At 34.2% G+C, this 72,089-nt stretch overlaps 5 protein-coding genes across 5 annotated transcripts; 4 read left to right on the top strand and 1 right to left on the bottom strand.

The window, feature by feature from the left end:
* The first annotated feature begins 321 nt into the window (after positions 1-321).
* Positions 322-5,403, top strand: DAL1 (E3 Ubiquitin ligase family protein). The gene is made up of 11 exons (XM_028082238.2): positions 322-638; positions 733-785; positions 1,817-1,935; positions 2,042-2,137; positions 2,393-2,530; positions 2,647-2,712; positions 3,177-3,289; positions 3,368-3,478; positions 3,667-3,713; positions 3,792-3,894; positions 4,835-5,403. Exons 1-11 carry the CDS (start codon positions 565-567, stop codon positions 4,935-4,937), a joined length of 1,023 nt encoding a protein of 340 aa, XP_027938039.1. The 5' UTR covers positions 322-564; the 3' UTR covers positions 4,938-5,403.
* A 1,829-nt stretch (positions 5,404-7,232) lies between these two features.
* Positions 7,233-8,191, top strand: LOC114189829 (uncharacterized). Its single transcript, XM_028078529.2, has one exon. The coding sequence runs from the start codon at positions 7,361-7,363 to the stop codon at positions 7,988-7,990; it is 630 nt and encodes a 209-aa protein (XP_027934330.1). The 5' UTR covers positions 7,233-7,360; the 3' UTR covers positions 7,991-8,191.
* Positions 8,192-28,970: 20,779 nt separating this feature from the next.
* On the top strand, positions 28,971-32,064 carry LOC146884747 (uncharacterized). Its single transcript, XM_085676012.1, has 8 exons — positions 28,971-29,374; positions 29,432-29,925; positions 30,073-30,667; positions 30,812-30,914; positions 31,052-31,273; positions 31,367-31,554; positions 31,692-31,735; positions 31,904-32,064. Exons 1-8 carry the CDS (start codon positions 28,971-28,973, stop codon positions 32,062-32,064), a joined length of 2,211 nt encoding a protein of 736 aa, XP_085532138.1.
* Positions 32,065-59,869: 27,805 nt separating this feature from the next.
* LOC114191696 (RNA demethylase ALKBH10B-like) lies at positions 59,870-65,216 on the top strand. Its single transcript, XM_028081043.2, has 7 exons — positions 59,870-60,442; positions 62,121-62,251; positions 62,333-62,450; positions 62,759-62,860; positions 63,004-63,119; positions 63,253-63,407; positions 64,371-65,216. Exons 1-7 carry the CDS (start codon positions 60,022-60,024, stop codon positions 64,852-64,854), a joined length of 1,527 nt encoding a protein of 508 aa, XP_027936844.2. The 5' UTR covers positions 59,870-60,021; the 3' UTR covers positions 64,855-65,216.
* Positions 65,217-65,944: 728 nt separating this feature from the next.
* On the bottom strand, positions 65,945-67,655 carry LOC114192005 (uncharacterized). The gene has a single exon (XM_028081509.2). It carries the CDS (start codon positions 67,513-67,515, stop codon positions 66,166-66,168), a length of 1,350 nt encoding a protein of 449 aa, XP_027937310.2. The 5' UTR covers positions 67,516-67,655; the 3' UTR covers positions 65,945-66,165.
* Positions 67,656-72,089: the final 4,434 nt, after the last annotated feature.

Consider the following 72,089-nt stretch of genomic DNA (forward strand, 5'->3'; position numbering starts at 1 on the left):
GAATAATAAAAACAACAAACAATGTCACAAGTTTAAATTATGTTTCAAAAATACTTAAAACTAAATTGTCTGAATAATTTTCTCACTAATAAATGTCAAAAGCTAATAATTTTATAAATTTATTCACTTATACAAAAAAGGAAATAGACAATATTTTACTAACTCTATTTAAAAAGAAAACTAATACTCATTAACTCTACAATTTTATTAATACAGAAATAATTATCAATTTTATTAATAATTAGCTTTGTACGAGAATAATTGATTAAATTTAATAGTTTTTGTATAATAATTTGACGCAAGGAATTTGTGAGATAGGAAAGGAAGGAGCCCATACCACGCAGGAACAACACTGTCGTCTTTCTTTTGCCCTGTCCTTCACTTTACTCCTTGCATCCAATTCCAATTCTCTAACTTTTCTCCAATTTCATTTTTCTTACGACAAATCAAAAAGAAAGCAACTTTCGCAAACCAACACAATCAAATCACAAATTCATTTCCCAACCCCAATTCCCTTTTCAATTGAAGCAATGGGTTTGGACGCTTAGTGTTGGAAGGACGAAAATGATTCCTTGGGGTGGCCTTAGTTGCTGTTTGAGTGCTGCTGCTCTTTATCTTCTCGGCAGAAGCAGTGGCAGGTATACATCTATTGCTGCCTCTTTAAATTGAATCACGTTTTTCGTTCTGCCGTTCTGGAACAACATACGTAAAAACTCCTTTTTTATGTGACAGGGATGCGGAAATTCTTAAATCGGTTACGAGGGTCAATCAGTTGAAGGAACTGGGTTTGTTTCTTTTTCGCGAACTGAATCCTCAATTGCTCGAACATTTGGTTTATTCTATACTCGTGCAAGTTTAAATTGTGTTGTTGTCGCTTTGAATAACATGATCTGAGTCACTGATCGTTAAGTTCATGCTACTTGTGGTTTCGTAAAAAACTGGTGAAACAGTATTTAGTTGTAATGTTTTTCTTTGCCAATGACCGTTGGGATTTGTTGGATATCCCACTTTTACCTGTGGCATGACCAAACCAGTGTATACAAGTGTCGGATAACCCTCATTCCATGAATTAGGTTTCGGGGTTGAGTTTGATTTAAACTCAAATTTTGAGATGATTTCAAAGCCGATCTTAGTGTTTGTTATTAGGCCTATCTTAGTGTTTATTGTTAGGTTTATCGGGATATCCATTATGGGGTTGTTATTGAATCATACCCAGATGTCCAGATTTGCAAACTTTTGCTATATTAATTAGTAATGTGGCCAAAATATCGTAAGTGGGAGACAACTTTCTCATGAGTTAGCTTTAGAAGTTCAGTTAGGACAAAACCTAAATTAAGAGGTTGTTTCAAATGTCTTGTGGTGCTATTTGTAAATTGATAGTTAAACTGGTTGAAGAAAGCTATAGATCACACTCTGTACAAGTGTTAGCTGAATTTCATGCAAGTTGAAGGTATGTAGCATAGGACAGTATTATTTGCTTTAGATTGGCCTTATTTGGCTAGCTGATAATCATTTGTCATGATATATATTCATCCTTCTTGCTATGATGTTTGTTGTGAGATACTTTTTAATTATCATTTTGGAAACAATGACTTCCTCATTTTGCATTCATTTTATGCTTGAGACACAATCCATATGATCCTGGCCTCCTTGATATGTATTCCAATTAGTACTTGGTATTAAAAGAAAAAATGTTTTACATTTCTATGGTGCTTAATCAACAAGGTTAGATGTTCTTTCATTGCATTAGTGTTTACTACTTGATAATGTGTGATGTTATGGTTTCTGATCATGCCTGGGTCTCCTCACTTTTCAGCTCAACTGTTAGATGCTGAAATATTACCCTTGATTGTTACAATTTCTGGAAGAGTTGCCTCTGAAACCCCAATTAACTGTGAGTTCAGTGGTTTAAGAGGCGTAATAGTTGAAGAAACAGTACGTATACGTAAACCATGAATATCTCCATTTCATGAGGGCATTGCTTATGTCATCTTACTCCTCTGTATTTAATATTGGAAATGTTTTGCAATTTTTCTTTTAGGCAGAGCAGCATTTTCTCAAGCACAATGATGCTGGTTCCTGGATACAGGATTCTGCTTTGATGCTATCAATGAGTAAAGAGGTTCCTTGGTATCTGGTGAGCATTTTGCCTCTGTTGAGTCTGTTCCTGTAATAAAGTTTTTTTTTAACATTTAATTATTGTTATTATTTCTTATCAGACGGATGGGATATTTGTTTGTTAGAATACTCTTTAAATCTATTAAGTGAACATTCCTCTCCTCCTGCCAATTATTAGAATTGATATATATATATATATATAATATCTGAATGAAAACCAAATGCACTTAAAGTAAACATTTAGGATTACAGTGCCTCTGTCATTGTATATTAGGATGATGGGAGTGATCGTGTGCATGTGGTTGGAGCTCGGGGTGCCACTGGTTTTGCATTACCTGTTGGAAGTGAGGCATTTGAAGAGTCAGGTCGGTCACTTGTACGTGGAACATTGGATTATCTCCAAGGTCTCAAGGTGGGAGTCTTTTCATCCATCCAATCCTTTCCGCTGGTCCCTCCAAAAATAAAAGATAAATTGAAGAATTGAGTTGCTTATTTTGTAAACTGACAAAATTGACATCGTGCTTTTAGATGCTTGGAGTCAAGAGAATTGAAAGGGTACTTCCTATTGGAACTTCCTTGACTGTTGTTGGTGAGGTAATATAATTAATTTCAAGAACATAGCTACTTAATTTCTCAAGAGTCAAGAGTGGCATTTCATTATAATCGGTATTAGCAGTGCAGATTATATGTGTAATGGTAAAAGATATAGCAGGAGTAATACTTGCCCTGCTACTTGCTGAAACAATCATTTCACTAAACACGTGTTTCAGTGATTCCTGAATCCTAGTGACTTGAATGCACAAATTTTAGATTGGAAAAACTTCTAGTTGATTATGTGATACATTTGAAGTCCAATGAACTCTACTTTAAAATTTTTCTAATTCAGATCACAGGCATTGTTGTTTCTCATCAAATCAAACACATTACAGTATATATGAGAGAAAGAAAACCCCTTTCTATTTTCAATGTATCAAGTCTAGTTCATTTTTGTGCCTATCAGATACTAATCCTTTACTGTTTTTTATTTCTTTTAATTTAATTTTTAACTTTATCATCAGGCTGCTAAAGATGATGTTGGGTCCATTCGAATTCAGCGACCTCACAAAGGACCATTTTATGTCTCTCCCAAAACAATTGATCAACTAATTGCAAATCTGGGAAAATGGGCAAGGTTACTTCACAAATGTCTGGATGCCTATTGAGAGTTTTGGTGTACCAGATTTTTTTATTGACTAAATTTTCTTATTAGGTGGTATAAGTATGCCTCTATGGGCTTGACAGTGTTTGGTGCTTATCTGATAGCTAAGCATGCTATTGGGTACATATTGGAAAGACGGCGCCGCAGCGAACTACAAAGAAGGTACACATCACTAGTGATTCTTCTCATTAGTTTTATAAACCAAATGCCATTGAAAGCGTTTAATTAGGAAAAGAGTTATACAACGTTGTTTTAATTATTAAGAGTTCACCTCTCAGCTTTAATGGGAAGTATTGCCACTGTTCAATGCACATGTCTTATTTTCAATTGGCCTTGACAATTTTAACCAGGGTTCTTGCTGCCGCTGCTGCGAAGAAGTCAGGATCAAATAATGATGGTAAATTTTAAGGCTCAATTATACTCTGTTTGCATCGCCTATTTCAGTATTTACCATAACTTTTTGGTTTTTTCTCAGTTGAAAAAGCGGACAGCTTATCAGATGTTGCTAAAAGGGATCGCTTAATGCCGGATTTGTGTGTAATATGCCTTGAACAGGAATACAATGCTGTTTTTGTTCCGTAAGCTATCAATCTCATCCTCTTTCCTGGTTGACATAAAATATTCTGCAGTCAATTTTAGACGGTTATGTGTTTTTCTTCACATGAAAACTGGCTATTATAAAAGCAGTACCACTGAGAATTACAAGCAAACTTCCAGAGTTTCATTTTTTTTTCAATCAATATAAATGATCAAGCCATTTCTTACTTATCTTTATTAAATATGGTAAATATGAAGAAAAAAATCTTATTCATCCTAAATGATTCAAAACAATGTTTGGTGGCCAAAAATATTATTGTTAACTATGTTTGAGTATTAAATTTAGTCCAGTTTTTACTGGCAAAATAAAAAATGTAACATTGCAGAAAACGTTTCCCTTGAGTTAACCTCTTCTCAGTCACTACTAAAAAAACTCATATTTCCTGTCAATTTTGTTTAAATTTTTTTTTTTGTAGGAAATACTTACAAATTTTGTTGTGAAAAAAAATTTGCAAAAAATTGCTACAAATTTTTTTGCAAAATTTTTTGTATAAAACACTTTTCGCAACAAATTTTATAGGAAATACTTGCAAATTTTATAATTTTGTAGGAAATAGTTATCCACAAAGAAATTACCTGTGAATTAAAATTCTTAGACAAAATGGTAGAAAAAAGTCTTTTCTTGCAAATTTTTTTAACAAATTTGCAAGAGAAATCCCATGTAATATGAGAATATGAGAATATGAGAATTTTTAGTAGTGAGTGTTCTGTGTGGAAGTTTTGATATTATTTGTATTATATTAACCCACCTCAATCCCAAACTATCCTCTTCTATGCTCAGGTGACTTGATTTTATACACTGTATACACACCATATGTATATGCCTGCTACAATCATTCAAACTGAGATGTTCAAAAGCAGAGTTATTTATTTAATTCCACACACTATTGAAAAGCCCCTAAGTTATATGTATGTTATCAGGTGTGGCCATATGTGTTGCTGTACAGCTTGTTCATCACACTTAACCAATTGTCCTCTTTGCCGGCGCCAGATAGAGAAGGTTGTCAAGACTTTCCGTCATTGATTATCACTATACATGGAAACCCAACTGAAAAAGTTCACATGGATGATGAGGAATTGTGCCTTAAGAATCCAAGGGCAACAAATTTGGTCACCGTTGATTATAAGTTTTAGCACCATTTCATCGTCTATATTTTTTACAGACTTTTGTCTGTGAGCAATTATGAAACCAACGGCCTTTACGGAAATATCTACATGGATTTAGCATCAAAAACTTGTAAATAGTTATCTGAACAAGTTATGTTACTTCAGTCTGTTGTAGAACTTTATTTTCTCATAGGATGTATTCTAACTTTTGCTGAATGTTTCTCTTCAGAAGTAGAGTGTGAAAACAATTTGTTAATCATACCAGGGGCTCATTGTATACTCGAGTTCTTAACTTGCGTATGAAGTTGGTACTGGATAGTTGTCTTTGTAATCACTATTTCATCATTGGCAATGACATGCATTCTCATCCATTTTTTAATAAATTCTATTACTAGTTGAAATTAGTTGGAAATTACTAATTTTGGTGAGACTAATGAACATCATTTAAGTTTTTTGTAATTTTAAACAAATTTTAATCAATAAACAATGAATGTTAGAGTGTTCCAGAACGGAAACTAATTTTAGTTTCTACATATTTTTCATAACCATTGTTTAACGTAATATGACGTACCTTGATCACTACGTCACTTTAGTGTCGGAATAAAAAAGAGAAAAAAAGGGTTCTTTTGCGTGTTTATTTGAACTAAATTTATCGCAATACTGTGAACAGGGGTCGGAAATTTGGAATATATCCTCAATCTTCGTTCATCAGTGATGAAAAGAAAGAACGGTAAAAAGGGGAATCATTTTTTTGTGAGTGGAGAACTAGAAAGTTTTTTGCGTTGAGAATAAAGGAGTAAAACTATATTTTAGGTCAATAATTTTTGGTTCTTTGCTTCAGAAACTCTAATAATGAGTGGCTTTCTTTATTTCTTGAATGGCTTGACAAGAAATTCCTTTCCAAACCGTGGGATTGTTATCAGAGCTACCAGGTACATGTTACAGAATCTGTCTAGAGGCCACAAATCGTGTAAAATTAAAAAAGCAAAATCGGAATCACTTTATTTATTTTTTTCTACAATCATGACAACAAAATTTTAACCTAAAATGTTCTTCTACCCAAACTCTTTATCACAAGTTTTACTATAGCGAGTTTATACAATTCACTGTTTGATTTTGTTTATTTATCCATCTTATATATAAAATTGGAAACAATTTATTGTTTTCATATCCTGATATATTGATATATTAACATATTTCTCTGATGAGATTGCACTGCTGGAAATGTGATAGTCATCACTGACGACATGACTAAAAAAATGGCTTTTAGTAAATTTTGATCCAAACATGAACTAACTTTAAATGTTGAGTCTGTAAACAAATTTAGCAAACATTAAACAACATAAAAAAAAAAAGCTGTTGAAGTTATTTGATTGCCATGTTAAATTTCAATTTTATTAGTTGGTTTGGATGGACATGGACTAGTGTTCATGCAAAGAATTGATCCATTACAGTATGCATGTAAAGTTTGTAGGCGCAGCCTAATCTTTTTAAGCACTATATTCAGAAAACTTAAAATGATGAACAAGCACCTGAGAGACAAACTATTAAAGAATTTCCACGTGATTTCTTCAGATTCCTTTTATAAATCGGAATAGGATTCTACTTGTTCAAGAAACAATAATTTATATATATTCTAATAGTACCATGTTGTAGATTTTTCTATTTCAATGTCATGCATACTTTTCCTTTCTTTTTTGGTGTTGCGTTACACAAACAAACACTGGGTTTAATCTGATGATTAGACGTCATTTTTCACCAAAAAGCCACTATTGTTAATCTTCACATATCACAGGGACCAGTAGAATCACGTTTTCTGACAAGGAAACTAACATGATTCTTTGTTGCAACTTGGTTTTGATTATTTCTCCATCTTCTACTTGGAGACAACTGAATCCTATGCTCCTTTGAAAGTCCTTATGTCAGTTATCAAATTTCAATTTTCTCCCTTCTTTTTTCCCTGTACTAAGCTGTCAAATATGCCAATAAGAACATAGCATGGTGTGTTGGTTTTACTAGTTTGTTTCAGCTCAAGGTGGATACATATATAATAAAATAATTGTTAAGGTGAGAAGAAAGTGGTGGGAATTGATCCCTGCCATGGAAACTAAGAAAAAGCAACCTCATTAGCTGTTACGAATCTTATCCTAATGGTTTCTTCAACAACAATTGGTTCTCTCAAAGGATCACATTTCAAAAGAAGATGTTTGTTTTTATTTTTCAAATATCATTGTCTTTTCATTTTTCCTTTCCACACTCAAGATAACCATTAACACAAATATATATCCTCACACAACACCCCACAATATTCTGAGCTTAACCCGATTAAGTAATCACACTATGGACAAAAACAATGGCTCAAACTCTTCTGTGTGCAACAAAATCCGTCAAGCACTTGCAAGCAACCTTGCTGTTCGAACCGTTCAACGCATCACAAGCTTCAATCAAGAACCTAAACCACTCACCAAACATCCAAAAACACCTTCTTCCATCACTAACATTCCTATCCAAAACAAACCACACTCGAATCATAAGGCTCACAGACAAGGACCAGGATCAGGATCAGGAGCAGTTCCAATAAAGCTTGATCACTCAGCAGTCTCAAGTGCAGCAAAAGGTGCAGAAAGAGCAAACAAAGTTGCTATAAAAGGTGAGCCTCATGCACAGCGTGTTCCCATGCAAGGGTATAAACAACAGGGTCATGGGGTGCTCTCAGAATCACCACATGGTAAGAAAATTGACATCAATGACCATTTCAAAGATTTCATTCAACAAACGAGGGAGAAAATGATGAGAAGCATGACGAACATTGGTTGGGGTCAGAACAACCATGCGGCTGCACCAGATCATGAGCCTCAGCATGGTAGCCACAAAAATGAAAGCCATTTTTCTGACTTTATTCAGCGCGCTAGGAAGAAGCTCAGAACTACAACTACTGTTCGAAAGAATAATTACACGAAGAAAGAGTGAGAGTCTGAATATTGAAGAAGCTTGATCAGTAAGTAGTATTGCTGGTGTGGTGTGGTGTGGTAAATTATGAGTTCAGGCCATCCCTTATCGGGATATGCATGCATGATATTTCTTTCTTATATATATGTTGAACTCTTAATACATTGATCTATATTTTGAATTCAGTTAAATATTCTCTATAAAAAGATGTTCTTGAGTGAATTTTCTTCTTCCCCAGTAAATTTAAAAAAAAAAAATTAGGAGGAATTAAAAGTGTCATATATCAGATCATATAAAATCCACAGAAGGTAATTAAGCTTGACATACTAATGCAGCCATAGTTTACATGAGACATTTCGCAAATCAGAATATATACGAAATATAGACATACCGAACAAGATTCCCATCTAGTATACGACAACAATCTTTGAGTGGTTCAATAATTTGATTAGGGAAATTAAGGATGGTCATGGGAATTTTTCAAAATTCAATCTAGATTTAGTTTAAATCCAATAAGATTTAGTATAAATCCAATAAAATAGAATGGATCTATAATTCAAATCCATTTTAATTAGATCAGAATTTGAATTTTTTTCAATTCAATTTAAATTGGATTAGTTCTAGATTGTATCTACTTTATTAATTAGATTAAATACAATAAAATCTAACTAAAATACCTGGTTATTAGATCAATCAGACATGGGTCGGGCTGACTCGGTTCGACCTAGGTCTAGGCAGACTCATGTTGATCTGGGTCTACTTCATTTTGCTTGACTTGGGTTTGATTCACTTTGCCAAATCCAAAGCTTACCTGAGTCAACCTGGATTGTTGGGCTGATGAAAACATGTCTTGAAAAGTTTCATATTGTTTAGAATAACCTAGGGGGTGGGTATTAGTGATTATATAATGGGCTTTAAGTCTATGATGTTCCTTGTCCCAAGTCAAAGACACTTTGAGCTAGTGTTTGATTTTTCTTATTCTATTGTAATAGAATGTTGTGAGGTGTAGCTAAATTCTTGTTTTGGATGGAGCGGGTGTACTTGGGGTTAAAGGGTTGAGAGTGTTGTCTGTGTGTTGTAAAAAATTGCACATAGTGATTATTCTCTGTGGTCGAGGTTTTTCTCCATATTTGGAGTTTCTAGTTATATTCTCGTGTTCTCTGTTTAATCTTATTTCTCTGTTAATAGGGTGATTCTTGGGGGAAAAAACGGTAATGTTCTTAATTGATGATTCATTTTTTTCAACAAGTGGTATAGAGCTATGGTTCGGTAGGATTTTTTCTCAGTATGCTATGTGGTTGCAGCGTAGTCTGATCTTCCACATTAGAAAAGATTAATTCCTTGTTGTTGGAGAATCATCCTTGGTTGTTGAAGTTGCAATGAGAAATTTGATGGAAGGATCATTGTCAATGTTGTGTTGACGCGGTGAATCTGTAGCTGGGTTCGTGGAGGTGCATGGGCTATGAGTCCTATTGGATCTACAACGGAGTTCGCGTATGGTGAGATGCTCCTAGATCTGCGGAGGAGGTCGCAGTTGGTGCATGCATGGCCTGGTGATTGATGTACGATGGAGATATGATTTGTGTGAGTTATAGTTTGCGACATGTGCATGAAGGAAGTACTCTGCGATTTACAGATCTGCTCGATGAGAGTCAATGGTGGTGCTATGTCAACAGGTGTTACGTCGATGGGTGTTGTGTCTCCGACAATGGAGTCAAATGGCACGATGGCTGCAAAGTGCGGATGTTCAATCTATGGCTTTGTGCAAGGTTCGGTGGTTTTGTATCATGGGTTGCAACATTGTTCTGAAAAAGGGTGTATGATGTTTATGCACGAACATTGGCTAATATTTGTGCAAGGTGTGTGGTGATTATACATGAACATTGGTTAGCATTAATGCAGGGTGCATGGAAATTCTTAGGATGACTTAATTCAAAGTGGAAATTTTGGGGATGGTTTGATTCCAAGTGGAAATTCTTGGGATTGTTTGATTCCAAGTGAAAATTATTCGGATTGTTTAAATTCAAGTGGAAATTCTCGGGACGATTTGATTCCAAGTGATACTCTTAATGGTGGAATATGATTGTTGGTATAGGCAATGAAGATGTGTTTATTTTAATCAAGGTGGAGAATGTTGGGTTGATGAAAATAACACATCTCAAAAAGTCTCACATTGTCTAGGATAACCTAGGGAGTGAGTATTGGTGACCATATAATGGGTTCTAAGTCCAAGATTTCTAATTCTTTTGTAATAGAGTGTTGTGAGGTGTAGTTAAATTCTTGCTCTGGAGGGTATGGGTGTACTTGGGGTCAAAGTTTTGAGAGTGTTTTCTATGTGTTGTACAAATTTGAACATAGTGATTGTTCTCTATGGTCGTGGTTTTTCTCCGTATTTGGAGTTTCCACGTTATATTCTTGTGTTCTTTGTGTTAATCTTATTTCTTTGTTAATATGGTGATTCTTGGGGGGTAAAGATGGTAATGTTCTTAATAGATGATGTGTTTTTCCCTACAATAATCCATTTGACTTGACCTGGGCCTAAGCCGACCGGGCTCCACTAGGGCTTGGGTTAACTTGGCTCCACATGGGTTATTGCCAACTCAACTTGACTTTAGGCTTGAGAAAACTCTGCCTAAAATCTCGACCCAGGTCCACTCGTCTCTACCTTCAACCTAGGTCAACTCAACTAGACCTTTAGCTAGGATTGACTCATCTCGAGCTTCGGTCGGGACTGACTTGCCATGACCTTGAGTTCAGACTGCCTTGTTGCGACCGACTAGGCTTAACCTTTGACTGAGGTCCATGTTAGGCTGTTGGAAAGGGTCAACTCAATTCAACATTCATAACCGGTCAACTTTACTCCACATTCTGCCCGGGTCAACTTGGTTTGGACCAACTCGACTCGACTTTGAACCTGGGCCGACTTGTTTCGATTCTTTTTCCTGAGCCAACTCACTTGACCTTTACATTGGGCTAACTCGTCTTGATTTTTTGACAGGGTTGACTCTACTCGACCTTCAACCCATAATGACTTGACCTTTGACCTAGATTTGATGGACTCAACTTGACCTTTATTTTTGGCAAACATGGCTCGATTCTTCGGCCCAAGTCGACTTTGCTCGACCTTCAACTAGGGTAACTCAGCTCAACCTTCGACTAGTGTCGATTTGCCTCGATCTTTGGTTCAGACAAACTTGCTTCGACCTTTGACCGAGGTTGACTTGACTCAACCTTCGACCAAGGCCGACTTGGCTCAAACCTCGGATAGGGCAAACTTGGTCGACTTGACTCGACTTTCGGTCGTAGCCAATTATGTTTGACCTTCAACCGAGGTTCATGCAACTAGGCCTGCGACCGAGGTCGACTCGACTTGACCTTTATACCCAGTAAACTCTACTCGACCTTCGACCTAAGTTGATTTGGTCCAGGCCGACTCAATTCCACCTTCATCTTAGGCCGACTCATCTCAATTCTTATGTGTGGGGGTAACTTATCTTAACCCTCATACTAGGATAACTCATCTCAATTCTTCAACCTGGGTTGACTTAGTGACCTTCGACCCATACTAACTCGACTTGATCTTTGACCCGTGCTGACACGATTTGGGTCATATCGGCTCAACCTTCATACCGGGAGAACTTGGCTCGACCTTTAGTCTAGGGAAACTCGACTTTATCTAGGTTGATTTGACTCTACCTTCGTCTTAGGCTGACTTTGCTCAATCTTCGTCTTAGGCTGACTTTGCTCAATCTTCGTCTTAGGCTGACTTTGCTCAATCTTCGTCTTAGGCTGACTTTGCTCAATCTTCGTCTTAGGCTGACTTGACTCAACTTTCGAATTAGGTCGATTCGAATCAATTAGGGATCACAAATAAACTCATCCGTGTAAGTATTTTCTAAACCCATCACTATTAGGACGAAAAATCTCCGCATTGACTAGGTACTATGTGAAGTTGCAACATTTGCATATTGATATTTTAAACTGTACCACAACTTACATATTGAGAATGGTCTCAAATGGAAGTATTTTAAAAGAGTGTCAGTATAGTGCTATTGATTTAATTATGCTGAAAGATAAAAAGTTTAACGAAAGTTGTTTCTACTAAGGGTCAAATTTAAAAAATATATTTAATAAGTATTTGATTTCATGTAATTCTTCTTTATTTTTGTTTTTGTAAATAATGAAATTTGTTGGATGAAGCGTTGGTTATGCTCTGAAATTAAAACAAGCGTATTAGATATTATACAAATTTAAAAGCATAATATTGAAAAGGAAAATTAAAAAATGTTATATACTATTTTCATAATTCACTCGTACCTGACAACTAACGATCCTATCAATCGCAAGAATCTTACATGTTGTAAGCTTTTTATGTATTAAAAACTTGTTAAAGTAGGTATTAATAACTTGTTTGAATTACACTACATTGTTAAGTATTGATCACATAATTTTGGATACAAATTATATATTTCTTTAGGAAAAACACTTTTCTAAAGCGAGATTAATTTTAATGTAGATTACTTAGGGAATTGTTTTGGTGAAAAGTTTTCTAGGACCTTTCATTAGATTGTTTACGTTATTTTAAAGAGAAAAACTTCTCTTATTCATAGAAATGATTCCCCCAGTATGCTTCTTAATAGAGGAATGAAAAACCAACTCCATTCTCCACTCAGAGAGGAAGAAGGAGAGAACTCGTTCCAGAAGCTATAATATACGCTCACAAAAGCTTGTCCCAATAATTCTATTATAGAAAGGTCATTCTGAAACGCCTTTCATGTGTTTTGAAAAGTTCTTTTCCGAAAGTATTACATACGTTCTGGTTCCAAAAATCTCGTTCCAGAAAATATTACACGTGTTCCAGATATCTTATTTTGGAAATCCTGTTTTGAAAATCATGTTTCAGTTGTTTTGAATGATTTCTAAAACACATTATCCGAAAATTACTTTTATGAGGGATAGAATGTTCATTCTAAAAAGTATGAGGGTGGAATTAGGAAATATGAGAGTGCAGGTAGAAAAATCCCATTTTTCTTTAATGACATGGACGACAACTTCTTGCTGCACCTCCATATATTTCAACCTGCATCTCGCTTGTGAGATGATCTATTTATCCTTATCTTCTTTATTTCATTTTCTTCTTCCTTCACAAGTCCCTCACCTCTCTCCCCAACTCCTCCTCTAGTTTTTGGTTTAGACCCACCATCGGAACACTTTTTGCCATTGTTAGGAATTACGTTAGGAACCGTTTTTCTTGTTGTACTAAAGATTGTTTTTTGTTTTCGTTCTTGCAAGTGTATATTCCGGAATATAATTGTACAATTTAAAATATATTTTTTATAATTCAAAATGTACAATCTGAAATATAAAACTTCTATTCTAAATTATACATTTTAGACATGTCCAAATGGTACATTCTGAAATTAAAAATTAAAAATTTAAACTAAAGAATAAAATTAAAATTTTAAAGTATATAGAAGTATAGGTAGGGATGACAACAATAAGATGGGATAAGTTTCATTATTCCATATCCATTTACAAAGTAAAAATTTATTCTCATTCACATACTCAATGTGTATAAAATTTTTGTTTCATTTCCATCTTTATCGGGTAACGGATATACTTTCATACCCGTATCCATACATGTTTTCTTATTGTTTCAATATCAATTAATTATTTTTTCTATACAAAAGTAAAAATCACATAAAAGAAAATATAATATTATCAAATATTCGATATAAAAAAGATATATTCTCATATCTTTAGTGTCAAATATTTTATAAAGAAATTATAATTGGTTAAATTTCAAATCAGAATAACAAATAACAATTAGATAAAGGGAAAAATCATGTAAAATATTTCACAATTAACATAAATAACATTTCACAATCAAAACATCTATAAATTTTGCAAACATTAAGGAAAACAAAAGACATCCCTTTATAGAGAACATTGTTTTAGATGTTTAAATTTGAAAGATGAAAAAAGATGTACAAGTCCTAAACAACAAAAAGCTACAAAATACATATGAAAGACCCAAACACAAAGGGTGTAACTTCAAAAAAATCATAATTAAAGTCATGGCTTCTAAACACGTCATCTTCTGTGTTGAAGTTCATGCCTTCTGTTGGATCTGTGTCGTGCTGGATGAGGAAGGGAATTTGGGTGTGTTGCCTAGGATGCTTCAGTTGCTTGAGTTGTTTGTGTTGGTGCCTCGTATGATTCTTCAAGTGGCTAACTTGTTTGTGGTGGTTGTTGGTAAAATGCTCCATGTGGGTGACTTGTTTGTGGCGTTGCTTGGTTTGTTGCTTGACCTATCTGAGGTAATTTTGTTGGTATCCCGCTTGAGCTGACTCATTTGTAGTGCTGGTTTTGATTGAGGCAGTTGGGGGCAAGTCTTTCTATTGTGCACAAGTTCTTTACATATTCCACATTTTTTTTCGTAAACCACATTTTATTAACTATTTTTCATTCTTATTCAACTCTTAAGCTTCAAGTCTTCTTTTCTTTTTTGGTTTTCTAGGTAGAAGTCTTTTAGGTAGAGGCAAAACATCAGGAAATTATATAACATCCTATAGTTGGTCACAACTGGTATGGTATATGATTGATTATTATGTCTGTTCATATGTTGAAATTTTAAACCAGTGAGGGATGAAGTCTTCTGCATTAAAATTGAGAAATTTCATTGCAACCAATGAGTGATAACAAGGGATCCTAATGATACTCAATTTCCTTCAATTGCATTCTCTGTTATCTATGTTCACAACAAAGTTCTTTCCATTGAATGTGTGCATAACCTAAAAAAATTTATTTGTTGACGACCTGCCATAATAAATAGAAAGTTGATGACAACAGAACCTTTGTAGTACACTTACAAAGAATCAGAAATGCTGATAGTGAGAATTAAACTACCTTGGTATCCAATTTTTCGTTTCTTCCGAAATCTAAGACATATTGACCCTTCTTATGAGGTCACCTTCCATCATGTAAAGTCATATTTCTTCCATCATGGTGATTATAGGCTTAGCCCTTGCACATAGGTCTCAGTGATGTTATTCACCAATTTGTTTGATATTCATATAATTTCTTCTACCATACTTGTATTATCATTTAACAATGACATATACTAGTCAAAATTAATGATAAGAAAACATAATTTTTTTGGAAACAACAAGGCTAGTAGTGACCAAGGTCTGAGTGACATGAGTTATTAACAAATTTGAAATACAATCAACTAATATTGATAGTAAAACAAACTCTCACCTTGGCAGACTCAAATTACCATGGCTAGCTTGCTTTGCTTAGCCAACCATTGATGAGGTAAATCCATATACAATTTAGTGAGCAATACAATTTAATGTAGTTATGTTAAGGGTGTTGCCATTAAATGTTTGAATGCGTCAACATTAACTTTTTTAATCATCCTCATATCTCTCTCCCATTGTTGTGGACAAGTGCTTGTAGTTGCCTTCCAAATCAAACGTTTCAAATTTTTTCTAGGGAATTTCTTCCTAAAGTTTGCATATAAGTGGCACATACAAAATCTCTGGTTAGCTTAGGCAAGAGTAATTGTATAGCATGCAACAAAGCCTATTAAAAATTAAATTATAAGTACATGTTCACTAAGGTTAAAACAAAAACATAAATTGTAATACATACATTTTGTTGGTCTAACATGAAAGTGATTGAGGACCACACATCGGGACTATGAAGATCCCCAATTAACAAGTCTAAAAATCAGGTCCATGTATCTTTATTTTCTACTTCAAAAACAACTCATGTTATTGGCAACATCTGATCATTATCATCCCTTCCAATAGTTGTCAATAGTTCACCTCCATATTTCCCTTTCAAAAGACACCCATCCAAACCAATTATAGGACAAAAAGAGATGAAACTATCTTTGCATGCTTTTAAATACATATAAAATATCAAGAAATATATTTCCCCTTCATTTGTTTCAAATTTTACATTTGTAGTAGGTCTCGAATTTGATCTAATAATCTCATGGGTGTAATCATATATTCTTTTAAATTAATCTTTTAAACAAAGCTTCAACTTGTTTAGTGGCCAATATCTTTGCTCTATACACCATTGACTTAGTGATATTATTTTGTTATGAATGTTCACTATTCTCATACTTGGATTATCTCTTATTGTGTTCTTTAATTGTCCACTTAACCACTTAGCATTTAATAAATTAACATTGAATTCTCTGGTTCATGAATGATTGTCATATATTGTCCTTAATTACCATATCTTTGTTGCATGGACATACCCACAATATGAAAACTAATTACAATTTCCTTTTGGCACAAAACATATCATTCTTTTGTAATTTTAATTTTCTTCCAGAATGCACTTCATGTGTCTTTAAGGCTTCTACAAACTTTTTCTTATATGTGAAATATGTTCCAAATTCCCACTTGTATTCAACCATGTTTTTGGGCATTGAAAATGTCATAAACCTTAGTTATTGTTGCTTTCTAAACCTTATGATTGATCATTGTCTTCACCACTGCTCAAGTGGTCACTTGTTATCAAATAATCCTATGTCATACATCTTCATGTTACCACTTTCATGACATATTAAACCTTCAACCTCATCATCCCCGCATTTCGTATTTCGACTTGTACTTCCCTCACTAAATTGAAGTTGTACTTCAACATTGCCCTCTCACAACTTATGGTTAACTATATTATCTTGATCATAATCAACATTGACATGAACTAGTTCCTCTACATCCTTAACACCTTCATGTACATTCTCAACAATGTTGCATCATCATTATCACTTAAATCATGACCTTCAGACTTAATCCAACTCTCAACCTTAACGTTATCATCTCCCTTGTCATTAGCCCCAATCTCACACTCAACCTCTATCCTAAAATCAACCTCGGTCTCAAACTCGACCTCCATCCCATCCTTATGATGATTATCAACATCATCCTTCATGTCAAAGTTAACCTTATTTTCTCCCTCCACCCCTTACTTACACTAAAGATCAACCTCCTTCTGCATGTCAGCCTCACAAGCCCTAACATCCTCATCCACAACATCAGCCTCAACATCCACGTGATCCCCATCTCCATAACCACTATGACCATCCACCTCACCCTCCACTTCAAAGTCCCACTGTGTATAGGTTCATCACCTACAGTGTAATATTCCAATAAATTATCTACTACTTCAGCTTTAAACACTATATGTACTACAAACAAGTGCACCTCACCATTTTTTCTCGCAATATTGACCATGTGCATTGCATCGTTGTCATCACACAAGAGCTACAACTTTTTCTCCAACACAGAACCAACACCAAAATTATACCATAACTCATTCACGACATTATAACCCATCTCTTTAAGTTTTCCCAATATCCCAAAATATTTGAGGGTCCTCATTACTATATTTGAGGGTCCTGTTGTCTAGAAAGTGTCCACCATGGTGGTACACAACTTCAAAAAAAATCATCAGACATCCCAACCTATATAATATAACCACTCACCCTATCAAATAGCAATGCCCACGAAAAACACATAAATTACACCACACACCCCAAAACAAGCACTACAACTTAAAACTTAGTCTCTTTTAAAGAGGACCACAACCCACCCACCACATATACAATCGACACAATACCTTTGCAGTACCGCCACAGTACAAATTCAAACTTATCCACTGACAAATGGAATAAAATACATGTCTTCTCAACAAATGCAAAAGCAATAACACCAATTTATTTTCTCACACAATTAAATAGTATTAAACACTAAAATGATACTCACAAACTCACAATTGGAAACCGACAAAGGAATTAACTGTGAAAACTCACCTTCGACGAAGAAGACTCTAAAGAATGAATGCGATAACTTCTTCTCCAACAATGAACGAAGGAATCTCCAATTGTTGCCCCAAATTTAGTTTTCGAATTTCAACCTACTCGAGCCCTTTTTATTCATTTTCAACCTAAATAAAAAAAACTGCACCAAAAATCCACATCAACAAACATATTACAAAGCCACGTTTCACACAGATGCCACCTAATCGCTCCAGCTCACCTCGCCATTAATAATTTTAACGTCCTCAGCATTGAGGACCAAATTGAACCTTTTGAAAAAATACAAGGACCAAATTGAGCAAAAAAAATAAATAAAGGGACCAAATTGAAAAAAAAAGGAGACCAAATTGAACCAACTTATTAAATTAGAGGACCAAATCAATAATCAAGCCTATTTGAAATAATAAAAATAAACAACAAATAAAAATATAAAGAGTAAGTAAAAAAAATAAACAATTTGATACACCATTGAATAAAATCGAACAAAGAAAAAAATGTATAATTAAGTGTATGATAAGATGAAAAATATCTTGAAGATCTGAGAAAGCTTTCCAAATATTATAATAGCCGAAATGTTGATAGATAATGAAAGTTGTTTTAGCAAAACAACATATTTTTAAATAAAACAAGAATTAAGGATCAAAGAGGTAAACAAAATTATATTACCTAGTAAATAAATTACTTATGCAATTGAACACTTAAAGAGTCAAAAAATTTTATTGAAAAAAATATTAAATAAAAGGTAAAGTTAATCAAATGTGAGAATTTCATAAATAATTTTATCTAATTAAGAATTTCTTAATTTTTACACTGCATTTAAAATTTATCAAACCGCATAATTGGTAATGCTTACTCGTGTTCTTTTTCTATCTGCTTTTAGATGTTAGATTTCTGTTTTATTTTTTAGGTTTAAATACTTATTTGGTCCTCATTTTTGCAGTAATTGTTGCCGACAATCCTCATTTTTTCTAAATGTTTAAAATGGTCATCATTTTTTCAATTTTTGTTTAATTTGGTCTAAAAAATGAGGATCATTTTAAACACAAATTGCAAAAATGATGACCATTTTGAACATTTGAAAAAAATGAGAACCATCAACAACAAACATTGCAAAAATAAGGACCAAATATGTATTTAAGCCTATTTTTTAATTTTTTTTTAAATTTAAAGTTAATCAACTATAAAACTAATCTTACTAATCATGAAATGACACGTGGTAGTCACTGTTAATGGTCGTTGATGATTTAAATGGTGTTAGGAAAAAATGACTCAATTAAACAAAATTGACGAAAATTAGGTCCTATTTAAACATAAAACCAAAATTAGGACTTATTTGACAAAACTTAACGAAAATTGAGACAAAAAGGTATTTTAACCTAATTTAATCAATGTTAAGACATTTTAACAACAAACCTTTTCTAAATATAATTCAATTACTCTAAAGTGTATCAGTCAAACAAGGATTCATGTAACAACAAATTTCAATCATAAAATCATCATTGTATTTCTCGCTTTAACTTAGAGTTTCATACATCATATACATTGCTCACATTTTTAACAAAATTTATTAAGTTCTTATTTTTTATTTTAGTTTATATACACAAAAGTATCTTTCATTAACCCTTACCGATTAATATCAACCCAATTAGCAAAGTCTTCTATTAATATGAAAGCAATAAAAGTTATTCTCACATCATGTCTAAAATTCAATAATATAGAATATAACAATTATAATTAAGTCAAAACCAAATTAAAATACTACATTAATTCAAACGTAAAAATAAAACCTCAATTTAAATGCATTAATTCAAACGTAAAATTAAAATCGTAATTAAAATGCTTAAAATTACATGTAGTTGTGAGCAGCGACGGTTAGGAGTGGAGTTTAAGCATGGTTCTAACATCATGTTAGAAGTGGAGTTTAAGCCTAACTCAATCTTATAAAATTGACTTTTAAGGTGAAGTTTGCACCCCATTTACTATGAAATTACCTTATCTCTAATCGATGTGAAACTTTCAATAGTGACAAATTTAAAATCTTAGGAGGATATATAAAACTAGGGGGACAGATTATTTTTTTTTCAAATATCTGGTAATAGTTTTAGGAAATTCAGGAGGTGCACTTGCACATCCTCATATACATGTATGTTCGTCGTGGTGTAGAGGATGATTTTCTTTTTGTTCAATCAGATTTAGTGGATTAATTATATGAAACAAAGACTAAACAATTATATATACTCATTTATAAATATCACCATAACAAGTGGAATCTACCAACACTTTGAAAAATTATAAAAACGGTACTTAAAGTATTATTAGTAAGTACTTTATAATAATAGTACTTAAGAGAGTTTTTTTTTTTCTTAATAATATGTGGAAGTGGACTTTTTGCAAGTTTTAGTTTTTTTTATCAGATGCTCTTCTCCAATAAACAAATCAACAAGGCCCATGACAAAATAATTTTGAAGCCGCGTTGGGTCAACTTTATAAGTTATGTTCTTTTCTTCTTATTTTTTTCATGTTTACGATGCCATAAATAATTGAAAACACATATTACGTACTAATAGTGAAAAATAGTATATATCATTGTCTAATCATAAATCGTCATTATGAAAAAAATTATAATTTTTAAGTAATTAAATTAAAAGTTATACTAACAATAATATTTAATTAGTTAATAATGTAATATATTCTATGTGATTATGGATGACCATTGATAGTAAAAATAATTAATACAAACTCACTCGACAAACCTGAGAATAGTTATTTTTAATTTGAAAAACATAAATAATACAAATGAGTAGGATATATATATATATATATATATATATATATATATATAAAGAGAGAGAAAGAGAGAGATTGATTTAGAGAACTTAATTTTTTATAATAATATTTTGGCATGCAAGTTGTTTTTACACATAAATGGAGAACAAAGTTTTTTTTTTTTTAATTGGAACAAAGTTGCTTAAGGTTATAAAAGTGCAAATATTGAATTCTATATCTTACGTAAAGTACAATTCATGAAAATGACGTTAATCTACTTTGAGGAAGAAGAAGAGAAAAAATTAAATTTACGATAAGATATTTAATGTGGTTGAAAAGGAATAGTATTATGAATATAATGTTACTAAAATAAATGATGTGAGTGCAATTTTATTTTCAAAGGTGGAAAGTGTATGCAAAATAAGCAATGTTTCACTTTTCTTTTATAATTTTTTTTATCCAAAATGTGACGTAGTACCTCATGCCTGGTGATATTTTAAAATAAGCTATAATCATTCAACTGAGAAATAATATAGTGATATGTATGGTCTAAGATACTAATAATTTTTTTTTTGCTGTATTATTTATCACAACCGTTACTTAAGTCAACGATTATAATGAAATGTTATAATTAAAATTAACTTTTAATTAATTAAATGTTATATTAAAGTTAAAGACTTTAAGTGATACTGTGATACAGTAATACCGATTAAACTGCCACATCAGAATTTGTCGTCTCATTTTTAAATCATAATTGAATTATATATTTATTTGTTGACATCTCTTGATTTTTGTAATGATAACGTAAATAATTTCAAAGTATTCAGAAGTTAAAATTAAATTCAAGAATAATCTATTTATAGACAAAACCATCATTTCAAGATGTAATGTATTATAAATTTCAACTGCATTTATATTATATATTCCTATTTGCACCTACAAATATTATAATAAAAATTAAATCTTTTCTTTTGTCCATAATATATCGTTTTTTTGATTCAATGGTATAAAAAAATTAATTGAAAATGTTTTTATAAGAAAAGAATAATACCAAACGATTATTAAAAATAAGTTTACAGACGAATATCTTTACATTGTAACTTGTCTATGGAGCGACTATTAAATTTAAATACATCTTAATAGTATTAATATCACAGATCAATTAACTATATTATTGATTTTATTTCAACATTTCGTCTTTATCAAAACTCAACATCTAATTAATTTATTAATTTATTTTAACAGCGTTGAACTTATATAACGATTCACACACATTGAATTAGATTTCAGGAGGATTTTTCTTCGTGCAATCCAAAGGTTGATAAATGAACCAATTTAACTTGTCCTGATTGTTTTTGCAGTAGTTTAGTAAATTAACATTTTTCATTCTAGATCGGAATGCTTTAGAGTTTATGAATCCACTATGAGCACGTATTTAATTAACAATTCAAAGATTAATGTTATAAATATTTTCAAATAACTAAATTCTATGTTAATATATATTTCAATCAAGAATTCGTCTATTTCTTTCTAACAATCATATTTTTTAGAATTTAAAGACGAAATGATGAGCGAAGGTTAGAAAAAGATAAAATTAAAGAAGAAAACAAATGAAGAATGTAATGGAGATGAAGCTTTCGTAAGAATATAAATTGTAGTAAAATAAATTATTAATACTAAAATAATAATTTATAGAGGAAATCAATAAAAGTAGTAACCCAAATTGCTACAATCAACACTAAATTTGTCATTTCTTCATGTTTGCGACATTCTCAAGTGGCGGAACTATTGAATGACATAGGGAAGCCATGGCTCCCTCAATTTTTTTTCCGAATTTATTATATAATATATATATATATATATATATATATATATATATATATATTAAGTTATATTTATATATTATTTATATTAAGTTTATATTATGGAAATTATAATAAAAGATAAAATAAAAAATTTAATGGAGATATTGATTTATAAAAGAGATTAGAATTTTTTTTGGCTATAGGATTTTTTCATCGTGTAAATTATCATGAAAGTGTGTGAGGAGAAATAAATACAAAGAGATAGATCGGGAAACAAAAGTTAGGAAACACATAGATTGAGATTGAAGTATACATTCTCGCATGATCTCTTAGTATCTTATTATGATCTATGTATGTTAGATTTTTAGATTTATGATTCTTTTAGTATGTTTCTTCAAATTAAGTTTATCCCAAATTAGTATAAACCTAATTATGATTTTAGGGATTCTTTTATGAAATTGGTATGAACCCTAATTATACTTTTTCCCAAATTATTATAACCCTTAATTATGAAATTTAGGGATTTTGTGTTTTCTGCTTACTATGGTAATTTTTTTTTTAAGTTTTGAATTTATACTTATTTAATTAAAGTGGTATGAGTTTTGTTACTTTTGCATTGTGGTAATTGTGATTTGTGAATATAAATTTTATCTTTTTCTAAATAGGTGATATGTGATAAATTTATATTAGAAAGATTATGATAAAGAGTAAAAAAATTGATTATTTTTTTAAAGAAGAAGGTTTGTGATAAAGATGAAAAAAATGCATATACGTTTAACTTTTCATGAGAACCAAGAATTCAACACAAAGAAAAACAAATCTCTAAAGTTCCTAGAGTTATATATAATGAATTTAAAAATTTATTAGAACGCGATCCAGGAAAAACATCGTCAAATTTGACAATACCCACTAAATTAAATTGTTGAGGTACGAAGAGCTTATCTAAAATGATATTCATGGTTTGGTATCATGATATAATAGCATGATATAATAGCGAATAATAGTCATATTTTTTTGAATTCTACTATTATGTGTGCTTTGTTTTAAGAAGAGGAAATGAAGAGAAAAAATGAAAAACTTTTTTTTCTAACTAAAAAAAATTATATATAACAAATCTAATTTGGCACCCCTAAATATTTTGTCCAAGTTTCGCCACTGGTTCTCATAATGTTTTAAATTATATCCATAATTTGTGCTACTTTTTTACATTTTAATTCTCTATCCATAATTTGTCACCACTTTTTTACATTTTAATTCTCTATTTACATTTTAATTTGTCCCTATTTTTTCTAAGAGTTACACTACAAATAAAAATTACATAAATGAAACAATTGTCTTAAAACTACTCACATTGTGCCATGTGCTCCCATTCTTTCCATGTTACTGGAGCAATTACTATGAATAACTTTTCTCTCGATTTAACTTTAGTCTTTGTCTCGATTGCACTTTTCTCAATGTTTTTTTTTGTTTCAATCCAATTTCTCTCAATCTCTTGATAGCATCTTCTTTCGATTCCCTCCTCGATCTTGCACGTTTAAATACACCTCTTTTTTTACTTCGTCATTTCACTTCTTTCAAACTCTTTGTGTCAATTCAATTTATTTTTTGATACCCTCGACACTTGACGTTTAACTTATGAATTAACCTTGTTTTAAGTTTTTTTTTTTTACATTTCATATGAACTCTCAAATAAATTTTGTATCTGCAATTACAATTACGGGCTATTTTGTTAATTAAAGTGGTATTTCCCTAGGGAGTACAATCACAATTCATTCTCACTTCTATACTCATATAGATCATAAAGCTCGCTTACTAACTTGAGTGTCGACGAGTCTTTTGCAAGTGAATCTTCCTCCTCTATACATCAACGCATTCGATTCTAGCCAGCAAGAGCATTCAAGCTACAACTTGGATCTTATCACATGTCCAAAGGCAAAGGTCCGTACTCTGAATCTTAGTAAGAACATTTGGTGTCCACCATTAGACCCAATAAAAATTTATCCTTCCTCCATAGTTTATACTATCATTACCTTGCGTAAAGATAATTCATTACTACTAACAATCATCTTACTCGTGCTACCATGAATATTTATGATCAAAATTTAGCAATGCCTTTGAGGAGTGCTATCGTGACACTCCATCTCTTTGAAAGAGATTATTTTAATAATTTTGCTTCGAATCAAAGATGTTATGTCATAACAATGTCTACTTTCTTGGAGGGGTGGCTTAAAGCTACAAGAGATTCTGAAGTGCTTTACACCAACGCCCACATGGATGCACCAAAGAAAGGAATGCCAGAATTTGAACCACATTGGATCATGCTTCCAGCCACAATATTATCCCACCAACAGTATGTGTTGCCTTACGTTCCGCAACGACAACATCAGGACATATCTAGTAGCAATAACAAAATCATTTGGATTGGTGAATATCCCAAAGCTCAAAGCTCCACCCAAATCATCCTCACCCTTCTTCACAAGAAAAGGGAGTCACCTGTTACTAGAACAACGCAAGGCAACACTTTGACGAAGAACAAAACAAGGAGGATAACTAACTTGATTTGAACTTCATACATGAAATATGTGAATAAAGTTGAATATGAGAAGAAACAAGCAAACAAGGAGTTGCACGATGGTACAATACACAAGTAAAGCACAATCATTTCAAAAAGGAGATCTCGCATGGAGTGGCTCAGGGTTCCAATACCCGAGTACAAGAGCAACTCAGCGTGACAATGCACAGTTTCTTAGAAAGAAAGTTCCAAAAGTTCAAATTCGGAGAAAGTTCGACGATGCCCGCCTAGTTAAAGCATATTACTAAGGCGGTGATACTAGTAAAATCACACACCTCTCTTTGGACTCACCTCTCTATTTTCTTCCAAAAGACAAAGCAAACACTCTAAGACGACAATACAAAGCTTGCCTAAGACGACAACACGTACAAAGTTTGCCTAAGACGATAACATATACAATGTTTGCCTAAGACGGTAGCACATACACAGTCTGCCTAACACGACAACACATGCAAAGCTTGCCTAAAACGACAACACATACAAAGACTACTTCATAGCAGCACAAAGCCTACTTAAACAACACCACAAAACCCGCCAAAGACGACAATTCAAAATGCCTAAGATGACACTTGCATCAATAAGCCAACTAAATAACGGTCAAAGACAACCACCTATAGTTGATTAAATAATATATTATTGTTATTATCGCGCTGATTTATTATAAATGTGAAAAGTTTTTATTGTCTTTTATTTTATAATAGATTTCATGGGCCTAGAATATAAATACATGTGTTATTTCTCCCAAGAGTACAATCACAATTCATATTCATTTTTCTATTCATATAGACCTTAAAGCTCTCTTATTGACTTGAGCATCACAAAGTCTTTTACAAGTGGATCTTCCCTTCCTAAACAACGAGAGATTCAATTCCAGCCATCAAAAAATCCAAGCCACCACTTGGATTTTGCCATTTTTCCAAAGGTCCACACTTCGAATCCCAATAAAAACATGTCTATAGAGAACCATTGTTAAATTATGACAACAATTACAATTAAACTATCGTTAAATTGTTTAGTTCTAACAACAACTTTTTTAATAATTAAAATATGGTTTTTTAATCTATGTTTTTTTATAAGATTAAAATTAATTAAGTATAAATATTTTACAAAATTAAGTACTGATATTTATATTAAAATTTAGTGGTAAAAATAATGATTAACAAAATATGGGTTAATAATATACAACAATGTAATATGTTAAAAAGTCAATTTTAATAAAGAACATGAGTATAACATTTATACAAATAATAAATTTGGTCTTAGAGGAGAGAGACAATATTGCTCTATTTTAAAAAAAATTATTAACAAAACATGAGTTAATAATATACACAATATAATATGTTAAAATTTATTTTTAATAAAAAATATAAGTATAATATTTATACAAATAATAAATCTGGTTTCAAATTAGAGAGAGATAATATTGCTTTATTTTGAAAAAAAAATGGAACAAAATTGAATCAAATAGACATAAATAGAGTAAATTGAATTATATATATATATATATATATATATATATATATATATATATATATATATATATATTAAATTGAAATCAAGACGCTTAACCATGACACTGGCACGTGATATTGTCCTTTCACGTGACAATGACAGAGCCACATGTCACACCACGAACTTGATACGTAACAACACAAAATTTTTGCAACAAAAAAGAATTAAAATTTAAAGAAACTACATATTGATACATGACATGCTTTTAACGTGATTATTAATTTTATAAGAGACCTGATTAAGACATTTTTTCAAAAGTTAAAATATAATTAAAACTTTAAAAAAAATGAAGACTAAGTTGACGTACTCCCACTCAAGTGGAAACAATCTGAAACGACTATTAAAAAACATTTCGAAAATCTTTAATAATAATTGTTAAAAAGGCTTATGCACAATAACGAGACGTCGTTCGATTAAAAACGTAAGAGAAATGTGTTTCTATTTCAAAACTAACTATGGTGCCAAATTCATTTAACATTACTTTTCTATTGTCATTGTAATTTTTCTCAAATTAATTATAATATTAGTTTTAGTAGTTAAACTAGATGACAGCTCTCAAATTAAGACAAATTATGAACTAATTTTTTGATAAACATTTTCTATTTCATGCTTAGAAAAATTGATCTAGAATTACTTTTATGAAGAGAAAATAATAATAATAATAATAATAATATCAAACAATAATAATAATAATAAGGTTAAATATGTTTTTGGTCCCTCAAGTTTCAGTGAATTTTGGAATTAGTCCCTCTTCGAAACTTTATACCAATTTAGTCATTCATCTTTAAAAATGTTTAGTCCTTCTTACCAATTTTTGTTAAGTATATTTGACATTTTAAACGCATTTTATGATAATATTTGAGTTATATTGAAGCGAAAAATATGTCAAATGGCCTAAAAGTAGCTAAATAATATTAACAGAGATATTTGTTGGTTCAATTATTATGTATTAGCAAAATATATGATCAAATCTCGGTAGTTTGATTAAATAATATATTATTGTTATTATCATGCTGATTTATTATAAACGTGAAAGGTTTTTATTGTCTTTCATTTTATAAAAGATTTCATGGGCCTAGAATATAAATACATGTTATTTCTTCCAAGAGTATGTAAGGCCCAGTTTTCTGCCTTAGTGTTTTAAGGGTTGTCCTTAACCTAATGGGCCTAAAGGCTGGCCCAAGCAGTGAAAACATACCCTAATCTGCCCTAACAGTCCCAGTTTTCCTTCATAAACAGTACACTTCTTGCCTCCGTGAGCAGCCTCAACGTTCTACTAGGGTTTTGCCGTCAACCCATTCCAAGCTAGTTAATCGATCTCTTCTATTCCTCTATTCCACGTAAGTACTCTTAGCTCATCTCTGCCTTTTCCAAGCTGATTTTTTTCTAAGCCAACGAAGATTCGTAGTGACAACTTTATGTTTTGTAGTTTCCCATTTTCAGCTCCTGAATCTACTCTTAGATCTGCTGTGCTCGACTGTTGAGTGTCGGAAGTCCCCTTTTTAGCTATATCTAGGTAAGGGAAGCTAGACCTTACCATATTTTCGGTAGAATCTGCTTGTTTGATGAGTATATGATGATTGAATGGCTTGTGTGTGGTCTTCTCTATTGCGATGATCATCAACCTTGTTGATGTGAGCAAATGTGAGAACCCCTGGCAATGGTAATGATGGTAGGGATGCTGCAGCTTGATGGATTTGATGGGTGTTGGGCCATTGTGGGGCCCAACAATGAAGGATTTTATTAGTCACGCTTCTCGTTTCCGAACAAGACCTAGTTTAATTACTTGTTTCTTTTAGTGTATTTCTGTTTCGGCCGTGTGGAGCCCTATCTTTGTAATCTGGGTATATCTGACGTATGGAATACTCTTATACCATAACCCCCGTACTCTCTGAATATTCATGTATGTGATGTTTTATTTAATTTAAGGTTATCCAGTTTTTGGGACATTACATTTATGGTATCAGAGCGGTCGACCCTTAGGATCTATGGTCTAGTGTGCCTGCTTAGCTATCGTTGTAACTTTTGTGTTGCTAGCTAAGCTCTCAGCTAATCAAGTCTAACTCTTGTTTTTCCTGTGTGCCAGTGACATGGCACCTCAGCGTAGGAACTCTCAACCTTCTCAGGGTGATGCACCAGACATCGCCAGGGCTATAGAGCGATGGTGAATGCTATGGCACAACAGAGTATTGCAATGATGCAACAACATGAAGCATCAATGCAGCGACAGGCAGCCTCACTTGAGCAGCAACAGCTGGTTATGCAGCAGATGGAAGCTACTAGGGTGGCTGCTAAGGACGCTCACGTCAACACATGGACGCCCTCCGTTAGTTGGAGGAAAACAGGACCACTGCCCCTGTCCATGGTCCTGAACCGAGACCTCTCCATCGGGAATGGAGTTTGGAAGACTTTCTGAAGCACCATCCGACTAAGTTTAATGGGAAGACCAGTCCAGATGTCGCAGATCAGTGGTTGAAGGACATTGAGAGGATTTTTGATGCTAAGATGTGCCCCGAGGAGAGTAGGTTGGCCTTCGTGGTATACATGCTCATAGGGGAGGCTGAGCATTGGTGGATCAGTATGAAGTCCATCATTGAAGAGAGGCAGGAACCAGTTACTTGGGAGGTCTTTAGGAGAAAGTTTCTCTCTGAGTACTTCCTCGACAGCGTCAAATATGCTAAAGAGGTAGAGTTTTTGCAGTTGACTCAAGGAAGCAAATCTGTGGCTGAGTATGTGGAAAAGTTCAAGCATCTCAGTCGTTTCTACACCATGCCACTGGATGAAGAGTGGCGATGCAAGAAATTTGAGAACGGTCTCCATGGAGATCTTCGGCTGATGGTGGCCCTACTATCCATCAAGGACTTTGCAGCCTTGGTGGAGAAGGCTAGGGTTATGGAGAAGATGAAAGTGTAAGTGGAAACTCAGCACTCACACCAGCAGAGAGTGGAAGGACCATCTGGGTCCAGGCATAGGCACGAGGAGAGGAGGAAACCCTATACTAGGCCTCATTCCCAGTCTCAGGGGTCTAGGGAATCCTCTTCTCAACAGGGTAGGATTCAGTGCTATCAGTGTGGGGGACTGCATAAGAGGAATGTTTGCCCTCAACTCGCAGGCTTCAAGAGGTGCAACAATTGTGGCAAGGAAGGTCACTTCGGCAGAGATTGCCCCACCCTCGAGAGGACAACGACGCGTACTCCAGTTCCAGCCCTAGTCCAGAATCAACAGAGGAGGGGAGGCAACTTGCCTCAAGCATCGGGCATAGTGTACGCCATGACTGGAGCGGAGGCAGCAGGCTCAAGTAACCTTGTCATGGGTAGTTGTGTGATTGCTGGTAAACCTGCATGTTTTTTGTATGACTCTAGAGCGACACACTCTTTTGTGTCTGAAACTTGTGTGCAAAGGTTGGGTCTGCCGGTTTGTGAACTGCAATGTGACCTTGTGGTATCTACTTCGGCATCGGGTTTGGTCAGGACATCGTCCTTGTGTGCTAGGTGTCCAGTGGAGGTAGAAGGACGCATGTACAAAGTGAATCTGATCTGCCTACCTCTATAGGAGTTGGAAGTGATCCTAGGAATGGATTGACTCTCTGCCAATCGTATCCTTATAGATTGCCGAGAGAAGAGTCTGTTATTTCTCAACTCAGAGGAGCCTGAGTTGTTATCATCTCACGGGGTTATGAAGGAGCTACATGGCGGTGCTAAGTGTTTTCTGATCTTTATACACCTGGAGGTGGAGGGTGAGGAGGTGAAGTCGGTTATACCGGTAGTACAAGAATTTGAAGACGTGTTCCCAGAGGAAGTACCAGGATTACCCCCTAGTAGAGAAGTGGAGTTCTCGATTGATTTGGTGCTTGGAACCGGGCCAGTGTCGATGGCTCCATATCGCATGGCTCCGGCAGAGTTGGTGGAACTCAAGAAACAGATAGAGGATTTACTAGGGAAACAGTTTATTCAACTCAGTACCTCACCTTGGGGAGCACCGGTACTGCTGGTGAAGAAGAAGGATGAAAGTTCACGGCTATGTGTAGACTACAGGCAGTTGAACAAGATGACCATCAAGAACAAGTATCCTCTCCCAAGAATAGATGACTTGATGGATCAGTTGCATGGATCCTTGGTGTTTTCAAAGATTGACATGCGGTCGGGATATCATCAGATTCTGGTGAAGGCGGATGATGTGCAGAAGACGGTCTTCAGGTCCCGGTATGGACACTACGAGTATGTGGTTATGCCTTTTGGTGTGACCAATGCTCCGGCGGTGTTCATGGACTACATGAACAGAATTTTCAGGCCATTCTTGGATAAGTTTGTCGTAGTCTTCATAGATGATATCGTTATCTATTCTAGGACTCAGGAAGAACATGCCGAGATCCTGAGGCTAGTGCTTGGTATCCTGAGGGAGAAGCGACTATATGCTAAACTGTCTAAGTGTGAATTCTGGATGGATGAGGTACAATTCTTAGGCCATGTGATATCTGCACAAGGCATTGTAGTAGACCCGGCAAAAGTCGACGCGGTGGTTAAGTGGGGAAGTCCCAAGTCAACAACTGAAATTAGGAGTTTTGTGGGTTTAGCCGGCTACTATAGGAGGTTCATAGAGGGATTCTCCAAGTGGCGCCCCTGACCCAGCTTACTCGGAAAGACCAACCCTTCACTTGGACGGATAAGTGTGAGGAAAGTTTCCAAGAGCTGAAGCAACGTTTGACGAGCGCCCCGATATTGGTTATCCCAGATGTTGGAAAACCCTTTGAAGTTTTCTGTGATGCCTCTCATCTAGGGTTGGGTTGTGTGTTGATGCAGGAGAAGAAGGTAGTGACCTACGCTTCGAGACAACTTAAGGTGCATGAGAGAAACTACCCCACTCATGACTTGGAGTTGGCGGCTATTGTGTTTGCCTTGAAGATCTGGAGGCACTACCTCTACGGTGCCCAGTTCTGTGTATTCAGTGATCACAAGAGCCTCAAGTATCTATTTGACCAGAAGGAGTTAAATATGAGGCAAAGGAGATGGATGGAATTCTTAAAGGATTATGATTTTGAACTTTTGTATCATCCGGAGAAGGCAAATGTGGTAGCAGACGCCTTGAGTAGGTAGACAGTGCACGCCACTCATCTTATGATAAAGGAGGTGGAACTACTAGAGCAGTTCAGAGATATGAAATTACATGTGGAACTGGAATCAGAGTTCATTAGATGTAGTACCTTGACTATATCTATTGACTTTCTAGATTCAGTCCGAGAGAGATAGTTGGTGGACGCCAGCCTGAACAGGGTGAGGGAACAACTTGGGTCAGATGAAGCGAAGGATTATGCTCTGGGTAGTGATGGAATACTCAGGTTCTAGGGCAGAGTGTGTATGCCTGACGATGTCGAGGTGAAAAAGGTAATCCTTGAGGAAGGACATAAGAGTCATCTTAACTTGCATCCGGGCATGACTAAGATGTATCAAGACCTCAAGGAAGCTTTTTGGTGGCAAGGGATGAAGAAGGATGTGGCAAATTTCGTGTCTGCCTGTCTGACCTGTCAAAAGGCAAAGGTGGAGCATCAGAGACCCGGTGGGATTATGCAGCCCTTGGAGATACCAGTGTGGAAATGGGATAGCATCTCGATGGATTTTGTTACCCATTTGCCACGAACTTTTAGAGGGCATGACACCATCTGGGTCATAGTGGACTGACTGACTAAGAGTGCACATTTCTTGACGATGAACTTGAGGATGTCTATAGCTAAGTTGGCTCAGTTATACATTAAGGAGATTGTGAGGTTACATGGGGTGTCTTCGAGCATTGTATCAGACAGAGATCCACGGTTCACATCACGGTTTTGGCAAACCTTACAGGGTGCTCTGGGAAGCAAGCTTACGATGAGTTCCGCCTATCATCCTCAGATAGATGGTCAGTCTAAGAGGACGATCCAATCATTGGAGGATTTACTGCAGACATGCATACTGGATCACTTGGGTGTTTGGGATGAAATGTTACCGTTGGTTGAGTTCACCTATAATAATAGTTTCCATGCAAGCATTGGGATGGCACCATATGAGGCTCTTTATGGTCGGAGGTGCAAGACTCCCTTGTGTTGGTATCAGGATGGGGAGGCAGCGTTAGTTGGGCCAGAATTGTTGGAACAGACCACCGAGAAGGTGAGGTTGGCGAGGAATAAGATGCAGGCTTCACAGAGCAGACAAAAGGCTTATACAGACCGTAGGAGGAGGCCCTTGGAATTCGAGGCTGGAGATCACGTGTTCTTGAGGGTGACCCGAACCACTGGTGTGGGAAGGGCTCTCCGTTCAAGAAAGCTTTCTCCTAAGTTCCTTGGCCCCTATCAGATATCGAGGAGGATTGGGCCGGTGGCTTATGAGATAGCCTTGCCCCCTCAGTTGGCAAATCTTCACCGGCTGTTCCACGTGTCGCAATTGAGAAAATATGTCTTTGATCCCTCTCATGTGCTAGAAGTAGAGGATGTACAGATCCGGGAGGATCTCACAGTAGAAGTACCACCAGTGGCTTTAGAGGGTAGCAAAGTTGAGGAACGCCGAGGAAAAACAGTCAGCCTGGTCAAAGTCATCTGGGATCGGAGAACAAGCGACTCGACTTGGGAGTTGGAGGAGGATATGAGAAAGTCACATCCACATCTGTTTCCCTGGTAAGTCTGTTTTTTCGAGGACGAAAATTTTTTTGTTGTTGGGGAGAATGTAAGGCCCAGTTTTCTGCCTTAGTGTTTTAAGGGTTGCCCTTAACCTAATGGGCCTAAAGGCTGGTCCAAAGAGTGAAAACATACCCTAATCTGCCCTAACAGTCCCAGTTTTCCTTCACTTTCAGAAACAGTACACTTCTTGCCTCCGTGAGCAACCTCAACGTTCTGCTAGGGTTTTGCCGTCAACCCATTCCAAGCTAGTTAATCGATCTCTTCTATTCCTCTATTCCACGTAAGTACTCTTAGCTCATCTTCGCCTTTTCCAAGCTGGTTTTTTTCTGAGCCAACGAAGATTCGTAGTGACAACTTTATGTTCTGCAGTTTCCCGTTTTCAGCTCCTGAATCTACTCTTAGTTCTGCTGTGCTCGGCTGTTGAGTGTCGGAAGTCCCCTTTTCAGCTATATCCAGGTAAGGGAAGCTAGACCTTACCATATTTTCGGTAGAATCTGCTTGTTTGATGAGTATATGATGATTGAACGGCTTGTGTGTGAATATAATCGATTGAAAATGCTCGTTGGATTGTGTGGGTGTGTGTCACTTAAAAGAATAGTGGCGGGCACTGGTTTTCTCGCCCAAGCGAGCATGCCTCATCTAGGCGAGACTGATAGAGGCTCGCCCAAGTTTCCAGCACGAACGGTCGCCCAGGCGACCTTGCTTCATTTTTGAGCGAGGTGCAATCTCGCTTAGGCAAGAAGGGGCTCGCCTGAGCGAGACCCCGCAGAGGTCACTGTTCCCTAGTCGCCCCCTCACCTAGGCGAGATGGGACTCGCCTGAGAGAGAGGATCCCACTCGACTGAGCGAGCCCTGCTTGGTTGAGAAAGGCAGCGGGTAAGTTTGGATGTTATTGTGGAGTGGCTCACTGATGTGTGACTTGTTTGTCTGACCCAAATGCTTTACTAGAAGGGGTCACGTGATGATGTCATGATTTATATAGGAGTTTGAGATGGAAATGGCATGTTATTTTGTTGGGTATGAATTGGAAAGCATGAGTTGTATGATTGGTTGTTTATGCATGATGTTAATATTTGAGAGAACTTTCTGATTGGTTGGCGAAACATGAACTAAGTGTGGTAGGGCGTAATCCCATGACTCTTGTAGTGAGAGATCTTGGTGGTGCCTCATCTGTTGGACGTAATTCCATGGACTCTCTTAATGGGAGCTCCTGGTGGTGCCTCGACAAAAGGATGTAATTCCACGGGAGGTCGTGGTGGTGCCTCAAGGCCAGGGCGTAATTCCACGAAGGCCACATGGTGGTGCCTCCTGTAAGGATATAATTCCATGATGGCCTCGCGGTGACGCCTCATTGCTAGGACATAATTCCACTGCCACGTGGTGGTGCCTCAGCCACGTATTCGGATAGTCAAGTCTTGGAGTCTCATATATTTTTGATAGCTCTGGTGTGATGCTTGTTATTTATGCTTGGCTTGAAACTATCTGTGAATTGTTATAATATGATATTCCTTTATACTAGCTTACCCTTTTACTTGCTTGTATGTGGTGTGGGGTCTTCTCTATTGCGATGATCATCAACCATGTTGATGTGAGCAGATGTGAGAACCCCTGACAGTGGTAATATGGTAGGGATGCAACAGCTTGATGGATTTGATGGGTGCTGGGCCATTGTGGGGCTCAACAATGAAGGATTTTATTAGTCATGCTTCTCGTTTCCGAACAAGACCTAGTTTAATTACTTGTTTCTTTTAGTGTATTTCTATTTGGGCTGTGTGGAGCCCTTTCTTTGTAATCTGGGTATATCCGACGTATGGAATACTCTTATACCCTAACCACGTACTCTCTGAATATTCATGTATGTGATGTTTTATTTAATTTGAGGTTATCCAGTTTTTGGGACGTTATAGAGTACAATCACAATTCATATTCATTTTTCTATTCATATAGACCTTAAAGTTCTCTTATTGACATGAGTGTAACAAAGTCTTTTGCAAGTGGATCTTCCCTTTCTAAACACCAAGAGATTCAATTCCAACCATCACAAAATTCAAGCCATCACTTGGATCTTGCCATTTGTCCAAAGGTCCACGCTTCGAATCCCACTAAAAACATGGCTATAGAGAACCATTGTTAAATTATGACAACAATTACAATTAAACTATCGTTAAATTTTTTAGTTTTAACAACAATTTTTTTAATAATTAAAATATGATTTTTTTAATCTATGTTTTTTGATAAGATTAAAACTAATTAAGTATAAATATTTTTACAAAATTAAGTACTGATATTTATATTAAAATTTAGTAGTAAAAGTAATGATTAACAAAACATGGGTTAATAATATACAACAACGTAATATGTTAAAAAGTCAATTTTAATAAAGAACATGAGTATAACATTTATACAAATAATAAATTTCGTCTCAGAGGAGATAGAAAATATTGTTTTATTTTGAAAAAAAAAATTAACAAAACATGAATTAATAATATGCAATAATATAATATGTTAAAAATTGATTTTTAATAAAAAATATCAGTATAATATTTATACAAATAATAAATCTGGTCTCAAATTGGAGAGAGATAATATTGCTTTATTTTGAAAAAAAAAGGACAAAATTGAATCAAAAAAACATAAGTAGAGAGTAAATAGAATAAAAAATACATATATAGGAATTAAATTGAAATCAAGACGCTTAATAGTGACACTAACACGTGACATTGTCGTTTCACGTGACAATGACAAAGCCATGTGTCACACCACGAACTTGATACGTAACAACACAAAATTTTTGCAACAAAAAAAAATTAAAAAAACTACATATTGACATATGACATGCTATTTATGCCGATATTAATTTTAAAAGAGATCTAATTAAGACATTTTTTCAAAAGTTAAAATTTAATTAAAACTTTAAAAAAAATGAGGACTAAGTTGACGTTTACCCACTCAAGTGGAGACCATTTGAAATGACAATTAAAAAACATTTTGAAAATCTTTAATAATAATTGTTAAAAAGGCTTATGTAGAATAACGAGACGTCGTTCTATTAAAAACTTAAGAGAAATGTGTTTCTTTTTCAAAACTGAATATGGTGCCAAATTCATTTAATATTGCTTTTCTATTGTCATTGTAATTTTTCTCAAATTAATTATAATATTGATAAATAATATTAGTTTTAGTAGTTAAAATAGATGACAGTTCTCAAAATTAAGACAAATTATGAACTAATTTTTTGATAAACATTTACTATTTCATGCTTAGAAAAAATTATCTAGAATTACTTTTATGAAGAGAAAATAATAATAATAATAATAATAATAATAATAATAATAATAAACAACAATATAATAATAATTGTTGGGTATTGGGCTCCTTTCCTATGTGGAGAAAAGGTCCAAAACTTGAGAAGCTCATGTCTCATTTAACCTAGAGAAGAGGAGGCTATAAAATAAAGAGAGAGGCAGAACAATAGAGTCAGAACACACTGAAAGCCCTAACACATAGAGGGAGAGGTAGAGGGAAAATTCTGTTCACGTTTTTCATAGAGTTGTCGCCGTAAATTCGGCACTGCGGGTTCGTTCACCGTTGGCTCGTGCTGAAATTTTTACAGCAAGTTCGGGACTCATTGCTCTTCATTATGACCGGTTGGATCGTTGATACGAGGTCTGAGTTGGGAGATATTAATTTGGCACTGCAGCAGTGATTTTTAGAGGTTTTCCTCTCTTGTTCTTCTCTATTTGAAAGCTTTGTTGCTTTGTTATTTGGTTGGGTGTTGGCACTAATATGTGCTATTGATTGAGACTCTTTTGTACTCTTGTTGATCATAGTGGAGCTATTTCTTTGGTCTGGACGACTCGTGGTTTTTACCCTTGATTTGAGGGGTTTTCCACGTTAAAAATCTTGGTGCCTTTATTTGTGCTTTTGGTGATTTATTATTGCTGCTCTTTGATTATTGCTCCTCATAGATTCTTACAAGTTAGGGGAAATTATATCCGCTGCATTCTCTGGTATATTGTTTGTGTTATTGTTTTCCCCATCAGAGTGGTATCAGAGCTCTTGGTTGGGCTATATTTACTTGCTTGAATGATGGAGGCAAATGTAAAGATGGTTGCTTTGAATGGTACAAATTATCATTTGTGGAAGGGCAAGATGAAAGATTTATTATTTGTCAAGAAATTGCATCTTTCGGTCTTTACTACACAGAAGCCAGATTCTATGTCTGAAGAAGAATGAGACTTTGAGCACCAACAGGTATGTGGTTTTATTCGGCAATATGTTGAAGATAATGTTTATAATCATATTGCTAATGAGACACATGCCAGAGCTTTGTGGGAGAAGATTGAGTCTTTGTATGCTTCTAAGTTGGGCAATAATAATGTATTTGTTAAATTGCTTGATGAATTTGAGGTACATGGAGAATTCTTCTATTTTTGATCACTTAAATGAGTTTCAAGGGCTCATAGATCAATTGTCAGGAATGGGCATAAAGTTTGATGACGAAGTTATGGGATTATGGTTGCTTAATACTCTACCAGAGTCTTGGGAGGTATTTCGGGTTTCAATTACGAACTTTGTATCGAATGGTGTTGTTTCTTTTCAGATGGCAAAAAACGGTGCTCTTAATGAAGAGATGAGAAGGAAGGTACATGGTTCTTCATCTCAGTCTGATATGCTTGTTATAAAAGCTAGGGGGAGAAGTTAGAAAAAGGAACATAAAGGTGGTAGAGAGAAGAGTAGGAGCAAGTCCTAGTCAAGATACAAGAATTTAGAGTGCCATTTTTGTCATAAAACTGGGCACATTCAGAAATACTGTTTTAAGTGGAAAACGGAGAACAAAGACAAGAAGGGCAAACAGAGAGAGAATGACCATGATGATGATGATCGTGTCACTACTGCTACAGATGGTGATCTTGTTCTTCTTCGTGACTTTGAGTTCGTTAATCTTGTATCTGATGAGAGCATGTGGATTATTGATAGTGGTGTTACACTGCATGTTACACCTAGGAAGGATTTCTTCACATCTTACACTTCTGGTGATTTTGGAGTGTTGAAGATGGGTAATGATGGTGAGTCTAAAGTGATTGGTGTTGGTGATGTTTGCCTGTAAACCAACATGGGAGTGCAGTTGTTGCTTAAAGGAGTCAAACATGCTCCGGATGTCTGTTTTAATTTAATCTCTATGCAGTTGCATGATGATTGTGGTTATGACAATCACTTTAGTTCTAGTAAATAGAAGCTCACTAAAGGTAACTTGGTTATGGCCAGAGGGGAGAAACAATTTAAATTGTACTGGACTAAAGCTTTGGTTGCTAAAGACAGTGTGAATGCTATGTATATGGAGGCATCTTTGTGGCACCGGAGGCTTGGTCATATAAGTGAGAAAGGGCTTAACTGCTTAGCTAAAAAGGATGTGCTTATGGGATTGAGAAATGCAGAATTGGAGAAATGTTTTCATTGCATGGCTGGTAAACAAACCAGAGTATCTTTTAAGAAGCATCCACCCTCAAGGAAGTCAGAATTGCTTGAATTGGTGCATTCTGATGTTTGTGGCCCATTAAAGGTAAATTCATTTAGTGGTGCACTTTACTTTGTTACTTTTATTGATGATTGTTCCAGGAAGCTATGGGTCTATGCTCTTCAGCGGAAAGATTAAGTACTTGAAAAGTTCAAGGAATTTCATGCTATGGTTGAGAGGCAATCAGGCAAGAAGCTGAAATGCATCCGTAGTGATAATGGTGGTGAGTACCGTGGACCTTTTGATGTTTATTGCAAGCAGCATGGTATTAGACACGAGAAGACTCCTCCTAAAACTCCTTAGTTGAATGGTCTAGCGGAGAGGATGAATAGGACCTTGGTTGAAAGGGTTACATGTATGCTTTCGGAAGCAAAGTTGCCTAAGCACTTTTGGGGAGAGACATTGCTTGCAGCTGTGCATGTTATTAATCTCAGTCCCGTAGTTGCTTTAAATACTGAGGTGCCAAACAAAATTTGGTTTGGTAAGAATGTTAGCTATGATCATTTGCGTGTCTTTGGTTGCAGGGCATTTGTTCATGTTCCTAAGGATGAAAGATCCAAGCTAGATAAAAAGATAAGGCAATGTATCTTTATTGGCTATGGTAAGGATGAATTTGGCTACAGGTTTTATGATCCTGTTGAGAAGAAGCTTGTTAGAAGCCGTGATGTACAATTCATGGAAGACCAGACCATTGAAGACATTGATAAGGTGGAGAAGACCACACCCGAGAAAGATAGTAATCTCACTGATGGTAATCCGATGAGGTTGCCCGCTCACAATTTGGAGAATGTTGAAATGGAAGCTCAAGACAATGAGCAACATGGTGATGTTGATGATCAACAGTTTGGAAATGGAGTAGAGGTTCCAATTGATGATGCTCTAGAGGAACATGATGATGATGATCTTGGTGATGTACCTGAATCACCTCAAGTCCAACTCAGGAGGTCTAATAGACAGAAACAACCTTCTACAAGTTATTCTTGTGATGAGTACATAACCTTGACTGACGATGGAGAACTTGAGTGTTTTGAAGAGGCAAAGTTCATTGCAAGTTAGGGGAAATTATATCCGCTGCATTCTCTGGTATATCCTGTTGAGAATTATTAGGAATCCAAGTGTGAGTCTAAGTCTCACATTGGCTAGAAATGAGAAAGTGGAGCACTATATAAGAATAAAGACCCATAAACCCATTGTCTTAAGGTTTTGGGTTGAGAGTGGTGTCAATGCCTTATATGGTTGGGCTCATGTCTCATTGGTGTGTTATATCTCCCCAGTGATACCCCCTCCTTATAAACCCTAACAAGTGGTATCAGAGCCGATGGTTAATACCATCTCAGACGAGTGCAGTACCAGTATGGTCCTAGTATCGAAAGTCTTCCTGAGAGTGTGGGTCAGGTACCCGTTAAGAAGAACGGCGGTACAAAAAAAGGGTACTCGTGGTTGGGAATGCTTCCGCTGGAGGGGGAGTGTACCAATGTAATTGAAGGGACTCATCCTTGAGGGGAGATTATTAGGAATCCAAGTGTGAGTCTAAGTTCCACATTGGCTAGGAATGAGAAAGTGGAACACTATATAAGAATAAAGACCCATAAACCCATTGCCTTAAGGTTTTGGGTTGAGAGTGGTGTCAATGTCTTATGTGGTTGGGCTCAGGTCTCATTGGTGTTGTTCTCCCCAATGATACCCCCTCTTTATAAACCTAACAATAATAATAATAATAATAATATATCCGCTTCTTCATGAACTAAACCATCGTATGCATAAGCTATATGTTTAAGTTTTCTTCGATAGTTTTTCTCCATTCTTAATCGCATAAGTTTCCTTGATAAACATGTGGGCAAATTATTTTTATTTTATAGAAAAACTCATTTTATTTATTTTTATCTCCTAAAAATATTTATGAACAATTGTCCAAACCGATTTTAAATTAAAATCCAATCGAGTTAACAATAAAGATTTTCAAGAAGTTACTTCAATAGATATTTTTTTATAATAATTCGATTGATAATGTTGTATAAATTAATCATGTAAAATAATTGTAAAAATCTCCATCTAATAACAAATTATTATATAGAATAAAAACATTAACTTGTATAACAAATACCAAAAAGAAATCGCATGGGAAGACTACATACACAAAACTAAGAATATTATTGTCCATTTGATTGTTAACCTTATACTTTACAAATAAAAATACCTGAAATGGTTAATTTTTATTTTCTATTAGTTAAAAGTGTATTTGTTGTTTGATATTAAAATGTAGCATGCAAAGAAGAAAAAATGAAAATGAGATTTCCATAGAAGATTAACAACCAAGACCGAAACTTATCCTTCACAAAAGTATTGAGTGGCTTTTATCGGTCACAGTATAGGAATGATCCTCCTCAAAATCAGTTCTTACTTTTGGTTGCACAATCTTTTTCGTTTTTGTTTCTTTCCCTCTGTTTTGTTGGCAACCATGCAGTTAAGGGAAAATTCTCTGCAAATAAGTATCTTTCCAAAGTTTCCCACTTAGTAAATGAATGGCTGTGATTAATGATTCAGTCATCTTCTATCTTTTTCTTTCATTGGGACTACAAACTATGGCTACTTATTTCATATGGTCCTTGTAGAATTTTCATCCATAACTAAGTTCCCACAAAAGTTGCCACAAGCATATTAAAAGTGCTGGCATGCGTGGATGTGAGTGATTCGTGCATGCACATTTTTTTTTATCTTATGATTTTTCTTAGTAAAGTTCCCATTGGGAATTTATACTCTGGTTGGTATTCATGAAAAAAGAGTAAAGCAAAGTTAGGATGAAAAGAGAGAGATTCTTATTAGATTAATACTAAAAAAAATTGCCTTTATTTCATTTCAAAATTATCCTTATCAAAAAAATTAAAAGTTTACTATGATGAGATTCATTATGGCATCTTCCACCACATACTTTGATTTCTACATTCAATATACATTTATTGTTTTATTTTCTCTTTTTCTATACAAATAAAAAAGTTATATTTTTAATGACCACATTACTTTTAAAAGTGAATTATGAAGTGATTAATAAAGTATTAAAATATTATTTCTCATATGGTATCATTAAATTAAGATATGAGTTTTATAAATTAAAGATAAGTTTTATCATAAAAATAGATATATTATAGGTAATTTTATCAAGAATTTTTAAATAAAACGTATATAGACAAATATAAAACAAATAAGAATTGCATATTTTCTCATTAGAAATTGGTATATAGTTCATTCTATTTTTTTTTATAAATGTAAATTCATTCACTAGTGATTTTGAACACCTGTGAATCAAAGCATATTTTCTTCTATCTAGAAGGTTGCCTATAGCTAATAATTTTAAATATTATCGTTGATTTCATGGCACTTTTGTAGAAAAGTTACACATTTTAAGTATTCATATAACTAATTTGATTTTAAACTATACTTATAATCTCCATTTCATCTTTTAAATTAAAGGTAAAAAATGTTAGTACGGGGTCAAAACTAATTATGGATAATGCTAAAAGTTAACAAAAGAGAAAAATATATCCTAATATATATATTCACACACATTATACTTTAATATAATAAATGTTTAATTTTATTTAATTTTATATTATTTGTATGGTTATTCATTAATCAACAAATATATATATATATATATATATACAAATATTTTAACATAGATATATTATTTCCTTAATCAACAAAGTTAGCCGAGACCTCCTATTAATAACATGATTAAAAAAATATTTGTATGGTTATTCATTAGAAGTTTCACATTTTATCATAAAAGAAAAATAATGTATGAGAATATATATATATATATATATATATATATATATATATATATATATATATATATATATATATATATATATATATATATAATGTTTATTTTTTAAAAAACTTACTTTAGTTCAGGAATGACAATTAGATAAATTATTTCACAAAAATTGCAATTGAATTGAAAATAATATTACTCGATTTCTCTCAAGATCTAAACAAATTTCTATTATATCATCTTTGAATAACATATCCAAAGCTTATAATTACATGATTCAAAATGTTTTTATTTAATGTGTGATCTTAATTATTTATTTAATTGTAAGCAATGCATACAAGACAAATTTTATTTGTTGTGTTGTCTCTTTTTAATTTTTATTTGGGTTTATGAGATTAAATTAATTTAATTTAGGTTAAATTATTTTTTGTCTCTATTTTCGTAGTAAAATATTGATTTGGTCCCTCTATTTTTTATCTCAATTTAGTCTCTATTTTGGAAAATTTGATACAATCAATTCTTTTTCGTTAGTGGTGTAGTAACAGTGATAAAGGATGTCACGTATTAGCTCATGAATTTTTTGAATTTTTTTAAAATTTTTTTAAAAAATTAAAAATTTATCACATGTCAAGCTGATGTCATGTCATGTGGCAGTGACAGTGTGATGTGACAGTAACAATGTCACGTGTCACTATTATGCCAGGTTTCATTTTCTCATTCTCAATCTAGTTCTTGCATTTTAATTTTTGTCTCAATTTAGTCTCAATTTTTGTAAAAATTGAGTAATTTTGTTCCTCTCCAAACTTGAAACCAAATTTAATTTCTATATAAATGTACACAAATATTTCTATCAAGATTGATATTTAAAGTAAATATTTTTAACAAGATTAATTTTATTTAAATTTATATTTTACATTGAATTTTATTTAAAATTGTTTTAAAGTTGTTAGTAGAAAATAATGCTAATAGAAAAAAAATTCAAAAATTATATTGATATTTTATTACATCATACATTAATATTGTTTTTTATTTGAATTTATATTTCAAATAATTGTATATTTTTAAAATGTGTAAAACTCAATAATTTCTATACAAATGCTTGAGTTGATGTAAAAATAACAATTATATAAATTTTAAAAATAACTTTTACTAGTTTATGTAACAATCAAAAAAAAAAATTAAATTTTGAAAACAATTTTAAGTAAAGTTGAATGTGAAACACAAATTTAAATAAACTTAGTTTTGTTAAAAATATAATAAAAATATCAAATTTAATAAAAATATTTGTATAACATTTATATAAAAATTAATTTTTATTTCAATTTGGAAATGGACGAAATTGCATAATATTTACAAACATTGGGACTAAATTGAGACAAAAATTAAAATACAGGGACCAAATTGAGAATGAGGAAATGACACCTGACATAATAGTGACACGTGACACTATCATTGCCATATCACACTGTCATTGCCAGGTGGCACAACGTTAGCTTGACGCATGGCAAATTTTTATTTTTTAAAAAAAATAAAAGAAAATAAAAGAAATCAAGAAAGGACTTGATTACCCCGAATTTTCCAACACAGGGACCAAATTGAGATAAAATAATAATAAAGAGACCAAATCGATATTTTACTATAAAAATGGAAATCAAAGACATAATTTAACCTTTAATTTATTATTCCCTTGTGGTTTATGATGAGTATTTGTATCATTTAAATTTAGTTTACAAATTGGAATACCTTGATTAGTATAATTAACTTTGTCGAGTAATTTAATTGCATAGAATATTTCAATACTTTTTGTTAAGAACTTTAAACGTTAAAAGCATGTAAGGATAAGTAATAAAGCATAAAATGTATTTAACATATTTTTAAGCCATTTGTTTTACTGAATATATATATATATATATATATATATATATATATATATATATATATATATATATATATATATATATATATATATATTTATATTTATATTTATATATTGAAAAAAAAGAAGAAAAAAAAAGCTCATAGGAATTCGTTCAATGAGTGAGTACCTCCAAAAATGATGTTGAATCTTTCTCTGATTTGTTCTTTCATTGTTCTATTGTTATACGATTACGAGAATGGTTGAAAGAAGTTTTTCAGGATTTGCAATATTCTTCTTTGGATTTGGTTGTTCAATTTATGAAGTCTCCTTGTAACCCTTCGTTTATGGTGATTAAAGTGACTCCATTGCTACAATTATTTAGATGACGTGGAGGGTGAGAAATCATAATAGATTTCAGGATCCAATTGCATTTTCTTCTACTATTTTTCAACTTAAGGAGTTAATGCATATGACTCAGAATAAATCTAAGAAGCATATGAGTAATATTATATCTCTGATTTTTTGGTACTGAAATTTTACAATATTCAAACTAGGAAATGTATGGTGACTTCATTTTTTGATGTAATATGGCAAGTTCTATCTACCAATTGACTTAAGGTGAATATTGATGGGCAGCTAGGGATTATCCTGGTTTGCCTTCATGTGCTCGTATTTTTAGAGGAAGTCAGGGTGAAATGGGTAGTTTTTTTTATTTTTTTAGGGGTACAAGATTTTATTTATGTTGAGTTTATGGGGGCATTTATGCTTTGGAGCATGCTTGAAACGAGGTCTTCTTTAGTCAGACATGGGTTTTTGGATCAATGAGTGGTTCCTTAGAGTCTTAGAGGGGGATGATATTGGTGCTTGCATTTTTGTAAGCATATGCAGTTCAAAGTTATTCATGTTTTTTAGGAAAGAAATCATTGTGTTGATAAGTTAACTAATTTAGCCTTGATTCATATAGAACAATACAAGTGGTTTAATGCTTTACCTCTATGTATTTCTTTAGATTTTTTCCATAATAGGTATAGTTTGTTTATGTTTTGTGAAGTGTAAGTTTTATCATGGGTTTGATGCGATCCCCGTGTTTTTGTATTCTTTTATTTTATTTTTTCTTTTTAATAAATTCTATGTGATGACAAATGATTAATGGATTTTAGAGTGTCAGCATAACTGAGATGTCATGGTGATGCCTAATATAACCTTATTTGAAAATCATAAAGTATAAAATATATTAAGGTTTGATTGATTGTCAAGTCATATAAAGGAGAATATTAAGGATGAGAAGCTTATGAAAATGTATATGCAATAACAATTAGTGCATACTATCATTTCACTACTAGAAAAATACAATTTAGCCACAAATATTACCCACCAAAATAATTTAGTCGCAAATTTTGATTGAAATAGCCAGCGAATAATAGTACTCGCAAATTTGCTACCAATTTAGCGACTAAATCAATGTACAATAATATTTATTGCTATAGCAACTTAAATAACATCTTAAAATTTCTAGTATCTAAATATTATGTTTTAGCCACCAATTTAGTGACCAAAATAAATTTTATTATGTAAAATATACTTAATATTGTAATTAGCCACCAAATATTTTCGGTCACTAAAATATTATTTAATATGTAATATTTTAGCCACCGATTTAATGACCAAAATAAATTTTATTTTGTAAAATATATTAAATTTGTAATTAGCCATTGAATATTTTTGATCACTAAAACGTTATTTAATATGTAATATTTTAGCCACCAATTTAGCGACCAAAATAAATGTTATTCCGTAAAATATATTTAGTATGGTAATTAGCCACCGAATATTTTCGGTCACTAAAATATTATTTAATATGTAATATTTTAGCCACTAATTTAGCAATCAAAATAAGTATTATTTTATAAAATATATTTAATATGTTAATTAATCACTACATATTTTTTTACCTAAAACATTATTTATTTAATATAAATTTTATTTAACTAAATTTTGTACTTTTGCATCTTGGGGCAATTAATTTTAGTGTTTCACAAACATAAATATTTGTCTTTCTGAAGTCACTGAGTCATATATCAATACAAGAAAATAGTGGCGAATCTTTGGCCAATATTTTGGGGTGGCAAAATTTTGGTTGAATTACTTTTTTGATCCATTTTTTCTTCCAAAAATGTCAAGTTGGTCTTGATTTTTCAAAAATTAATGCAATTTGATATTTTTTGTTAAATTTCTTGAAGCGGAGCAAGAAATTTTCATCAAAATTAACCTGAGGATTATGTCAATTGCACCAATAAAACAAACCATCCTTATTCTAAACTTCAATTTTTATGAAAAAACCTTGACTGGATTCAAGAAATTAACGAAAAAAGGACAAAAATGCATCATTTTTTAAAAAATCGAGACCAAATTGATACTAGAAAAACTGGAAGACCAACTTAATATTTTTGAACGAAAACATGAATCAAAAGAGTAATTTCAAAATCTTTATATAAACTAGTAATAACATTATATTTACTTCTTTTATAATAATAAAAAAAAATTATAATTATGTTATTATTATAATTATAAAATTAAATATAAATATTTTTTATAATTTTACTATAATTAATTTTCATTCATAATGATTAAATTTAAAACAATAATCAAATAAAAAGTAGTTAAATTAAACAAATAATCATTTAAAAGATAATATTAATAAAATAACTATTTTTATTGAAAAAATATTTAAAAGGTAAAATTAAAAAATAAATAAGTACAAAAAAGGAAATTTGTTTCCTTATATATACATAGATAGATAAAAATGTATAAAAATTAATTAAAAAAATATATTAAAAATATTAAATTTTTAAAAGATATATAAAAATTTATATATTAAATATACAAATGTAAAAAAAAAAAATAGGGGGCCATGACCCCTTAGTCTCTCTTAAGGTCTGTCAATACAAAAAAAAAATTATCTTATGAATAACAAATTTTAGTGAAAAAAGGTTATTACTATTACTACGTTTATTATAATACTTTTATAATACTTTTTGGGTCTTGCTAACCAGTGCTCTAAGGGCATTGGTTAAGGATAATTAATATACATGGGATCCTACAAAAATACATAGATAAGTATAATATTAAATAAAACCTGACCTAATAACGATTAATATAACTTTATTTTCTTTAAAAGATAAAAATGCCCATAAATATTGTACATGTATATTTAATATTTTATTTAATGTTCACAAATAAAATTTAAAAACTAATTAAATAATAAAATAACTATATTTTAATGTTGCTAAAAATTAAATATAAGAAAATTTAAATTAACAAAAAACCAACAAAAAAATAGTGTTAAACATCTAAAACTTAAAAAAAAAGTAACATAAGAAAGTATAAATTAACAGAAAAGCCAACCAAAAAAATAGTGTTAAACATCTAAAAATGTTACAAAAAAAAAGAATAATTAAAGTGTCAATTTAAGACTTAATTGATTTTTTTTTTCTTTTTAGTTGTGATCTTAAAATTTTCAAAAACTTGTTTTGTAACAGTAAGTTATTGTCTACACATTTAAAAGGGTATTTTTGTCTTTATAAAATTTATTATGTGTGTTTATACCATTTTAATTACTGTATTTAATTATTTCAGCTTTCAAGGTAAAAATGATGATATCAAAGCACATTTATTATTTCTTAACCAGTGCTTTTAGGGCACTGGTTAGCATTCTCCATACTTTTTTAAGAGGTTACACGTTCTATTAAGCGGTTAGTATGTAGGGATCAAAAGAAAGGAAGATAGCTACTCTTTTTCTTTTTTTTTTGCATTATTCAATAATTTATTTTACTATTTTATTTCAAAGTCTATTGTTAATGGAAAGTTAATACGATATACACTAATATGAATTTCTATACTAATATAACATCATTTAGTATTCAATTGATATAAAGAAATAATAGGCGTAATATGTATATTATTAAATAAGCTTAAATATATATTTGGTCTCTATTTTTGTTATTTTTATTCAATTTGGTCCTAATTTTCATTTTGTGTTTAATTAAGTTCTTATTTTTGTCAAATTTTGGTCAATTTGGTCCTTTTAACTGACGGTGGCTAAATAATTAACCGTGTTTAACCGTATATGTCACATGTCAGCTCCTATTTTTTTTATTTTTTAAAATTTTTAAAATTTTTTAAAATTTTTTAAATTTTTTTTAATTTCAAAATAATCTTCCACGTGTCAATGTTAATGTCATGTGTCAGTTTGTGATTGTGTTATTTTTTTTGTTCAATTTAGTCTCTATATTCGTTATTTTTGTTCAATTTAGTCCCAATTTTTGTTAAAATAAATTAATTTTGTCCATTTCAAATTGACACCAAATTTAATATCTTTTATACAAACTATATTAATATTTTTTCTAAAATTGACATTTTTATTAAATATTTTTTAAATTCAATTATAAATTATTAAATTTAATTATAAATTCAATAAAATTCTTATATTTAATTACTGAATAGAATATATTTATTTAAAATAATATAAGAATATAATTATTAAATGTCTTTTGTAATAGGTATAAATATATATTTGGTACCCAAACTTTTTCGGAAAGTTTAATGTGGTACCCGAACTTTAGGAATGTTCAATTTGGTACCCCAATTTTCTAAAGAGGTTCAATTTGGTCCTCTCCGTTAAGTTGGAGTTAACACCGTGACCGTACAGGACACGTGTCAAGCCATGAAATTTTTATTTTTTTTTAATTTTTTTTCAAAAAATTAATTTTTTTTCAAAAAATTAATTTTTTTTTCAAAAAGTTAATTTTTTTTTCAAAAAATTAATTTTTTTTTTCAAAAAATTTAAAAAACTGCCACGTGTCAGTTTATCATCGTGCCACGTGGCAACTTACAAGCATGACACGTGGCGGTGTAATAGTTGTTTTCAATTTAGTACCCCAATTTAAATTTTTGGTTCAATTTAGTACCCAATTTTTTAAAATCATTCAATTTCGTCATCTTCCATTTGAGACCAAATTAGTAAATAAGCTTAATTACAACCTATATATACATGTTATAATAACTTTTTATAATATATATACATCAAATCATTTCACCTAAATACTTAAATTATTTTATTTTTTTCATTTTAACCTTTGTAATTTTTTATACATGAAATTTTTTACACTTGTAAAAAATAAAATAATTTGAATATTTAGGTGTAGTGATTTGATGTATAAATTCAAAACAATTATTTTAACATGTTTATATAAATTATAATTAAGCTTATTTACTAATTTGGTCTCAAATAGGAAAGGACGAAATTGGATCATTTTAAAAAATTTGGGTACTAAATTGAACCAAAAATTTAAATTGAGGTACTAAATTGAAAACAACTATTACACTGCCACGTGTCATGCTTGTAAGCTGCCACGTGGCATGATGATAAATTGACACGTGGCAGTTTTTTAAATTTTTTGAAAAAAAAAATTAATTTTTTGAAAAAAAATAAAAAAAAAATAAAAATTTCATGGCTTGACACGTGTCCTGTACGGACACGGTGTTAACTCCAACTTAACGGAGAGGACCAAATTGAACCTCTTTAGAAAATTGGGGTACCAAATTGAACATTCCTAAAGTTCGGGTACCACATTGAACTTTCCGAAAAAGTTCGGGTACCAAATGACGTTAGGTTTGATGTCAATAAAGATGTTGTTGATGGTGTGCTTATAGACGAGGCGGAATCTAGCCCAGAAGGGGATGGGGAGAAGGAGGCGATCGACGCCGATGCTGGTGGTAACGAGGTGGTCACGGAAGAGGCCGAGCAGAAGGTGGCTTAGGATTTTTAATTTGATATTTCCAATCTAGTTTACTGATTCTAAGTCTGTAATAACTCGTACATTACTTTATTTTGATGTTTGCTATGAATGTCGGTTACTTCCGGGTTAATTGTTCGTTATATTTGTGTATGCATGGGATGTTTGTTTGCGTCCACTATTGTGTGTGAAGGGTGTTCGACCCAGGCCTCTCACTTGTGGTAAGGGTGGAGAACTTAAAACGATTAAAATCAAGTTAGGGGTGTTTGACCCAGGCCTCTTACTTGTGGTAAGGGTGGGGAACTTAAAACGATTAAAATCAAGTTAGGGGTGTTCGACCCAGGCCGCTTACTTTTGGTAAGGGTGGGGAACTTAAAACGATTAACATCAAGTTAGGGGTGTTCGACCCAGGCCGCTTACTTGTGGTAAGGGTGGGGAACTTAAAACAATTAAAATCAAGTTAAGGGTATTCGACCCAAGCCGCTTACTTGCGGTAAGGGTAGGAAACTTAAAACGATTAACATCAAGTTAAGGGTGTTCGACCCAGGCCGCTTACTTGTGGTAAGGGTGGGGAACTTAAAACGATTAAAATCAAGTTAGGGGTGTTCGACCCAAGCCGCTTACTTGTGGTAAGGGTGGGGAACTTAAAACGATTAACATCAAGTTAGAGGTGTTCGGCTCAGGCCGCTTACTTGTGGTAAGGGTGAGAAACTTAAAACGAATGTGAAAGTGAAACAGAGAAAAAATGTATAGTTGAGAACCCTTCGTTTTATTCATTGAATCTAGGGTGCCTCGTTAAAACCTCCCTGGCCAAAACCCTCCTTAGGGAAAAAAGACCAGGAGAGGAAAAAGAGTACACCCAGGGTTACAAGTATTCGGTTTAATACAGTATGCATTTAACTAAAGTAGAATTTGAGGTGGGACACATTCCAAGTATTGGGGATCTCTTCTCCAGATAAGTGTTCTAGGCGATAAGCTCCTCTTCTTATGTCTTCACGTATGCGGTATGGGCCATCCCAGTTCGCGGAGAATTTGTCATCCTTCTTTCTTGCACTACTGGCCATTCTCCATACTAAGTCCCCGATTGCGAATGATCGTGGACATAGGTTTGCGTTATACTTTTTGGCAGCTCTTCGTTTGGCAGCTAAGTTGCGTATCTGGGCTTTTTCTCTAAGTTCGGGTAGGAGGTCGAGATGAGTGGCCATGTTTTGGTGGTTGTGGGTTGGGTCGTATAGTTCTCGGCGTAGGGATGGTTCGCTAATTTCAACCGGTATCATGGCGTCTGCACCGTAAACTAGGCTGAATGGGGATTCGTTTGTTGATGATTGAGGGGTGCACCTGTAAGCCCATAGCACTTCTACTAACTCTTTAGGCTATCGACCTTTGGCACTATCTAATCTCTTGCGCAGTTCCACTAGGATAACCATGCTGGCCACCTCTGCTTGCCCATTAGTTTGTGGATGTTCTACAGAACTTGTGATGTGTTTGATGCCTAGGCCAGTGTAGAACTTGGCTAGCTCCTTATCTATAAATTGTCGGCCATTGTCGATGATGATGGTATGTGGGACACCATATTTGCATATAATATCTTTCCAAACAAACTACTAAACTTGCTGGGCCGTGATAGTGGTTAGTGGCTTGGCTTCTATCCATTTGGTGAAGTAGTCGAGGGCTACAATCAGGAATTTCACTTGTCCCTTGCTGGGTGAGAAGGGGCCGAGGATATCCATTCCCCATTTAGCGAAGGGTCATGGGGATAGTATGTGATGGAGTTGTTCTTGCTTCTGGTGGATGAGGTTGCCATGTTTTTGGCATGGTTTGCACTTTTTGACATAGTCCTAGCAGTCTGCTTCTATAGTCGGCCAGAAGTAGCCGGCTCTAAGGACTCTAGTAGCCATGGTACGTGCGTCGGAATGGTAGCTGCAAATGCCTTCGTGTAGCTCTTTAATAATATACTGTGCTTGCTCTGCCGTGACACATTTGAGGAGAGGTTGGTCATATCCGCGTTTGTAAAGGTCATCGCCTATCATGGTATACCTGGCGGCCTTAGCCAGCCAAGTTTTGTCCGCATCTTGTGGGGGGTTGCCAGTTTTTAGGTATTGGATATAGGGGGTGGTCCAGTTATGGCTTTGGGGAGGGGTGGTGTTGTCAGTTGGGCGTGGGTTAGGTTTTGACAGGTATGTGTGATGGAGGGTGTAGATAATGTTTGTTGTAATAGGGATCGGTGGCAGCTTTTTAATTTGGTGCTGGCCAATTTGGAGAGGATGTCGACTCTGATGTTGTTGGTCCTTGGGATGTGTTCGATGCAGACTCGTTCAAAGGTGGATTGAATGACTGCACGGACCAGATGGTAATATTGTAGAAGGATGGGGTCTTTAATCTGGAACTCGTCATTTAGGTGCCCTACAGTAAGCTTGGAGTCGGTTTTGCACGTTAACGTCTTGACACCAACTTCGCGGGCAAGGGAAAGGCCGGCGAGGATGGCTTCGTATTCAGCTTGGTTGTTTGATGTTTTGAAGACAAAGTGAAAGGATTTTTCAATGAGGATGTCATTAGGCCCTTCTAACACGATGCCGCCATCGGCGCCTTTTGGATTCGAGGAACCATCTACATGAAGTGTCCACTGGTCCTCTGTGGGTATGTGCTGGAGGTCATTGACAAAATCCAAGAGGCATTGGGCTTTAATGGGGCCATGAGGTTCGTAGCGAATGTTGAATTCCGATAGCTTGACGGCCCAGGATGACATCCATCCGGCTAGATCTGGTTTTTGCAATATTTTTTGGATTGGATAGTCGGTTTTGACGGTGATGCTGTGGTTTTGGAAGTATGGGCGTAAGCGGCAAACTGCGTGTATTAAGGACAAGGCCAACTTCTCCACCATTTGATATATGGTTTCAGGATCTTACAGCGTTCTGCTAACAAAGTAGACAGGATGTTGCGTGCCCTCTATTTCTTGGACCAGCGCGGCGCTGATGGTGTGGTCGGTGGCTGTGATGTATACCAGGAGGGGTTGGTGAGTATCCGTCTTGTGGAGGATAGGTGGTGACGTTAGGGTGGTTTTTAGTTTTTGAAGATTTGTTCACAGTCGTTAGTCCACGTGAACCGGGTGGATTTCTTGAGGAATTGGACTATGGGTTGGGTCTGTTCAGCCAATTTGGGCAGGAAGCGGGAATTGGCTGTAAGGCAGCCTATGAGGCATTGGACCTCTTTGATGGTAGTGGGACTGCGCATCTCAATAATTGCCTTGCATTTTTCGGGATTGGCCTCTATGCCGCGCTGGGTCAACATAAATCCGAGAAATTTACCACGGTCGACTCCGAATACACACTTGTCAAGGTTGAGGCGAAGGTTGTACTGGCGTAGTGCGGAGAAGACCGCGGAGAGGTCTTGGGCATGTTGGTGGTGGCTTGGAGACTTGACAACCATGTCGTCAACATACACTTCGACACATTGTCCCATTAGATGGCTGAAAACCTTGTCCATTAGCCGCTGGTAGGTTGCTCCAGCGTTCTTAAGACCAAAAGGCATAACTCTATACAAGTAGTTGGCATCGTCCGTGATGAAAGCGGTCTTGTTCATGTCAAAAGCGGCCATGGGGATTTGGTTGTACCCAGAATATGCATCCAAAAAGCTAAGCACTTTATTCCTTGCAGCGCCGTCAACAAGTTGGTCGATATTGGGTAGGGGGTAGGCATCGCGAGAGCAGACCTTGTTTAGATCCATGTAGTCTACACACATCCGCCATTTTCCATTGGCTTTCTTCACCAAGACTACGCTAGAAAGCCAAGTGGTGTATTGAGCTTCTTCTATGAATCCTGCATTCAGTAACTTGTCGGCCTCAACCTTAGCCGCTAGTTGGTGTTCTTCGCCAAGTTTGCGTTTTTTCTGGGAGATGTAGCGGGCTTCTTTGTAGATGGATAGTTTGTGGGATGCTACTAGAGGGTCCACTCTGGGTAGGTCAGCGGCTGACCAGGCGAAAAGGTATGTGTTGCTGATAAGGATGGGTGTGATGATGGCACGCTCGTCAGAGTTCAAACTGGTGCCTAAGTTGATGTAGTGGCCATTGGGTAGCTCTAGAGGAGAGGTATCCTCAATTGGTTCGACACGAACATTTCGGCCTACTCTAAGGTCTAGATCTTCGCTTGATAGGGCGATGCCGGAGTTAGATGGTCGCTCAATGTGGTTGGTTTGTTGAATTGGGAGTTGTGGGCGTAGGCTGGCCATGTAGCATTCGCGTGCCAGGCGTTGGTCGCAGTGGAGAGTGAGGATGTCGCCGAAAGGAGAAGGGAACTTCATGGCCAAGTGAGGGGTGAAGACAACAGCGTCAAGGGTGTTGAGAGAAGGACGGCCCAGGAGGACATTGTAGGATGTTGGCGCGTCGACGATAAGGAAGCGGATTGGAATGGTTTTGGTTTGGGTTCCCTCACGAAACACGGTGTGAAGGTCGATGTAGCCGCGGGTGGATACTTGTTTGCCAGAAAAGCCATAGATTGGTTCGTCATACGGGACCATAGCAGTGTCCGGGAGTTGGAGTTTTTGGTAGGTGGCCCAGTAGAGAATGTCAACGGAGCTGCCCTGGTCGACAAGGACTTTCTTAACGACGTAGTTTTCGATTTCAACGGTGATGACCATGGGGTCATCTTGTTGATGGTCGAGGCCATGAAAGTCGTCGTCTGTGAAGATGATGGGAGGCATGCGGCGTCTGTGGTGGGAATGGGTGATATGATTGATGGATTGGATATGGCAGAGGTGTTTCTTTCTGGCAGAAGAGGTGGATCCTCCACTAGCGAAGCCACCAGAGATGGTGTTGATAGTGCCACGTAGGGGAGGATCGGTGGGGTGATGTCGGTACGGGCCGGTTGGGGTTCCTGGTTAGCGGGTTGGGCCGGGCGTCTGTCGTGGCGAGGGTCGTGTGCAGGGCGTCTGTGGTCAGATCGAGGGGGGTGGCTGGATCGAGAGGGATGGTCATCCCTGCGGATGAAACGGCGAAAGTGGCCAGCACGGACCAGTTCTTCTATTTTATCCTGGAGTGCTTTGCAGTCTTCTGTGGTGTGGCCATGATTGCGGTGGTAACAACAATAAAACATCAATTTACATAAGAGAATGATATCACTCTTAACTCAATTTTAAGATAATGAACTTATAGATCTTCTTTACTGAACTTTCTTATTTATAAATAATCTTATATTTATATTTAGACTCAAACTTAAATTTTCAACACGCTATTTTCTAAGTAAAATGGTGTAAGAGATAACTATTTAAACTTTGTTGTTGATCTATACAAGTTAAGAATATATTCATTTAAATATTGAATATAGTTCTTTGTTTAATTGTGAAATTGTGTTGCAATTTTGTTGTGTCCTCTCAGTCGTAAGGGGTACTTTTGCAAAGGGTACTTTTAACATGAGCCTCTCGTGTCGTGTGTGTGTGCTACAACTCTTCACACTTTTGACTTCAAAAAGGGTCATGTCATGGCCATGGGATGATACATGAGATGAGACATTGGTTTGGTGTCTTTCTTTTATGGCCATCTTCATCTCTCAAGAGTCACAAGAGACCAAGAAGAAGCAACTATTTTCTTATCTTAGTTTTTTTTGCCAACTTTCATTTTTTTTAAATACCAATTTCAGTTCTGGTTCTCACCTAAGAATAAAGAATATAGTAAAAACACATATCTTTAAAGTATCCCTAGAAAAAGAATATAATAAAGCGTATAAAGTCAGCGACGGACAAATATAAAAAGATAAGCAACTCTACTTCGCGTATTTCAAGACCAAGCATAAAAAATATTTTCATTTTTTCCTAGGTTAAAGTATGAATTTCCTTTTTCATTTTGTGAATAACCTCATAAAATTATTTACCTTAATACAATAAGTTTTCAATATATGTAAAATGTCAAATTGAGTTGATAAATGAACACGAAATAGAAAAAAAAAAATAAAGAGTTAATTGTTGTGCATGTAATATAATTTTGAAGAAGTTGATTGTGACTAGAACTCTCTTGGTTGGTGCAATGGTCACGAGAATAAAGAAAGCACTTGAAGTTTGTCTTTCGTGATAAATTGCTTTCTTTCAATTTAACCTCAGCACAATGCAATGTTCGGTTCTTGCCTATAAGCATGCCTTGTCAATTTTCGTTTCGACATTTGAAAAGACTGCTCATAAATTAATCCAGATGGTAATTTAAAAATTAAATCAAATACACAAAGAGTAGAACGTGGTAACATTTTGATAATGAAAAAACCATCATTTAATAATTATATAATGATATAATAATATAAATAATGAGTCAAATTAAGTTTTCATCAGATTCCTTTTTATATAATTGTTTCAACCACATGAAGATACAAATATTTCGTTTTAAAAGGGTCCAAGTGCCAATAATGTATACTGCACCGACGGCGTGGCTGCCAAAGGGAATGTCGAATAAATAATAATTCATTTCTACAAACACATTATTATAATCTAAAATTTGAAGTTAATAAATTTATGAGTGATTTTATTTATCTCAAAATTAAATTATTTTAAGAATAAAAAACATTTATTTAAGTTTGTCAAACTATTTAAGTATCATATATATTAGTTACACGAGAGGGAAAGAATCTTCTATCTTTCCGCAACAAATATTTGTTTTATTATTAAACTTCTTTTCTTAAACATGGACCATAAAAAAAAAAAGCTTCTTGTTTGGTTCCATAATTTTATACAGGTATTACTGTGAAATGTGAGTTAGAGAATAGCATAGTGGGAAAGATCGTTTCAGAACACTTTAGTTTCATGAACCTTTGCCTTTGGAGAAAGCTTAAATCTTGAAAATTCCCAAACTTTATGACCCAAAAACATAACCAAGGGAATAAGAGACAGCAAATCTCTTTACAAGAAAGAATCCACTTTTAATTAGGATAAAAGGATAGAAAAGTAATTTGGTATTTGCATAATCCAACCTAGCTATTATTTTTGAGATTTGATCGTAACTTTTTGCTTTTTTTTAATATAAATTTTTTATTATATAATTTTTTTTTTTTGAAAGGTAAACAAGTGTAGAAGTATGAATGTCATGCTTTTATGGTTATTTGGCAAAACTAAATGAATTTAGTATTAATAGAATTTCTGTTAGGAATATAAAAGGTGGCTTTACCTTAAAACCTGTGACCCTACCTTATCTGGGCCCCACCACTAGCCTCTAAGCTTACATGGTGGACCCAAACAAATGGTTCTATGGCCCAAGGGTCCCACACACATGGGACATACCTTTCACTTATTCCACCATGTCATTTATTTTCTCTTCCCAAATTTGCCTTCACTCAACTCTTTGGATCCTTTTTCATCATCACTTTTTATTGTTTAATAATACCCAACAACAAAACCTTGGTCCTAAAGTTCACTATTATTCAACTTCAGCATTTTGTTTTCTTAAAATCAATAAATGTGAACCCACGTGTTTCTAATGGTTAGTTTAGTGGAAAAAACAGAGAAAATAAATTGTGTATTTTTACAACCAAGAGGAACATTTTCTTTCTTCAAGAAGTGGAATGTGTTGTACCATCTTTAGGAATGCAACGTGGATATCAATTTGGGAAACATGCATTCATAAATGTCTAACAAAATAATTAAAGACAGTATTATATATATCATATTCCAAAATCATGATGTCTTAGCAAAAACTATAATATCATAATGTTTGTACTGTTTTTGTTTGGGATTATGACACTGATTAGCACAAACAAAATTTTACATACATCACCATAATCGCGTCAGATTTTGATACGAAGCCATTTTACAGGGTTTTTTCTACGAACTTGGTGTACTTTTTGCAAAAATTACTCAAATGGTAGGTTTAATAATATTACATACTTGAATAAATCGTACAATTAATAACACGATTTCAAAAGAAGAAGTATGGTACTGCACAATATTATATTGGAAAAATTAATTTGAATTGAAAATTTTTTGTGAACTTAAAAGTTCAGAATACGAACGACTTTCAAATTTGTTGATGAAATTAGAAAGTCGTGCCGTTAGAGCACGACTTTAGCTGGAAGTAGAGCACGATTCAGCATGCCATTTTTCCATGCTCGTATGGGTTACGTTCTACACAAAATTAAATTGAAAGTCATCTTTTTTATGACTCAGTTACATTTTTTTTTTCCAGTGAAATCGGGTACAGGTCTCACGATTTATGCCGAAGTTGTGTTGTTCTCAACATACGACTTACACAAAGTCTGTAATATTTTTAAAACCCGTCCCTTTGAGTAATTTTTGCCTAAAAATACATCAAATTCGTAAAAAAAAAAGTTTTAGGAATTAATTGGCAAAAGTAAAAGAAAATAAGTTAGAAGTAGATAAAAGGATAATCAAGATTGTTAGTGGATCAAATGTTTATGTGTGTTTCTTAACCTTTAAAAAAATTACTTCAATTTTTATTTTTTCTTCAGAATTAATTACGGAGAACTTTATCCAAACATGCTTTTAAAAAAATTCAAAACTGTGCGAATGGTTTGTTCTACAAGTGTTCAAAGCATCCACACTTTTCGTTCTTTTTGATTGAAATAGACTTTTTGAATACCTATATATTCTGAAACGAATGAGATAATAGTCAACAAATACACGAAATACAAGGAGAAATACCAGTAAAATGCATTTCAAAATGAATTTATTTTACATTTTGAAATTTATTTTTAATCTACAAAAAAAAAGTTGATTTTAGAAAGAACTTGACCTAAGAAACGTATTAGGTTGAAAAAGTTGAAGTCCTAAGGGGTTTATTTATTTACTTACAGCCCAATCAGCTTTTCATCTAACAGAGAAATTTGACACTTTACATCACAAAATTACAAAACTGAACCATTAAAACAAAAAGTTTTGGTTATATTTATGGTTATTTAGGTTCAGAACATATTCAGTGATATCACAAAGAGGAAATGCTAAATTTACCAATCTCTTTTCTTGAGAATGACATCAAACAAGAACAAATGGTAAAAATGGAATCATTTCTCTTGAGCTTTGTCAAATAATGGAGTTGTGTTTGTGCAAACCAACTAACCAATTTGTTTTTTGTTATATAAGGAGCATGACCATGACCAACTACATTTTTTTTAATCTCTTAGCCTTTTAGCATGCTTCCTACAAGCTTTTAAAAAAAAATGATTTCACTAATAGATTAATTTTCATAAGTTCATACTTAAATCAAAATTCAACCATTCCAATCGTTCAAACAAAAAAAAACTTTACCTTTTGTTATTATCAAATTAGCCATAGTTGCTAGGTCAACATTTATGGAACACTTAACACTTATGTTTAAAAGTACTCACTTTACACCAATTTTTTTTTATATAGCGCTTAATTTAACGCGCATTAAATACATTTCAAGTTATTTAATAATTATAAATACGTATTTGATATTGACCCATGTTATAAATGCAGAAAGCATTTATCTGAAACAGGTTAGTACTATCACATGTAGCTGTATTTGATATTAATGGTTAAAGCGTCTATTTGATAATTTAGTAATCAAAGGATGTGATTTTTTTTTTTAAAGAATATATAATTAATAATGAATACCATTTCTTTTTTGAAGTTTGAATGTAATATAAAATTTATTTCAACCGTAAAAACAGAATTTAAATGTATATAATTCAATTATGGAGTATTCCGTTAGGCAGGCACGTGAAATGGTGGGTGTGAGAGGGTGCCACGTTAAGTGCAGAAGGGAGCTGTGGGAGGAGCTTGGTTTGGGTTGAGAGATTCATATCATGACTACACATACATGCATTACATACATAGGAAGTGAGTATATAATAAGGTCACTCACATTCACATTCACATAACAATACATATTCATAAACCCCTTTCTTCATCATTCCTTCTTCTTCTTCTTCTTCTTCCTTCGTCGTTCTCTTCCTTTTTCCTTCCATTTGGGCCCAAAACAACACCATTGGCTCCGATAATTGCCCGACCCAATTCCATGGCGGCAGGCCCAACCTCACCCTCCGATCGACCCACCATGGCCCCTCCCCCAATGCTCCTCTCCGACTCGGTCGCCAAGGATGCCATACTGGCTTGGTTTCGCGGCGAGTTCGCTGCAGCCAACGCCATCATCGACGCCCTCTGCGCTCACCTCGCCACCTTTACCCACGACTATGATGCTGCCTTCACCGCCATCCACCGCCGTAGGCTCAACTGGATCCCCGTCCTCCAGATGCAGAAGTACCACTCCATTGCCGACATCACCCTTGAGCTCCGCAGGGTCTCCGACAGAAACCACAACGCTGACGATCAACCCAAATCCGACGACAAAACGACGTCGCCAGAGAGTGTCGTCGGAAATGGTGCGGCTGATGAACACGAGGAGTATGAATCGCCTGAGAGCGAGATTACTGATTCAGGTGAATAAATTAAATAATAATTTTTTGTTTTACTTTTTTTTTTCAATTCCTCCAAATTGATAGGAATTTAATTCTAAGAATTTATTTATGTTATTTGCTTTGATTTAAAATCAAAGTCCTGGAACTTTCAAGGAAGAAAATTGAAGGAATCTGATGAGCGATTATTTATTAAGCACTGATTGAAAATTTAAAAGTTTTGGGGATCACATGTTAATTCTTAATTCCTGCCTGTAAATTCAAAAGTTTTGGGGATCATTTGTTAATTACTGATAAAAATTGCAAAGTTTTCTCCAGGGGTCTCTTTGACTGCAATAAAGCATGAAACTTTATCTGTTTTTCTTGAAAAAGAGTGATTTTCTTTTGTTTTCATTCTTTTTTATGATTTCAGTTTCAGAGGAGGAAATTGTATCCGTGTGGCTAGATGATAGCATGGGTCAAAAAATGGGACGTGGGAATTTGTTTTACTGTTTCATTTTGTGATAGTTAAAATTCTGATGCACAAAAGTTTAATTACCTGCTTAATTTTGAAGCAAGGAAAACCATAGGTTAAGACTTTATTTTGTACTATTAAATATTTTTTGGGTAAAAAGGAACAGGGACGGTAGTATTATAGTAAAGGAAAGTAGTTAGACACGCAGGGCATGTGGGTGATAATTTCTGCATTACTTAAATGGGGTTAAGAGTTTTCAGAGCCACGAGTCATGAGGAAGCTTTGGGTGTAACTGTTTAGGGAGTGACAAATTCTACTAAATGACACACTAGGTTTAAGGTTGGAATTGGAAACACAGATCTAGAACTGTGTGCGATGATTTTTATTACAGAGAGTGGGACCATAATGATGGTTTCGTTGACGTCACTCTTGTGTGTCGGGTCGGGTTTGGGCATGGCTTGACATACCAGGTCATTCCTATATCATTTCGAGCAGTGACATGTCCTAGTTTGCGGGTCAACTTTGTCTTGCGTGTTCCTTGGCTCGGGATCCAAATCCGATGAATGATTTCTGATTAAGTTGCATGATTTATAATGTTACCAAACATGCTATAGCCATCGGGTCTGGAAACTTAGCATGGGGATGTATATGTCTGACCATAATTCTAAACAATGAGTGATGTACATTATTTGAAATATCAGTAAAAAAATAAATATACACATTGGTAAAAACATCCTACTATAAAAAGTTTGGTTGAAGAAAAGAAAAACAGCTTCAATTGCTTGAGGTGATGAAAGAGAATATGTTGAGTTGGCTGATTGTATTTATTTGAAAAATAGATATATATGTTATTAATGCTTGCAGTGGCCTCCTTTTTTTGGCACTATATATGTAATGTGATAGTGGACTCACATTGGTGGTGGATGCCAACGAATAGCGAATGTGATAGAAGACGACAAATGTTTCTTGATAGGTGTTGGTTTGTGAAATTTCAGTGAACACATCTGTCCAATTGTTACGTCACATACTCGTGATGAGAGAGTTGACTAAATCATAATAATAAAAAGACAATAAAGTAGAAGGGCAAGTAGAGGAATAGTATGCCAAACCTATGAGATTTGATCATTCATTTAAGTTATCTGGGAAAATGTGACGGGCGGGTGTATTTATGTTTAGGATGAAAAGAATTTTGTCCTATTTTGGAGTATTGAAATTTACATGGAATTTTATTTTTGGTCCCATATGCAGGATCTCAAGAAATGCAGGCTAGTCCCATGAACGTTAATTTATGTTCCAATCATGAACTTTGTGAAGGACGTCCTTCACAGTTTAAGTTGACTAAAGGTTTTACTGCAAAAGAGTCTGTCAAGGGACATATGGTAAGTTCTTTATCTCATACACTAAAAGCACATTTGTTTTAATTACAAAGAGGCTGATTAAGAGCTGATTGAAATTGACAGGTGAATGTAGTAAAAGGATTGAAGTTATATGAAGACATTTTCACTGATTTAGAACTATGCAAGTTGACAGACTTTGTGAATGAGATTCATGCTGCTGGTCAGAATGGAGAACTGTGTGGTAATGCCATTGATCTGAGTGTCTCTGTATTTTTGTTTATTATCTTTTGTCATAAATTTTGACAATTGTTGAGGTTAACTTTTTTTTTTTACAATCACAATGTGTGTCTAATTGTTGTGACTATATATATATATATATATATATATATATATATATATATATATATATATATATATATATATATATATATATATATATTTAACTTTTTTTTGTCCTCAATCATGACGTGATCAAACATGTCTAATACAAATTGTTCTTGTTGTCTCCATTCTTAAAAATACTAACCCAATCTTCATGTATTGATGTAGGTGAAACTTTTATATTATTCAACAAGCAGATGAAGGGAAACAAGAGAGAACTGATTCAGCTGGGTGTTCCAATATTTGGACAGATAAAGGAGGACGTAAAAAGTAAGATCATTAAAGAAATAGTCATTACATATAACTGTCTACTTTACAATATCAGATTTGGTTCTCCTGATTTGTGATTTTTTATAAATGACTTTAGTGATCCTCTTATAATTATGTTTTACATTTTAAACTTTTTTTCAAAGGCAATATAGAGCCAATTCCTGCACTTCTCCAAGGTGTCATTGATCACATGATTCAGTGGCAGTTACTTCCCGAGTACAAAAGACCAAATGGTTGTATTATCAACTTTTTTGAAGAGGTAGACATTGCATACTTTTCTTCTTACTACTCTTAAGTTCTACCCGGTATTAGTAAGATAAGTAATATAATAATTTACAGTGAGCAATGGAATAACCGTTTAAGAAATATGTATGTAATTGCATAATTTTTAGGGGGAGTTTTCTCAACCATTCCTCAAACCACCGCATCTGGATCAACCTGTGTCCACTCTTCTTCTCTCTGAATCAACAATGGCTTTCGGACGTGTACTTATGAGTGAAAATGATGGAAACTACAAAGGACCTCTCATGCTCTCATTGAAGCAGGGGTACATATTAAAGAACTTATACTCTTTGCTGTCCTATCTTCCATTTATTAATTAAGATTCTAGTCACAATGCTGGATACAATGGAAGAAGTACCTTCAACATTTATAGGACAGAATGTAAGTGAAAAAGGTGAAGTGCCAATTTTTAGAGGATGCAATTATATATGCATATCATACTCATAATTGGGTTAGATTACATCTCTGTTTTTCTTTTTGTCGGCAAGACAAAAAATAAATTTTATATATATATATATATATATATATATATATATATATATATATATATAATAAGAAGGTATAATAAAAACAGAAGCATCTAAAGTAATCTTATTAGGTGCACATCTATGCACATAACAAACACATTATCAGCTTTTTATTTCTTTCCGAGTATCAAACAAACATGCAGACAATTAAGGGGAAAGACAAAAATAGAAGGGTCCAATCTAACCCTGGAATTATATATAGTGTATTAAAGTGGAAATTTACATTATGCATTAGATTGTAAATTCAATAACAAAATAGTCTCATTTCTAAGTTTAAGCATCAAGTTCTAATTGCAAAGCTTCTAATTAGAAGCTGAAATTTCTTTTTGGAAATATTTAAGTATGATGGTAACATTTGACAGCTAGTCCATGGATTCATGTCCTTTTAGTTGTTAGAATTCGGTTTCATGCCTCACTGACAAATAAGAGTTTTGTTATTGTTTTAGTATTTAGTTTCATTATTCAGTATGGCCTGCATCCAGATTTACTGATAGGATTGGCACAGAGGGGAGACTTCAATTTTTTTTTTGTTATTATTATAAGTATCACCAGAAAATGTACAAAAATCTCTCTGTTTTATGTACAAAAAATTGCAGGATGTTGTCTTGTGCAAGGACATTGACCTTATCATACACAATAATGTCTTTTAAAATGAGTAACAACATTCAGTAACTTGGACTAACCACCTTTAATTTTGGCAGGTCTCTTTTAGTGATGAGAGGAAACAGTGCTGACATGGCAAGGCACGTAATGTGTCCATCTCCTAACAGAAGGGTCAGCATCACCTTCTTCAGAGTGAGGCCAGATTCCAATCAATACCAGTCACCAACTCCTGCTATGACAAGTGCGATGACTCTGTGGCAACCTGGCATTGCTAGTCCATATGCTTTGCCAAATGGTGCTCTAAGTAGCTATGAGGGTATGGACATGATGCCAAAATGGGGAGTGCTTCGTGGTCCAATGGTGATGCTAACTCCTATGCGTCCTGTGGCATTGACTCCTCGCAAACTTGCTGGTGGTGGAACTGGGGTGTTTTTGCCATGGAATGTTCCATCTCGAAAACCTGCCAGGCATCTTCCCCCACGTGCCCAAAAAGGGAGGCTTCTCACATTACCTTCACCCGTTGTTGAACCCCAAATGGGAGAATCCACTTCTGAACCAAGCAGCATTTGTGTTGAAGGATAAAGACAAGTTTAGTTCTGAAGCAGTCTTGGGTTTGAAGAAATGTGAATCAAGAAAGGTGGCTTCCACGGTTCAGCTATTTGCTCTACAATATGGAGAGCATTTTATCTTGTTGTACAAACACAGCCCCACCCCAGGTGCTGCAAGAGCAGTTTGGTTCTTTTTTTGACTCTTTTCCCTTTGGATAGATTAGAATCTAGTGATGTTGAAATCGGTTTTCCATGTTAGCCAATCATGGCAAGAGTTTTAGTGGAGTACTTAAGCCTTTCAAATTTGAAGAGTGTGAATTATATCTGACGGTAGCATTTTGTAAGAATGATATTCTACGTTAATTATATTTTGAGAAAAATATCAATTTGTCTCCAGCATGTTTACTTAAGGATCATCTACTTGCTGTTATCTATGGTTTGTAAATTTCTTTTATCGACTAGACAATCTGGATTAGACAATCTGGTCTTATAAGTGGATGATGCTTAACACATTTTCCATGATTTATATTATTCATACAACACTCTTTATAACATTAGCATCTTTTATACAGAAGTTGACTAAGATGCTATGAAGCTCCATTCTCACTAATAGACTAAGGTTCCATTTCTTATTTTTTCAGGATATTCATGTTCTTGGTGCTTAGCAGTTCATGCCTTAGTCTCTTTTCCTGTAATATAATTCACAATTCATACTAATGTACATTCTTGACTTCAAATTATGTCTGTTTCTAAATTTGCTACAATTTATAAATTCGTGAACAACATTTTGAATGCTCATGCTCGGCACGCCTTATAGCAGTCCAATTTTAAACATATTCAAGACTGGCAGAACTTTTGGTTTATGAGGGCTGTGAGATATACTCTATGTCCAACTTTTTCTAATTTGATTTTCAGTCCTTTCTTAATTTTTAAAGACCTGCAGGAAAATCTTTGTTTGTTCTGTTTTGATTTGATTGTTGACTATTACTCAGGTTTCCAGATAGAGTGAGCGTAACTGAATTTCATAAATGAATATGTAACTCAATTCCATAAAGGAGTATATTACACTATAATAGGTAGTGATCCATAAGTTGTTAAATAAAAGGCAGAGGGAGACTTAAACATGAGATAGTAAATGTGTCTTGCTGACAATGGTCACCATATATTGATGAATAACCAAAATAAGAAACAAACAAAGAAACAGTTACATTTCATGCGTTTCAGGGACAGAACAGATAACATTACAACCTCCATCCCAGTTTCTAAAACGTATAATAGTAACAGTGACAAATTTCTTTATGTGAAAATGACACTTACACCATACCCTTCCATTGCATCAAACATCTCAAACCTTGGGAGGCTCATCATCATCATCTTCTTCAATGTCCCAACTCAAGTCTTCATCTACTTCCGCAGCACTAAATCGCTTCCGCAAATCAACTTTGCTTGTGCCACCACTGTGCGATGTTTCCTTCACATCAATACTGCTAAGATCCTCAATATCATCCCACCCAAGGTCCTCCTCATCCCCCTCCTCATTTGCCGAGTGCTTATTTTCAACCACTGAGGAGTCATTACTTTTACTGGAAGATTTCTCATGACCACCATCTCTTTCCTTAACCTTCTCACCAGTTTCAGCTGCAGGATCATTCTTGCTCACACCAACATCCACTTTTGATGCCTCATCAACACCAGCCATCTCACCAACAATTTCAGATTTCTCAATATGTGGTTCCTCAACAGACTTATCTATCTTGTTGCCAACTTCCTCACTTTGCAATAAATTGTCTCTCTTCTCCACTTTAGACTCTTTTTCCACGTCCAATTTCTTCGTTCCCCCTTCATCACCGGCAACAAGCAACTGGGTATCCACACTGTCCCCACCAACCTCTTTATTCAAAACCAGAGGTTTAGCATCACCTCCATCCTCATCTTCATTATCATCTTCAACTTCCCAACTCAAATCCTCATCCACCCCAGAAATTCCACTCACAAGCCTAGCCATAAGGTCTTCAGCTTTCTTGAGCTTATAAACCTTATAGAAATACCTATACCAGAAAGTGTCGTGATCCACACTGCTCGGAACAACTCTTTTGTAAACACTCTCCATATTATCATTCTCTCTGAAAAGCCCCTCCATTTCATCACTTTTCCCCTCCAACGAAAACCCTAATTTCCATTCATTGAACTCACTCAAATCCTCGGGCTCCTCGGAGTAAGTGCTAACATCACCCTGAATCGCACGAACCTGAGCGTCGAACCTACTATACCGCGCCAAATCAAGGCTCCTCCTATTGACGCTATTATTATCCGAATCAGAATCGAGATCCACAGCGAGGATACCTTGAGATATGATCTGAGCCGTTCCTTTGACGACGGTGTTTCCGAACTCGTCAATGGCGTGACCCACGTTCCCGAGAGAGCCCTGCGCCACCTCAATTTCCTTCTTCAAACCGGTGCTGAATTCCTGCAGATCGCGACGGTAGGTCTCGATTATGGATTCCGATTTGGATGTTAGGGTTTGCATGAAGCCGCCGAAATTCCAACCGTCGCCGACACCACCACCGGAATCGGTGGTGCTGGATCGGGGCGGGGAGTCGGGATCCGGGTCCTGGACTCGCGGCTCATTGCTCGATCCGGATTCGGGTCGCGGAGGATCCGGGTCATCAAGGAAAACGGATTTGAAGAAATTCATGCGGAAGTGGAGAGAGAGCGATAGAGAGCGATGATGGAGTGATCAGTAAGTAAGAAATTCAGGCATAACTAATTTATCATTCTAGTTTGAGAAAAGTGCGTTTGAAGTTTATGTATTCTTCTACACTTCTAAGATCTAGAAGGCGAAGAAAAAAATACATTCTAAAATATATATATATATATATATATATATATATATATATATATATATATATATATTATTTATCTAATCCAACAACTATTATTGTGTTTTACGTAGGTTGTGTTTGGATACTCAACTGAGTTCATCTAACACACTTTTGCCTTATTCTAATTACGTTACGAAGTAAACTCGATTTTTTGTTCTTATCATAGTATTGGTGTAAAGTGTCCATCACCACATCTAATAATTAATACAATTCTTCCTTCGTACATGATCTCTGGGAACCAAAGAAAAATAGTGCTTTTAAAATTTTATTTTTCCTTTACCCTATTTATTAAAAAAACAATTAAAAGTAATTTTTTATTAATATTATCTTGATAGGTTCTGTTTTATCAGCTTAAATTTTAAATATAGATATTAAGACATAAAATGAATCATATTAAATTATTATTTTAAGAAGCTTAGTTTACAGTATTCTTTTAGTGCAAATTTAGGTTTACAAACTTTAATGGGAAGTTCGGTGCAGATTTTTATTGATTTATTTTAATTTCTATATTCTATAAATTTTAAACATAAATTCTGTTTGTGGAAGTGCTTTTGTATGTAATGGATGATGATGAGAGGAGAAGTAACCGAGTGAAAGTGAGCATTTTAACTCTCAGTTATTTTCAAACTAGAACATTTGGAATTGTTCCTACTTTCAAAAATCCAAAGAATGAAAAATTAAATAGATACCAATTAATTGGAGCATGATGGCCAGGTACCAAAGTCATGTTTGCTATGAATCAAATAAGTAAAACAGAGTGATTCTTTTCAAGGAAGAAAGGAATCCAGTTTCGGTTATTTATTTCTGCACCCTTTTTATTTCCTGCAAACGGGATTCTTCCTGGACCCAAGATTTATTCTGCACCTCCAAACAAAAAATTAGAGGATTAATTTGATTCTATTCAACGAATACAAAAATTAAAAGAGTAATTTAACCTTTTTGTAATTAAGCACAAGTAATTTGGAAAATGACAAATATGGAAAACGGGTCACGAATATGGAAACAAGGACTGCATGTGGACTTCTTGCAGAAAACATCAATCGGATGTCGACTTCCAGCAAAGAACATTCAAGATATCAACTTCCGGTTAACAACTCGACTTTCGGAGAATTAAGACTTTAGGTTAATCTTCCTTCGACACCTCGACTTCCAGTATAGGTTTGTTGTTTCCGGAAGTCGACTTCCAGAGTAAGCTTCTTTCGGATGTGAGTCGCTTCTGGATGTTGATTTCCGATTAGGAACTATTCTGGATGTTGACTTCCCATTAAGAATGGCTTCGAATGTCGATTTTCGGTTAAGGACACTTCCGGATATTGACTTTTGGTTCTGTGATTTATTTTTGGTTTTTTATTTTAAATTTAATTATTTTTAAGATTTCTGAAATATTTGTTTATATTTTTTAATGTACTTGTTATGTTATTTATTTTTTAATGTTTTTATGTTATGTTATAATTTTTAATTGTAATTTTTTAATTTATTTTTTATAGATATGGTTAGAACAAGAAGAGCATTCACATCTCATGGCAAGAGTTTTACGTAAGCTGGGGCTAGACATAAACCTACGACATCTACTTGTAGAAGAGGTCAGGGTTGTCATGGAGAAGTCGGTCCATTATCAGTAGCTCCTGTTGATATTCATGAGGACTAGGAGAGTGTTATTGAGCCACGAGAGATTGTTCCAAAGCAGGACAACCATGATTCAAGAGGATTTTCCGGAGAACCCTAAAGATACTTCTCTGTTGATTGGCTATGCTGATCATGTCACATATGTTATTTGGGAGGATTAGGTTAGTATAGTACTTTAATAATATTTTTGCTAAAATTGGTTGATGAATTTAAATATTTATGTAATTTTTTTACTAGGACTGAGTGGACATGAAGTTGGTGTATGATAAATGTCAATTATTAGTTAAATTGTGTATCATTTAGACCCTTATTTTGCACTAAATAGATGTAAAAATCATTAGAATTGTCCTAATTTTACATAATTACAGAATGAGGTGATGAGAAAATATAAAAAGTGGAATTTAATGTATTTTGTGCTATTTTGTAGGTAAAATGAAGTAAATATAAAGTTAGTGCTGAATCTCAAAAGTTGCAACTCAAGCCAGACAGATGAACTGAAAAGTTAAATTTTAAGCCTGTAGCTGAGGAGCAGAATTTGGTGCTTAAGCCACATTTTAAGAAAACTTCACTGCAAAGAAACATGAAGCTCCAGATTTGAAGCTGAGCACGAATAGGAAACCTCCATGGCAGGGAAACCTCCAATGCTGAACTGCAAAAGATGAACGCCCAAGCTTGAGAAGAAAATCCACTTTGGAAAGAAACCTCCATGGTTAAACTTCAAGATTTGGAAGCTAGTGCAGCACGTGAAATTCTATAAATATAGGGTATGACCCCTGTTATATTCATGTTGATTGGGTTATTTTATATATACTGATTTTGTATATTATTCTAGAGAGAGATACTCTTAGTTGGTTAGGACCTATATAGTATAGTATTATATAACTATGGAAGGAAGGATGCTACTGCAAGTTCATCTTGTATTCATCATCGTGAGCAGCTAATTCCTCTGTTGTTGGGATTAAACATAATTTCTAAACTCTCTTTGTATTGCACTTGATTATATATTTATTGTGTTCTTGTTTTACATGTTAGTTACTTGGTTTGTATTTCAATCTGTGATGACTTAGCCAATTATCACACCTCATCAGCACTAGATGTAGAGACATTTGGTCTAGTATGTAGAGTAGATCCAATCAAGTATCTTGTCCCTTGGCATATACCAGACATGGATAAGTGGGTTCAGTTGGTGTAAAGAGTTTTATCCTCAAAACAAGGGTTCCTCCACCTGGATTGGGAAATTTTGCCTCTAACGCCCTTAGGTTCTAATGCACAAACATGTGGTTATTTCTACAAGTAAGTACACTTCCATGAACACTAAGATAAAGAACATAATATATAATAATTATAAGGCAATATAGTTGAAGTTAAGAGGAAAAATTTAATCCCAACATCCTAATCGGCATCACCTCTATCATATATATATATATATATATATATATATATATATATATATATATATATATATATATATATATATATATATAGTTTATCCTTAACAATATAAAAAATTAAAACTCATCTACTGTTCCATTGCTAAATTTTGAGTCAAAATATAAACTATTGATCTAGTTATCACTTCCTCCCTACGGATACAACCTTGTTGCACTACAACTGACCCAATATTCTTGCTGGAAAAGTTTGTCCCTTCATCTAGACCACTAACAGTGTCCCACGCTAAGAAATTAAAAAGATTTGGAGCATGCCATGAGGTTGTTGAACCATATGTCCAAAATTCTGGTTTGATGCCTCTATGTGATCTTTGTTATGAATACCCCGATAAAGGCCTCGTATTGGCTTTTGTTGAGAGGTGGCACAAAGAGACCAACACCTTTCATCTTCCTTTTGGAGAGATGACCGTGACACTAGATGATGTGTTCGTCCTCCTCCATTTGCCTATAGTGGGACAATTTTGTCCAAATGAAGTACTAAACTTCGATGCTGCTTTGAAGAGTGTGAAGGATCTTTTAGGTGTTGAACGAACGAGAGCGTCATCTAAGCTCAAGCAATGTCGTGGACTCCATGTAAGACTGAGTTGGTTGAGAGACATGTACACTAAGTGTTGTGAGAACCAACAATGAGAGTTTGCGACACACTGCATCTTGTTAGATGCACTATTTTTTTGCATAAGAGTGCTACCTACATCAATATCTCATAATTGCATATGCTTGCAAATAGACAATCATATGGGAGGTTTTCATGGGGAGTTGCATATGTCTCATACTTGCATATGTTTTGATCAAGTCGGATTAGGGGCCATAAGTCTTCACTCATCCCTAACAAAGCAGCAATGCATTTGTACCCACAATAGCCATCAATAGCGACGTCAACAACATTGACAATGTAAGGGTGACAGATAGGATGAAACTGATCTAACATGGGAAATCCATTTTGTTGTGTAGATCCAAAAATTACATTAGATTTTGTAAGACCCGGAAAAATTAATTAATTAATAAATGCGGGAAGAAGGCGTCTTTATGACATTAATTGTTGTATAATGTGATGTTGAAAAGTATTAGCTCAAATGGTTGAGAGTACTTTGATTGTGTGAGAGGACTTGGGTTCGAGTCCTATGTATGCCAATTATGTGTCGTTGTTTTATGATTTGTTTTTAATAATATGTAAGAGTGTGAAATTTGAAATGTAAACTTGTGATGATTGTTTATGTCACCAAATGTGAATTGGCATAGTGGTTGTGCTTTGGCCTTATGAGTGGAAGGTCATGGGTTCAAACCTTGGTGGGCAAAGAATAAGCTTTATTTTT

The sequence above is a fragment of the Vigna unguiculata genome, chromosome 7 (assembly GCF_037176805.1).
Source record: "Vigna unguiculata cultivar grain cowpea cultivar isolate G323 ecotype 2 chromosome 7, ASM3717680v1, whole genome shotgun sequence".
Taxonomy (NCBI): domain Eukaryota; kingdom Viridiplantae; phylum Streptophyta; class Magnoliopsida; order Fabales; family Fabaceae; genus Vigna; species Vigna unguiculata.

Excerpts from the sequence above, each read along its gene's own strand:
- LOC114192005 (XM_028081509.2), bottom strand. The coding sequence starts at position 67,515 with ATGAATTTCTTCAAATCCGTTTTCCTTGATGACCCGGATCCTCCGCGA.
- LOC146884747 (XM_085676012.1), top strand. The coding sequence starts at position 28,971 with ATGTGCCCCGAGGAGAGTAGGTTGGCCTTCGTGGTATACATGCTCATA. Across the intron at positions 31,274-31,366 it reads TGTTGATGCAGGAGAAGAAG|ATCTGGAGGCACTACCTCTA; the intron begins GTAGTGACCTAC and ends TTTGCCTTGAAG. Across the intron at positions 31,555-31,691 it reads GTAGCAGACGCCTTGAGTAG|ATTCAGTCCGAGAGAGATAG; the intron begins GTAGACAGTGCA and ends TTGACTTTCTAG.
- DAL1 (XM_028082238.2), top strand. The coding sequence starts at position 565 with ATGATTCCTTGGGGTGGCCTTAGTTGCTGTTTGAGTGCTGCTGCTCTT. Across the intron at positions 639-732 it reads CTCGGCAGAAGCAGTGGCAG|GGATGCGGAAATTCTTAAAT; the intron begins GTATACATCTAT and ends TTTATGTGACAG. Across the intron at positions 3,714-3,791 it reads GTCAGGATCAAATAATGATG|TTGAAAAAGCGGACAGCTTA; the intron begins GTAAATTTTAAG and ends GTTTTTTCTCAG.
- LOC114189829 (XM_028078529.2), top strand. The coding sequence starts at position 7,361 with ATGGACAAAAACAATGGCTCAAACTCTTCTGTGTGCAACAAAATCCGT.
- LOC114191696 (XM_028081043.2), top strand. The coding sequence starts at position 60,022 with ATGGCGGCAGGCCCAACCTCACCCTCCGATCGACCCACCATGGCCCCT. Across the intron at positions 63,120-63,252 it reads TTATCAACTTTTTTGAAGAG|GGGGAGTTTTCTCAACCATT; the intron begins GTAGACATTGCA and ends CATAATTTTTAG. Across the intron at positions 63,408-64,370 it reads ATGCTCTCATTGAAGCAGGG|GTCTCTTTTAGTGATGAGAG; the intron begins GTACATATTAAA and ends TAATTTTGGCAG.